This window comes from Oncorhynchus clarkii, unplaced genomic scaffold (assembly GCF_045791955.1).
Source record: "Oncorhynchus clarkii lewisi isolate Uvic-CL-2024 unplaced genomic scaffold, UVic_Ocla_1.0 unplaced_contig_6747_pilon_pilon, whole genome shotgun sequence".
NCBI classification, from domain to species: domain Eukaryota; kingdom Metazoa; phylum Chordata; class Actinopteri; order Salmoniformes; family Salmonidae; genus Oncorhynchus; species Oncorhynchus clarkii.
This window is the reverse complement of record NW_027257996.1, coordinates 41764-113852: the sequence shown is the minus strand read 5'-3', so window position 1 is coordinate 113852 and position 72089 is coordinate 41764. Positions and strand designations below refer to the sequence as shown.

At 42.6% G+C, this 72089-nt stretch overlaps 2 protein-coding genes across 2 annotated transcripts; both read right to left on the bottom strand.

The window, feature by feature from the left end:
* Window positions 1-22926: 22926 nt before the first annotated feature.
* On the bottom strand, window positions 22927-35907 carry LOC139394441 (protein MAL2-like). The gene is made up of 4 exons (XM_071142508.1): window positions 35135-35907; window positions 31303-31473; window positions 27214-27402; window positions 22927-23586 (listed from the first exon to the last, which is right to left on the bottom strand). The coding sequence occupies exons 1-4, from the start codon at window positions 35249-35251 to the stop codon at window positions 23515-23517; spliced, it is 549 nt and encodes a 182-aa protein (XP_070998609.1). The 5' UTR covers window positions 35252-35907; the 3' UTR covers window positions 22927-23514.
* Window positions 35908-36269: 362 nt separating this feature from the next.
* Window positions 36270-53252, bottom strand: LOC139394440 (collectin-10-like). The gene is made up of 7 exons (XM_071142507.1): window positions 53098-53252; window positions 50674-50745; window positions 45121-45192; window positions 39456-39509; window positions 38068-38163; window positions 37530-37850; window positions 36270-37059 (listed from the first exon to the last, which is right to left on the bottom strand). The coding sequence occupies exons 1-7, from the start codon at window positions 53210-53212 to the stop codon at window positions 36971-36973; spliced, it is 819 nt and encodes a 272-aa protein (XP_070998608.1). The 5' UTR covers window positions 53213-53252; the 3' UTR covers window positions 36270-36970.
* Window positions 53253-72089: the final 18837 nt, after the last annotated feature.

The window sequence follows — 72089 nt, the reverse complement described above, 5'->3', positions numbered from 1 at the left end:
TAACATAAAGCCTGTCTAACAGTGGTCTAGTCTTAACACAGAGCCTGTCTAACAGTGGTCTAGTCTTAACATAAAGCCTGTCTAACAGTGGTCTAGTCTTAACATAAAGCCTGTCTAACAGTGGTCTAGTCTTAACACAGAGCCTGTCTAACAGTGGTCTAGTCTTAACATAAAGCCTGTCTAACAGTGGTCTAGTCTTAACACAGAGCCTGTCTAACAGTGGTCTAGTCTTAACAGAGCAGAGCCTGTCTAACAGTGGTCTAGTCTTAACATAAAGCCTGTCTAACAGTGGTCTAGTCTTAACATAAAGCCTGTCTAACAGTGGTCTAGTCTTAACATAAAGCCTGTCTAACAGTGGTCTAGTCTTAACATAAAGTCTCTAACAGTGGTCTAGTCTTAACACAGAGCCTGTCTAACAGTGGTCTAGTCTTAACATAAAGCCTGTCTAACAGTGGTCTAGTCTTAACATAAAGCCTGTCTAACAGTGGTCTAGTCTTAACATAAAGCCTGTCTAACAGTGGTCTAGTCTTAACATAAAGCCTGTCTAACAGTGGTCTAGTCTTAACATAAAGCCTGTCTAACAGTGGTCTAGTCTTAACACAGAGCCTGTCTAACAGTGGTCTAGTCTTAACATAAAGCCTGTCTAACAGTGGTCTAGTCTTAACACAGAGCCTGTCTAACAGTGGTCTAGTCTTAACATAAAGCCTGTCTAACAGTGGTCTAGTCTTAACATAAAGTCTGTCTAACAGTGGTCTAGTCTTAACACAGAGTCTGTCTAACAGTGGTCTAGTCTTAACATAAAGCCTGTCTAACAGTGGTCTAGTCTTAACACAGAGCCTGTCTAACAGTGGTCTAGTCTTAACACAGAGCCTGTCTAACAGTGGTCTAGTCTTAACATAAAGCCTGTCTAACAGTGGTCTAGTCTTAACACAGAGCCTGTCTAACAGTGGTCTAGTCTTAACATAAAGCCTGTCTAACAGTGGTCTAGTCTTAACACAGAGCCTGTCTAACAGTGGTCTAGTCTTAACACAGAGCCTGTCTAACAGTGGTCTAGTCTTAACACAGAGCCTGTCTAACAGTGGTCTAGTCTTAACACAGAGTCTGTCTAACAGTGGTCTAGTCTTAACATAAAGCCTGTCTAACAGTGGTCTAGTCTTAACACAGAGTCTGTCTAACAGTGGTCTAGTCTTAACACAGAGTCTGTCTAACAGTGGTCTAGTCTTAACACAGAGCCTGTCTAACAGTGGTCTAGTCTTAACACAGAGCCTGTCTAACAGTGGACTAGTCTTAACACAGAGTCTGTCTAACAGTGGACTAGTCTTAACACAGAGTCTGTCTAACAGTGGACTAGTCTTAACACAGAGTCTGTCTAACAGTGGACTAGTCTTAACACAGAGTCTGTCTAACAGTGGACTAGTCTTAACACAGAGTCTGTCTAACAGTGGACTAGTCTTAACACAGAGTCTGTCTAACAGTGGACTAGTCTTAACACAGAGCCTGTCTAACAGTGGTCTAGTCTTAACACAGAGCCTGTCTAACAGTGGACTAGTCTTAACACAGAGTCTGTCTAACAGTGGACTAGTCTTAACACAGAGTCTGTCTAACAGTGGACTAGTCTTAACACAGAGTCTGTCTAACAGTGGTCTAGTCTTAACACAGAGTCTGTCTAACAGTGGACTAGTCTTAACACAGAGTCTGTCTAACAGTGGTCTAGTCTTAACATAAAGCCTGTTTAACAGTGGTCTAGTCTTAACATAAAGCCTGTCTAACAGTGGTCTAGTCTTAACACAGAGTCTGTCTAACAGTGGTCTAGTCTTAACACAGAGCCTGTCTAACAGTGGTCTAGTCTTAACACAGAGCCTGTCTAACAGTGGTCTAGTCTTAACACAGAGCCTGTCTAACAGTGGTCTAGTCTTAACACAGAGTCTGTCTAACAGTGGTCTAGTCTTAACATAAAGCCTGTCTAACAGTGGTCTAGTCTTAACACAGAGTCTGTCTAACAGTGGTCTAGTCTTAACACAGAGTCTGTCTAACAGTGGTCTAGTCTTAACACAGAGCCTGTCTAACAGTGGTCTAGTCTTAACACAGAGTCTGTCTAACAGTGGTCTAGTCTTAACACAGAGCCTGTCTAACAGTGGTCTAGTCTTAACATAAAGCCTGTCTAACAGTGGTCTAGTCTTAACACAGAGCCTGTCTAACAGTGGTCTAGTCTTAACACAGAGCCTGTCTAACAGTGGTCTAGTCTTAACACAGAGCCTGTCTAACAGTGGTCTAGTCTTAACATAAAGCCTGTCTAACAGTGGTCTAGTCTTAACATAAAGCCTGTCTAACAGTGGTCTAGTCTTAACACAGAGCCTGTCTAACAGTGGTCTAGTCTTAACACAGAGCCTGTCTAACAGTGGTCTAGTCTTAACACAGAGCCTGTCTAACAGTGGTCTAGTCTTAACACAGAGCCTGTCTAACAGTGGTCTAGTCTTAACACAGAGTCTGTCTAACAGTGGTCTAGTCTTAACACAGAGCCTGTCTAACAGTGGTCTAGTCTTAACACAGAGCCTGTCTAACAGTGGTCTAGTCTTAACATAAAGCCTGTCTAACGGGGGTCTAGTCTTAACATAAAGCCTGTCTAACAGTGGTCTAGTCTTAACACAGAGCCTGTCTAACAGTGGTCTAGTCTTAACATAGAGCCTGTCTAACAGTGGTCTAGTCTTAACACAGAGCCTGTCTAACAGTGGTCTAGTCTTAACATAAAGCCTGTCTAACGGGGGTCTAGTCTTAACATAGAGCCTGTCTAACAGTGGTCTAGTCTTAACATAGAGCCTGTCTAACAGTGGTCTAGTCTTAACACAGAGCCTGTCTAACAGTGGTCTAGTCTTAACATAGAGCCTGTCTAACAGTGGTCTAGTCTTAACATAAAGCCTGTCTAACAGTGGTCTAGTCTTAACACAGAGCCTGTCTAACAGTGGTCTAGTCTTAACATAAAGTCTGTCTAACAGTGGTCTAGTCTTAACACAGAGCCTGTCTAACGGGGGTCTAGTCTTAACACAGAGCCTGTCTAACAGTGGTCTAGTCTTAACACAGAGCCTGTCTAACAGTGGTCTAGTCTTAACATAAAGCCTGTCTAACAGTGGTCTAGTCTTAACATAAAGCCTGTCTAACAGTGGTCTAGTCTTAACACAGAGCCTGTCTAACAGTGGTCTAGTCTTAACACAGAGCCTGTCTAACAGTGGTCTAGTCTTAACACAGAGCCTGTCTAACAGTGGTCTAGTCTTAACACAGAGCCTGTCTAACAGTGGTCTAGTCTTAACACAGAGTCTGTCTAACAGTGGTCTAGTCTTAACACAGAGCCTGTCTAACAGTGGTCTAGTCTTAACACAGAGCCTGTCTAACAGTGGTCTAGTCTTAACATAAAGCCTGTCTAACGGGGGTCTAGTCTTAACATAAAGCCTGTCTAACAGTGGTCTAGTCTTAACACAGAGCCTGTCTAACAGTGGTCTAGTCTTAACATAGAGCCTGTCTAACAGTGGTCTAGTCTTAACACAGAGCCTGTCTAACAGTGGTCTAGTCTTAACATAAAGCCTGTCTAACGGGGGTCTAGTCTTAACATAAAGCCTGTCTAACAGTGGTCTAGTCTTAACATAGAGCCTGTCTAACAGTGGTCTAGTCTTAACACAGAGCCTGTCTAACAGTGGTCTAGTCTTAACATAGAGCCTGTCTAACAGTGGTCTAGTCTTAACATAAAGCCTGTCTAACAGTGGTCTAGTCTTAACACAGAGCCTGTCTAACAGTGGTCTAGTCTTAACATAGAGCCTGTCTAACAGTGGTCTAGTCTTAACATAAAGCCTGTCTAACAGTGGTCTAGTCTTAACATAGAGCCTGTCTAACAGTGGTCTAGTCTTAACATAAAGCCTGTCTAACAGTGGTCTAGTCTTAACATAAAGCCTGTCTAACAGTGGTCTAGTCTTAACATAAAGCCTGTCTAACAGTGGTCTAGTCTTAACATAAAGCCTGTCTAACAGTGGTCTAGTCTTAACACAGAGTCTGTCTAACAGTGGTCTAGTCTTAACATAAAGCCTGTCTAACAGTGGTCTAGTCTTAACATAAAGCCTGTCTAACAGTGGTCTAGTCTTAACACAGAGCCTGTCTAACAGTGGTCTAGTCTTAACATAAAGTCTGTCTAACAGTGGTCTAGTCTTAACACAGAGTCTGTCTAACAGTGGTCTAGTCTTAACACAGAGCCTGTCTAACAGTGGTCTAGTCTTAACATAAAGCCTGTCTAACAGTGGTCTAGTCTTAACACAGAGCCTGTCGAACAGTGGTCTAGTCTTAACACAGAGCCTGTCTAACAGTGGTCTAGTCTTAACACAGAGCCTGTCTAACAGTGGTCTAGTCTTAACATAAAGCCTGTCTAACAGTGGTCTAGTCTTAACATAAAGCCTGTCTAACAGTGGTCTAGTCTTAACACAGAGCCTGTCTAACAGTGGTCTAGTCTTAACACAGAGCCTGTCTAACAGTGGTCTAGTCTTAACACAGAGCCTGTCTAACAGTGGTCTAGTCTTAACACAGAGCCTGTCTAACAGTGGTCTAGTCTTAACACAGAGTCTGTCTAACAGTGGTCTAGTCTTAACACAGAGCATGTCTAACAGTGGTCTAGTCTTAACACAGAGCCTGTCTAACAGTGGTCTAGTCTTAACATAAAGCCTGTCTAACGGGGGTCTAGTCTTAACATAAAGCCTGTCTAACAGTGGTCTAGTCTTAACACAGAGCCTGTCTAACAGTGGTCTAGTCTTAACATAGAGCCTGTCTAACAGTGGTCTAGTCTTAACACAGAGCCTGTCTAACAGTGGTCTAGTCTTAACATAAAGCCTGTCTAACGGGGGTCTAGTCTTAACATAAAGCCTGTCTAACAGTGGTCTAGTCTTAACATAGAGCCTGTCTAACAGTGGTCTAGTCTTAACACAGAGCCTGTCTAACAGTGGTCTAGTCTTAACATAGAGCCTGTCTAACAGTGGTCTAGTCTTAACATAAAGCCTGTCTAACAGTGGTCTAGTCTTAACACAGAGCCTGTCTAACAGTGGTCTAGTCTTAACATAGAGCCTGTCTAACAGTGGTCTAGTCTTAACATAAAGCCTGTCTAACAGTGGTCTAGTCTTAACATAGAGCCTGTCTAACAGTGGTCTAGTCTTAACATAAAGCCTGTCTAACAGTGGTCTAGTCTTAACATAAAGCCTGTCTAACAGTGGTCTAGTCTTAACATAAAGCCTGTCTAACAGTGGTCTAGTCTTAACATAAAGCCTGTCTAACAGTGGTCTAGTCTTAACACAGAGTCTGTCTAACAGTGGTCTAGTCTTAACATAAAGCCTGTCTAACAGTGGTCTAGTCTTAACATAAAGCCTGTCTAACAGTGGTCTAGTCTTAACACAGAGCCTGTCTAACAGTGGTCTAGTCTTAACATAAAGTCTGTCTAACAGTGGTCTAGTCTTAACACAGAGCCTGTCTAACAGTGGTCTAGTCTTAACATAAAGCCTGTCTAACAGTGGTCTAGTCTTAACACAGAGCCTGTCTAACAGTGGTCTAGTCTTAACATAAAGCCTGTCTAACAGTGGTCTAGTCTTAACACAGAGTCTGTCTAACAGTGGTCTAGTCTTAACATAAAGCCTGTCTAACAGTGGTCTAGTCTTAACACAGAGTCTGTCTAACAGTGGTCTAGTCTTAACATAAAGCCTGTCTAACGGGGGTCTAGTCTTAACATAAAGCCTGTCTAACGGGGGTCTAGTCTTAACACAGAGCCTGTCTAACGGGGGTCTAGTCTTAACACAGAGCCTGTCTAACAGTTGTCTAGTCTTAACATAAAGCCTGTCTAACAGTGGTCTAGTCTTAACACAGAGCCTGTCTAACAGTGGTCTAGTCTTAACATAAAGCCTGTCTAACGGGGGTCTAGTCTTAACATAAAGCCTGTCTAACGGGGGTCTAGTCTTAACATAAAGCCTGTCTAACGGGGGTCTAGTCTTAACACAGAGTCTGTCTAACAGTGGTCTAGTCTTAACACAGAGTCTGTCTAACAGTGGTCTAGTCTTAACACAGAGTCTGTCTAACAGTGGACTAGTCTTAACACAGAGTCTGTCTAACAGTGGACTAGTCTTAACATAGAGCCTGTCTAACAGTGGTCTAGTCTTAATATAAAGCCTGTCTAACAGTGGTCTAGTCTTAACACAGAGTCTGTCTAACAGTGGTCTAGTCTTAACATAAAGCCTGTCTAACAGTGGTCTAGTCTTAATATAAAGCCTGTCTAACAGTGGTCTAGTCTTAACACAGAGTCTGTCTAACAGTGGTCTAGTCTTAACACAGAGTCTGTCTAACAGTGGACTAGTCTTAACACAGAGTCTGTCTAACAGTGGACTAGTCTTAACACACAGTCTGTCTAACAGTGGTCTAGTCTTAACATAAAGCCTGTCTAACAGTGGTCTAGTCTTAACACAGAGTCTGTCTAACAGTGGTCTAGTCTTAACACAGAGTCTGTCTAACAGTGGACTAGTCTTAACACAGAGTCTGTCTAACAGTGGTCTAGTCTTAACACAGAGCCTGTCTAACAGTGGTCTAGTCTTAACACAGAGTCTGTCTAACAGTGGACTAGTCTTAACACAGAGCCTGTCTAACAGTTGTCTAGTCTTAACACAGAGTCTGTCTAACAGTGGACTAGTCTTAACACAGAGTCTGTCTAACAGTGGACTAGTCTTAACACAGAGTCTGTCTAACAGTGGTCTAGTCTTAACATAAAGCCTGTCTAACAGTGGTCTAGTCTTAACACAGAGTCTGTCTAACAGTGGTCTAGTCTTAACATAAAGCCTGTCTAACGGGGGTCTAGTCTTAACACAGAGTCTGTGTAACAGTGGTCTAGTCTTAACACAGAGCCTGTCTAACAGTGGTCTAGTCTTAACACAGAGTCTGTCTAACAGTGGTCTAGTCTTAACACAGAGTCTGTCTAACAGTGGTCTAGTCTTAACACAGAGCCTGTCTAACAGTGGTCTAGTCTTAACACAGAGTCTGTCTAACAGTGGTCTAACAGTGGTCTAGTCTTAACATAAAGCCTGTCTAACAGTTGTCTAGTCTTAACATAAAGCCTGTCTAACAGTGGTCTAGTCTTAACACAGAGCCTGTCTAACAGTGGTCTAGTCTTAACACAGAGCCTGTCTAACAATGGTCTAGTCTTAACATAAAGCCTGTCTAACAGTGATCTAGTCTTAACACAGAGCCTGTCTAACAGTGGTCTAGTCTTAACATAAAGCCTGTCTAACAGTGGTCTAGTCTTAACACAGAGCCTGTCTAACAGTGGTCTAGTCTTAACACAGAGTCTGTCTAACAGTGGTCTAACAGTGGTCTAGTCTTAACATAAAGCCTGTCTAACAGTGGTCTAGTCTTAACATAAAGCCTGTCTAACAGTGGTCTAGTCTTAACACAGAGCCTGTCTAACAGTGGTCTAGTCTTAACACAGAGCCTGTCTAACAGTGGTCTAGTCTTAACACAGAGTCTGTCTAACAGTGGTCTAGTCTTAACACAGAGCCTGTCTAACAGTGGTCTAGTCTTAACATAAAGCCTGTCTAACAGTGGTCTAGTCTTAACACAGAGTCTGTCTAACAGTGGTCTAGTCTTAACACAGAGCCTGTCTAACAGTGGTCTAGTCTTAACACAGAGTCTGTCTAACAGTGGTCTAGTCTTAACACAGAGCCTGTCTAACAGTGGTCTAGTCTTAACACGGAGCCTGTCTAACAGTGGTCTAGTCTTAACATAAAGCCTGTCTAACAGTGGTCTAGTCTTAACCTAAAGCCTGTCTAACAGTGGTCTAGTCTTAACACAGAGCCTGTCTAACAGTGGTCTAGTCTTAACACAGAGCCTGTCTAACAGTGGTCTAGTCTTAACATAAAGCCTGTCTAACAGTGATCTAGTCTTAACACAGAGCCTGTCTAACAGTGGTCTAGTCTTAACATAAAGCCTGTCTAACAGTGGTCTAGTCTTAACACAGAGCCTGTCTAACAGTGGTCTAGTCTTAACACAGAGTCTGTCTAACAGTGGTCTAACAGTGGTCTAGTCTTAACATAAAGCCTGTCTAACAGTGGTCTAGTCTTAACATAAAGCCTGTCTAACAGTGGTCTAGTCTTAACACAGAGCCTGTCTAACAGTGGTCTAGTCTTAACACAGAGCCTGTCTAACAGTGGTCTAGTCTTAACACAGAGTCTGTCTAACAGTGGTCTAGTCTTAACACAGAGCCTGTCTAACAGTGGTCTAGTCTTAACACAGAGCCTGTCTAACAGTGGTCTAGTCTTAACACAGAGCCTGTCTAACAGTGGTCTAGTCTTAACACAGAGTCTGTTTAACAGTGGTCTAGTCTTAACACAGAGCCTGTCTAACAGTGGTCTAGTCTTAACACAGAGCCTGTCTAACAGTGGACTAGTCTTAACACAGAGTCTGTCTAACAGTGGACTAGTCTTAACACAGAGTCTGTCTAACAGTGGTCTAGTCTTAACATAAAGCCTGTCTAACAGTGGTCTAGTCTTAACACAGAGTCTGTCTAACAGTGGTCTAGTCTTAACATAAAGCCTGTCTAACGGGGGTCTAGTCTTAACACAGAGTCTGTGTAACAGTGGTCTAGTCTTAACACAGAGCCTGTCTAACAGTGGTCTAGTCTTAACACAGAGTCTGTCTAACAGTGGTCTAGTCTTAACACAGAGTCTGTCTAACAGTGGTCTAGTCTTAACACAGAGCCTGTCTAACAGTGGTCTAGTCTTAACACAGAGTCTGTCTAACAGTGGTCTAACAGTGGTCTAGTCTTAACATAAAGCCTGTCTAACAGTGGTCTAGTCTTAACATAAAGCCTGTCTAACAGTGGTCTAGTCTTAACACAGAGCCTGTCTAACAGTGGTCTAGTCTTAACACAGAGCCTGTCTAACAGTGGTCTAGTCTTAACATAAAGCCTGTCTAACAGTGATCTAGTCTTAACACAGAGCCTGTCTAACAGTGGTCTAGTCTTAACATAAAGCCTGTCTAACAGTTGTCTAGTCTTAACACAGAGTCTGTCTAACAGTGGACTAGTCTTAACACAGAGTCTGTCTAACAGTGGACTAGTCTTAACACAGAGTCTGTCTAACAGTGGTCTAGTCTTAACATAAAGCCTGTCTAACAGTGGTCTAGTCTTAACACAGAGTCTGTCTAACAGTGGTCTAGTCTTAACATAAAGCCTGTCTAACGGGGGTCTAGTCTTAACACAGAGTCTGTGTAACAGTGGTCTAGTCTTAACACAGAGCCTGTCTAACAGTGGTCTAGTCTTAACACAGAGTCTGTCTAACAGTGGTCTAGTCTTAACACAGATTCTGTCTAACAGTGGTCTAGTCTTAACACAGAGCCTGTCTAACAGTGGTCTAGTCTTAACACAGAGTCTGTCTAACAGTGGTCTAACAGTGGTCTAGTCTTAACATAAAGCCTGTCTAACAGTGGTCTAGTCTTAACATAAAGCCTGTCTAACAGTGGTCTAGTCTTAACACAGAGCCTGTCTAACAGTGGTCTAGTCTTAACACAGAGCCTGTCTAACAATGGTCTAGTCTTAACATAAAGCCTGTCTAACAGTGATCTAGTCTTAACACAGAGCCTGTCTAACAGTGGTCTAGTCTTAACATAAAGCCTGTCTAACAGTGGTCTAGTCTTAACACAGAGCCTGTCTAACAGTGGTCTAGTCTTAACACAGAGTCTGTCTAACAGTGGTCTAACAGTGGTCTAGTCTTAACATAAAGCCTGTCTAACAGTGGTCTAGTCTTAACATAAAGCCTGTCTAACAGTGGTCTAGTCTTAACACAGAGCCTGTCTAACAGTGGTCTAGTCTTAACACAGAGCCTGTCTAACAGTGGTCTAGTCTTAACACAGAGTCTGTCTAACAGTGGTCTAGTCTTAACACAGAGCCTGTCTAACAGTGGTCTAGTCTTAACATAAAGCCTGTCTAACAGTGGTCTAGTCTTAACACAGAGTCTGTCTAACAGTGGTCTAGTCTTAACACAGAGCCTGTCTAACAGTGGTCTAGTCTTAACACAGAGTCTGTCTAACAGTGGTCTAGTCTTAACACAGAGCCTGTCTAACAGTGGTCTAGTCTTAACACGGAGCCTGTCTAACAGTGGTCTAGTCTTAACATAAAGCCTGTCTAACAGTGGTCTAGTCTTAACCTAAAGCCTGTCTAACAGTGGTCTAGTCTTAACACAGAGCCTGTCTAACAGTGGTCTAGTCTTAACACAGAGCCTGTCTAACAGTGGTCTAGTCTTAACATAAAGCCTGTCTAACAGTGATCTAGTCTTAACACAGAGCCTGTCTAACAGTGGTCTAGTCTTAACATAAAGCCTGTCTAACAGTGGTCTAGTCTTAACACAGAGCCTGTCTAACAGTGGTCTAGTCTTAACACAGAGTCTGTCTAACAGTGGTCTAACAGTGGTCTAGTCTTAACATAAAGCCTGTCTAACAGTGGTCTAGTCTTAACATAAAGCCTGTCTAACAGTGGTCTAGTCTTAACACAGAGCCTGTCTAACAGTGGTCTAGTCTTAACACAGAGCCTGTCTAACAGTGGTCTAGTCTTAACACAGAGTCTGTCTAACAGTGGTCTAGTCTTAACACAGAGCCTGTCTAACAGTGGTCTAGTCTTAACACAGAGCCTGTCTAACAGTGGTCTAGTCTTAACACAGAGCCTGTCTAACAGTGGTCTAGTCTTAACACAGAGTCTGTTTAACAGTGGTCTAGTCTTAACACAGAGCCTGTCTAACAGTGGTCTAGTCTTAACACAGAGCCTGTCTAACAGTGGACTAGTCTTAACACAGAGTCTGTCTAACAGTGGACTAGTCTTAACACAGAGTCTGTCTAACAGTGGTCTAGTCTTAACATAAAGCCTGTCTAACAGTGGTCTAGTCTTAACACAGAGTCTGTCTAACAGTGGTCTAGTCTTAACATAAAGCCTGTCTAACGGGGGTCTAGTCTTAACACAGAGTCTGTGTAACAGTGGTCTAGTCTTAACACAGAGCCTGTCTAACAGTGGTCTAGTCTTAACACAGAGTCTGTCTAACAGTGGTCTAGTCTTAACACAGAGTCTGTCTAACAGTGGTCTAGTCTTAACACAGAGCCTGTCTAACAGTGGTCTAGTCTTAACACAGAGTCTGTCTAACAGTGGTCTAGTCTTAACATAAAGCCTGTCTAACAGTGGTCTAGTCTTAACATAAAGCCTGTCTAACAGTGGTCTAGTCTTAACACAGAGCCTGTCTAACAGTGGTCTAGTCTTAACACAGAGCCTGTCTAACAGTGGTCTAGTCTTAACATAAAGCCTGTCTAACAGTGATCTAGTCTTAACACAGAGCCTGTCTAACAGTGGTCTAGTCTTAACATAAAGCCTGTCTAACAGTGGTCTAGTCTTAACACAGAGCCTGTCTAACAGTGGTCTAGTCTTAACACAGAGTCTGTCTAACAGTGGTCTAACAGTGGTCTAGTCTTAACATAAAGCCTGTCTAACAGTGGTCTAGTCTTAACATAAAGCCTGTCTAACAGTGGTCTAGTCTTAACACAGAGCCTGTCTAACAGTGGTCTAGTCTTAACACAGAGCCTGTCTAACAGTGGTCTAGTCTTAACACAGAGTCTGTCTAACAGTGGTCTAGTCTTAACACAGAGCCTGTCTAACAGTGGTCTAGTCTTAACATAAAGCCTGTCTAACAGTGGTCTAGTCTTAACACAGAGTCTGTCTAACAGTGGTCTAGTCTTAACACAGAGCCTGTCTAACAGTGGTCTAGTCTTAACACAGAGTCTGTCTAACAGTGGTCTAGTCTTAACACAGAGCCTGTCTAACAGTGGTCTAGTCTTAACACGGAGCCTGTCTAACAGTGGTCTAGTCTTAACATAAAGCCTGTCTAACAGTGGTCTAGTCTTAACATAAAGCCTGTCTAACAGTGGTCTAGTCTTAACACAGAGCCTGTCTAACAGTGGTCTAGTCTTAACACAGAGTCTGTCTAACAGTGGTCTAACAGTGGTCTAGTCTTAACATAAAGCCTGTCTAACAGTGGTCTAGTCTTAACCTAAAGCCTGTCTAACAGTGGTCTAGTCTTAACACAGAGCCTGTCTAACAGTGGTCTAGTCTTAACACAGAGCCTGTCTAACAGTGGTCTAGTCTTAACATAAAGCCTGTCTAACAGTGATCTAGTCTTAACACAGAGCCTGTCTAACAGTGGTCTAGTCTTAACATAAAGCCTGTCTAACAGTGGTCTAGTCTTAACACAGAGCCTGTCTAACAGTGGTCTAGTCTTAACACAGAGTCTGTCTAACAGTGGTCTAACAGTGGTCTAGTCTTAACATAAAGCCTGTCTAACAGTGGTCTAGTCTTAACATAAAGCCTGTCTAACAGTGGTCTAGTCTTAACACAGAGCCTGTCTAACAGTGGTCTAGTCTTAACACAGAGCCTGTCTAACAGTGGTCTAGTCTTAACACAGAGTCTGTCTAACAGTGGTCTAGTCTTAACACAGAGCCTGTCTAACAGTGGTCTAGTCTTAACACAGAGCCTGTCTAACAGTGGTCTAGTCTTAACACAGAGCCTGTCTAACAGTGGTCTAGTCTTAACACAGAGTCTGTTTAACAGTGGTCTAGTCTTAACACAGAGCCTGTCTAACAGTGGTCTAGTCTTAACACAGAGTCTGTCTAACAGTGGTCTAGTCTTAACACAGAGTCTGTCTAACAGTGGTCTAGTCTTAACACAGAGCCTGTCTAACAGTGGTCTAGTCTTAACACAGAGTCTGTCTAACAGTGGTCTAACAGTGGTCTAGTCTTAACATAAAGCCTGTCTAACAGTGGTCTAGTCTTAACATAAAGCCTGTCTAACAGTGGTCTAGTCTTAACACAGAGCCTGTCTAACAGTGGTCTAGTCTTAACACAGAGCCTGTCTAACAGTGGTCTAGTCTTAACATAAAGCCTGTCTAACAGTGATCTAGTCTTAACACAGAGCCTGTCTAACAGTGGTCTAGTCTTAACATAAAGCCTGTCTAACAGTGGTCTAGTCTTAACACAGAGCCTGTCTAACAGTGGTCTAGTCTTAACACAGAGTCTGTCTAACAGTGGTCTAACAGTGGTCTAGTCTTAACATAAAGCCTGTCTAACAGTGGTCTAGTCTTAACATAAAGCCTGTCTAACAGTGGTCTAGTCTTAACACAGAGCCTGTCTAACAGTGGTCTAGTCTTAACACAGAGCCTGTCTAACAGTGGTCTAGTCTTAACACAGAGTCTGTCTAACAGTGGTCTAGTCTTAACACAGAGCCTGTCTAACAGTGGTCTAGTCTTAACATAAAGCCTGTCTAACAGTGGTCTAGTCTTAACACAGAGTCTGTCTAACAGTGGTCTAGTCTTAACACAGAGCCTGTCTAACAGTGGTCTAGTCTTAACACAGAGTCTGTCTAACAGTGGTCTAGTCTTAACACAGAGCCTGTCTAACAGTGGTCTAGTCTTAACACGGAGCCTGTCTAACAGTGGTCTAGTCTTAACATAAAGCCTGTCTAACAGTGGTCTAGTCTTAACATAAAGCCTGTCTAACAGTGGTCTAGTCTTAACACAGAGCCTGTCTAACAGTGGTCTAGTCTTAACACAGAGTCTGTCTAACAGTGGTCTAACAGTGGTCTAGTCTTAACATAAAGCCTGTCTAACAGTGGTCTAGTCTTAACATAAAGCCTGTCTAACAGTGGTCTAGTCTTAACACAGAGCCTGTCTAACAGTGGTCTACTCTTAACATAAAGCCTGTCTAACAGTGGTCTAGTCTTAACACAGAGCCTGTCTAACAGTGGTCTAGTCTTAACACAGAGTCTGTCTAACAGTGGTCTAACAGTGGTCTAGTCTTAACATAAAGCCTGTCTAACAGTGGTCTAGTCTTAACATAAAGCCTGTCTAACAGTGGTCTAGTCTTAACACAGAGCCTGTCTAACAGTGGTCTAGTCTTAACACAGAGCCTGTCTAACAGTGGTCTAGTCTTAACACAGAGTCTGTCTAACAGTGGTCTAGTCGTAACACAGAGCCTGTCTAACAGTGGTCTAGTCTTAACATAAAGCCTGTCTAACAGTGGTCTAGTCTTAACACAGAGTCTGTCTAACAGTGGTCTAGTCTTAACACAGAGCCTGTCTAACAGTGGTCTAGTCTTAACACAGAGTCTGTCTAACAGTGGTCTAGTCTTAACACAGAGCCTGTCTAACAGTGGTCTAGTCTTAACATAAAGCCTGTCTAACAGTGGTCTAGTCTTAACACAGAGTCTGTCTAACAGTGGTCTAGTCTTAACATAAAGCCTGTCTTACAGTGGTCTAGTCTTAACATAAAGCCTGTCTAACAGTGGTCTAGTCTTAACACAGAGCCTGTCTAACAGTGGTCTAGTCTTAACACAGAGCCTGTCTAACAGTGGTCTAGTCTTAACATAAAGCCTGTCTAACAGTGGTCTAGTCTTAACATAAAGTCTGTCTAACGGGGGTCTAGTCTTAACATAAAGCCTGTCTAACAGTGGTCTAGTCTTAACATAAAGCCTGTCTAACAGTGGTCTAGTCTTAACATAAAGCCTGTCTAACAGTGGTCTAGTCTTAACACAGAGCCTGTCTAACAGTGGTCTAGTCTTAACATAAAGCCTGTCTAACAGTGGTCTAGTCTTAACATAAAGCCTGTCTAACAGTGGTCTAGTCTTAACATAAAGCCTGTCTAACAGTGGTCTAGTCTTAACATAAAGCCTGTCTAACAGTGGTCTAGTCTTAACACAGAGCCTGTCTAACAGTGGTCTAGTCTTAACACAGAGCCTGTCTAACAGTGGTCTAGTCTTAACATAAAGCCTGTCTAACAGTGGTCTAGTCTTAACATAAAGCCTGTCTAACAGTGGTCTAGTCTTAACATAAAGCCTGTCTAACAGTGGTCTAGTCTTAACACAGAGCCTGTCTAACAGTGGTCTAGTCTTAACATAAAGCCTGTCTAACAGTGGTCTAGTCTTAACATAAAGCCTGTCTAACAGTGGTCTAGTCTTAACACAGAGCCTGTCTAACAGTGGTCTAGTCTTAACATAAAGCCTGTCTAACAGTGGTCTAGTCTTAACCTAAAGCCTGTCTAACAGTGGTCTAGTCTTAACACAGAGCCTGTCTAACAGTGGTCTAGTCTTAACATAAAGCCTGTCTAACAGTGGTCTAGTCTTAACATAAAGCCTGTCTAACGGGGGTCTAGTCTTAACATAAAGCCTGTCTAACGGGGGTCTAGTCTTAACATAAAGCCTGTCTAACAGTGGTCTAGTCTTAACATAAAGCCTGTCTAACGGGGGTCTAGTCTTAACATAAAGCCTGTCTAACAGTGGTCTAGTCTTAACATAAAGCCTGTCTAACAGTGGTCTAGTCTTAACATAAAGCCTGTCTAACAGTGGTCTAGTCTTAACATAAAGCCTGTCTAACAGTGGTCTAGTCTTAACACAGAGCCTGTCTAACAGTGGTCTAGTCTTAACACAGAGCCTGTCTAACAGTGGTCTAGTCTTAACATAAAGCCTGTCTAACGGGGGTCTAGTCTTAACACAGAGTCTGTCTAACAGTGGTCTAGTCTTAACACAGAGTCTGTCTAACAGTGGTCTAGTCTTAACACAGAGTCTGTCTAACAGTGGTCTAGTCTTAACACAGAGTCTGTCTAACAGTGGTCTAGTCTTAACACAAAGCCTGTTTAACAGTGGTCTAGTCTTAACACAAAGCCTGTTTAACAGTGGTCTAGTCTTAACACAAAGCCTGTTTAACAGGGGTCTAGTCTTAACATAAAGGCTGTCTAACGGGGGTCTAGTCTTAACACAGAGCCTGTCTAACAGTGGTCTAGTCTTAACATAGAGCCTGTCTAACAGTGGTCTAGTCTTAACATAAAGCCTGTCTAACGGGGGTCTAGTCTTAACATAAAGCCTGTCTAACAGTGGTCTAGTCTTAACATAAAGCCTGTCTAACAGTGGTCTATTCTTAACACAGAGTCTGTCTAACAGTGGTCTAGTCTTAACACAGAGTCTGTCTAACAGTGGTCTAGTCTTAACACAGAGTCTGTCTAACAGTGGTCTAGTCTTAACATAAAGTCTGTCTAACAGTGGTCTAGTCTTAACACAGAGCCTGTCTAACAGTGGTCTAGTCTTAACATAAAGCCTGTCTAACAGTGGTCTAGTCTTAACACAGAGCCTGTCTAACAGTGGTCTAGTCTTAACACAAAGCCTGTTTAACAGTGGTCTAGTCTTAACACAAAGCCTGTTTAACAGTGGTCTAGTCTTAACACAAAGCCTGTTTAACAGGGGTCTAGTCTTAACATAAAGCCTGTCTAACGGGGGTCTAGTCTTAACACAGAGCCTGTCTAACAGTGGTCTAGTCTTAACACAGAGCCTGTCTAACAGTGGTCTAGTCTTAACACAGAGCCTGTCTAACAGTGGTCTAGTCTTAACACAGAGCCTGTCTAACAGTGGTCTAGTCTTAACACAGAGCCTGTCTAACAGTGGTCTAGTCTTAACACAGAGGCTGTCTAACAGTGGTCTAGTCTTAACATAAAGCCTGTCTAACAGTGGTCTAGTCTTAACACAGAGCCTGTCTAACAGTGGTCTAGTCTTAACATAAAGCCTGTCTAACAGTGGTCTAGTCTTAACATAGAGCCTGTCTAACAGTGGTCTAGTCTTAACATAAAGCCTGTCTAACAGTGGTCTAGTCTTAACATAGAGCCTGTCTAACAGTGGTCTAGTCTTAACATAAAGCCTGTCTAACAGTGGTCTAGTCTTAACACAGAGCCTGTCTAACAGTGGTCTAGTCTTAACATAAAGCCTGTCTAACAGTGGTCTAGTCTTAACATAAAGTCTGTCTAACAGTGGTCTAGTCTTAACATAGAGCCTGTCTAACAGTGGTCTAGTCTTAACATAGAGCCTGTCTAACAGTGGTCTAGTCTTAACATAAAGCCTGTCTAACAGTGGTCTAGTCTTAACACAGAGCCTGTCTAACAGTGGTCTAGTCTTAACATAAAGCCTGTCTAACAGTGGTCTAGTCTTAACATAAAGCCTGTCTAACAGTGGTCTAGTCTTAACATAGAGTCTGTCTAACAGTGGTCTAGTCTTAACATAGAGCCTGTCTAACAGTGGTCTAGTCTTAACATAAAGCCTGTCTAACAGTGGTCTAGTCTTAACATAAAGCCTGTCTAACAGTGGTCTAGTCTTAACATAAAGCCTGTCTAACAGTGGTCTAGTCTTAACATAAAGCCTGTCTAACAGTGGTCTAGTCTTAACATAGAGCCTGTCTAACAGTGGTCTAGTCTTAACATAAAGCCTGTCTAACAGTGGTCTAGTCTTAACATAGAGCCTGTCTAACAGTGGTCTAGTCTTAACATAAAGCCTGTCTAACAGTGGTCTAGTCTTAACATAAAGCCTGTCTAACAGTGGTCTAGTCTTAACATAGAGCCTGTCTAACAGTGGTCTAGTCTTAACATAAAGCCTGTCTAACAGTGGTCTAGTCTTAACACAGAGCCTGTCTAACAGTGGTCTAGTCTTAACATAAAGCCTGTCTAACGGGGGTCTAGTCTTAACATAAAGCCTGTCTAACAGTGGTCTAGTCTTAACACAGAGCCTGTCTAACAGTGGTCTAGTCTTAACATAAAGCCTGTCTAACAGTGGTCTAGTCTTAACACAGAGCCTGTCTAACAGTGGTCTAGTCTTAACATAAAGCCTGTCTAACAGTGGTCTAGTCTTAACACAGAGCCTGTCTAACAGTGGTCTAGTCTTAACATAGAGCCTGTCTAACAGTGGTCTAGTCTTAACACAGAGCCTGTCTAACAGTGGTCTAGTCTTAACATAAAGCCTGTCTAACGGGGGTCTAGTCTTAACATAAAGCCTGTCTAACAGTGGTCTAGTCTTAACACAAAGCCTGTCTAACAGTGGTCTAGTCTTAACACAGAGCCTGTCTAACAGTGGACTAGTCTTTGCTGTGGTGTCGTGTGCTGGAATGGGGAGGCTACCCTCGCCAAAACCAATGTTCAGGATCATTCTGGAGTACAAGTGATCATGTCAAGTCAAGGCTGACTGACTGAGGGGAAGACAGAGGCTGCGTCCCAAACAACATTCTATTCAGGGCGCCCTTTAATGCACTAGATGGGGACTAGGTTGCCATTTGAGACGTAAACAGAGTGAATGGACAACGTAAGACTTGAAGGAACGAGTGATGTGATGGGTCAGTGGCCAGCTATGTGTCCCCTTCCTGCTGTCCATGAGGCGGCAGGGTTTTTAAGGCACGACACAGACAGACAGTTGAGTGTGTCTACAGTAACACACCGGACGTGTCCTAAGTGGCACACTATTCCTTATGTAGTGCACTACTTTTGACCAGGGCCCATATATGACGCCCTAGTCAATAGTAGTGCACTAGATAGGGACGAGGGTGCCATTTGGGATTCATGTAGTTTTCTGTTCCTATCAGCAGGCCCCGCTCGGCTCAACCTGGATACATATAGATCACTTCATTCATTGCCTCCCTCCTCCAATGGAATGGCAGGAACTATAACCATTTTTTTATTAAAACAAACAAGTTCTATCGATGTTTCTCTTGAAATTTAAGCTCACGTTTTACATTTCAAATCCTTCAGTCCTTCACTCAAGATGTCCTCTTCACAAATGTATTGCAGATACTTCAATATTCAATGTGTACACTATATATTCCAAAGTATATGGATTCGGCTATTTCAGCCAAACCCGTTGCTGACAGGTGTATAAAATCGAGCACACAGCCATGCAATCTCCATGGACAAACATTGACAGTAGAATGGCCTTACTGAAGAGCTCAGTGACTTTCAACGTGGCACCGTCATAGGATGCCACCTTTCCAACAAGTAGGCCACACAAGCTCACAGAACGGGACCACCGAGACACCGAGAAATCGTCTGTCCAAGGTTGCAAAACTCACCACCGAGTTCTAAACGGCCTCTGGAAGCAACGTCAGCACAATCATTGTTTGTCGGGAGCTTCATGAAATGGGTTTCCATGGCCGAGCAGCAACACACAAGCCTAAGATCACCATGCGCAATGCCAGTGAAGTGAAATATTAACACTACAGCATACAATGACATTCTAGACGATTCTGTGCTTCCAACTTTGTGGCAACAGTTTGGGGAAGGGCCTTTCCTGTTTCAGCATGACAATCCCCCCGTGCATAAAGCGAGGTCCATACAGAAATGGTTTGTTGAGATCGGTGTGGAAGAACTTGACTGGCCTGCACAGAGCCTTGACCTTAACCCTATCAAACACCTTTGGGATGAATTGGACGCAGACTGCGAGCCAGGCTTAATCACCCAAAATCAGTGCCCGACCTCACTATTACTCTTGTGGCTGAATGGAAGCCCCGCAGCAATGTTCCAACATCTAGTGGAAAGCCTTCCCAGATGAGTGGAGGCTGTTATAGCAGTAAAGGGGGAACCAACTCCATATTAATGCCCATGATTTTGGAATGATATTATTGTACAGCTACGGAGTAAGTCGTGTGATTTTGACAATAGACAAATCAGAACCACTACTTCCACTTCAGGCCTAAACTGCCAGAACACACTTCAGAAGACAGACTATAGGGTTTTGCTTGCATCTAATGTGGGTCAGCGAAGCCACAGAGGTCAAAAAGGTGGAGGTGTGTTAAAATTGACAACACACTGTCAAAGCTATAGGTTGCACATATCTGAGAGGTTCCTAAGTTTCCCCCCAAAGTATGGTGCTGTGTCCCAAATGCTATCCTATTACTCCCTGTATTACTCCCTACAGATGGTCCGTATTACTCCCTACAGATGGTACCGTATTACTCCCTACAGATGGTACTGTATTACTCCCTACAGATGGTCCGTATTACTCCCTACAGATGGTACCGTATTACTCCCTACAGATGGTCCGTATTACTCCCTACAGATGGTCCGTATTACTCCCTACAGATGGTACCGTATTACTCCCTACAGATGGTACTGTATTACTCCCTACAGATGGTACCGTATTACTCCCTACAGATGGTACAGTATTACTCCCTACAGATGGTACCGTATTACTCCCTACAGATGGTACTGTATTACTCTCTACAGATGGACGCTCATATCCGGAGCGATTTACAGTGCATACATTTTCGTACTAGCCCCCCTTGGGAATCCAACCCACAACCCTAGCGTTGCAAGTGCCATGCTCTACCAACCAGGGCTCAGGTCAAAAGTAGTGCACTGTATAGGGAATAGGGTGTAATTTGGGACGAACACTGAGATATTTCCCCCACGTGTAGACACATACATCTTCTTCCTCCTTACGGGTTCAAGATTATGCGCTAATTCGTCTGATATGGAGCCCAGGAATTTCACTGTAGGCAGCTGAAATAGGGCATTTAATGTGTTCACCGTCCTCTAGGCTCACCACATAACCACTGATTGATAGTATTTCCCTCTGTGGTAGGAATAACTGACTGGACTGCTGACTGCACTGTAATTAATGTAGTTAATATTGTATTTAATATCTCTCGCTCCCGAGTGGCGCAGCGGTCTAAGGCATTGCATCTCAGCGTAAGAGGCGTCACTAATGTCCCTGGTTCCAATCCAGGCTGTATCACGTCCGGGCCATGATTGGGAGTCCCAAAGGGCTATGCACAATTGGCCCAGCGAGTTTGGCCGGGGTAGGCCATCAAGAACAATTTGTTCTTCACTGACTTGCCTAGTTAAATAAAGGTTCAATAAAAAATAAAACATATACATTATAATTGAATCATGTACAGTGTACACTACCGGTCATAAGTTAGGGAACACCTACTCCTTCAAGGGTTTTTATTTATTTGTACTATTTTCTACATTGTAGAATAATAGTGAAGACATCAACACTATGAAATAACACATATGGAATCATGTAGTAACCAGAAAAGTGTTAAAAAATCTAAATAAATGTTGTATTTGAGATTCTTCAAAGTAGCCACCCTTTGCCTTGATGACAGCTTTGCACCCTCTTGGCATTCTCTCAACCAGCTTCATGAGGTAGTCACCTGGAATGCATTTCAATTAACAGGTATGTCTTGTTTAAAGTTCATTTGTGGAATTTCTTTCCTTCTTAATGCGTTTGAGCCAATCAGTTGTGTTGTGACAAGGTAGAGGTGGTATACAGAAGATAGCCATATTTGGTAAAAGACCAAGTCCATATTATGGCAAGAACAGCTCAAATAAGCAACGAGAAACAACAGTCCATCATTACTTTAAGACATGAAGGTCAGTCAATACGGAAAATGTCAAGAACTTTTAATGTTTCTTCAAATGCAGTCGCAAAAACCACCAAGCGCTATGATGAAACTGTCTCTCATGAGGACCACCACAGGAATGGAAGACCCAGAGTTACCTCTGCTGCTGAGGATTAAGTTCATTAGAGTTACCAGCCTTAGACATTGCAGCCCAAATAAATGCTTCACAGAGTTCAAGTAACAGACACATCTCAACATCAACTGTTCAGAGGAGACTGTGTGAATCAGGCCTTCATGGTCAAATTGCTACAAAGAAACCACTACTAAAGGACACCAATAATAAGAAGAGACTTGCTTGGGCCAAGAAACATGAGAAATTGACATTAGAAATGTGTCCAAATTGGAGATTTTTGGTTCCAACCACTGTGTCTTTGTGAGACTCAGCGTGGGTGAACGGATGTTCTCCACATGTGTATTTCCCACAGTAAAGCATAGAGGGGGAGGTGTTATGGCGTGGGGGTGCTTTGCTGGTGACACTGTCTGTGATTTATTTAGAATTCAAGGTACACTTAACCAGCATGGCTACCACAGCATTCTGCAGCGATATGCCATCCCATCTAGTTTGGGCTTAGTGGGACTATCATTTGTTTTTCAACAGGACAATGACCCAACACAACTCCAGGCTGTGTAAGGTCTATTTTCTCAAGAAGGAGAGTGATGGAGTGCTGCATCAGATGACCTGGCCTCCACAATCCCCCTACCCCAACCAAATTGAGATGGTTTGGGATGAGTCGGACCACACAGCGAAGGAAAAGCAGTCAACAAGTGCTCAGCATATGTGGGAACTCCTTCAAGATTGTTGGAAAAGCATTCCAGGTGAAGCTGGTTGAGAGAATGCCAAGAGTGTGCAAAGCTTGTCATCAAGGCAAAGGGTGGCTATTTGAAGAATCTCAAATATAAAACACATTTTGATTTGCTTAACACATGATTCCATGTGTATTATTTCATAGTGTTGATGGCGTCACTATTATTCTACAATGTAGAAAATAGTAAAAACAAAATAAAAACCTTTGAATGAGTAGGTGTTCTAAAACGTTTGACCGGTCGTGCATGAAGATATTCATCAACTGACACCAAAAACCCTGATGAAGTCTAAAGGCCCGAAGCACTTTCATCAACCGACACTGTCCTCCAAGAGGAGTCTCCTCTTCCCTTCAACTGACACTGTCCTCCAAGATGAGTCTCCTCTTCCCTTCAACTGACACTGTCCTCCAAGAGGAGTCTCCTCTTCCCTTCAACTGACACTGTCCTCCAAGAGGAGTCTCCTCTTCCCATCAACTGACACTGTCCTCCAAGAGGAGTCTCCTCTTCCCTTCAACTGACACTGTCCTCCAAGAGGAGTCTCCTCTTCCCATCAACCGACACTGTCCTCCAAGAGGAATCTCCTTTTCCCTTCAGACTCCTCCTCAGTTCATTCACCTTGGTTGAAGAGAGAGGTAGCGGCAAAGTTCCTTTCCCTTCAACTGACAACAAAGGCATCTGGTTCAACCACCTCCAGGACACTTGAACTGGCTCCTGAATAACCAGCAGGGCTGATGAGCCAATAACTCTCCCCGCTAAAAACAGTCTTTGTGAGAATAGCTCCCCCTTCTGGTGAAGCCCTGCTAAACTAGCCAAATATAAAAATACAAGTTGTATCGACAAGATAAGAAAAGTTAATTATTTGTAAAAATGCATTTCAGAAATCACAGAATATACTCAATATATTCCAGTAGGTATTCACACAATGTCATTAAGTGATTATTATGTTAATTGTCCTATGTAGTATGTTTAACATAGTTTTCCATGTTGCTCTAAAAAAGTTAGACATTCTACAAGGGGAAAATATAACTGTCACATTATTGTTATTTAATCAGTTATAGGTCTCCTCTGATCCAGAGTTTAATTCATTTTACAGGGAATCAAATACTAATAAATAAAATCTACACTATTGATCACACAACTAAACATGTCGGGCCTCAGAAACCAAGCACTAACATGTGAACTACAACATCTGGTAGCTTAGCCATAACGCCTGGTGTGCTGTTATTACATGACAGATACAACAAAGTGTTCTGTCTTGATCTCATAGCAACAAATATAAACTTGATGCAAATATTACGATACATTCATTCTCTTTAAAAAAATAATGTTGTTATACACATGTAATAAACAGACAACGTGACAATGTCTTGACGGCATGGTAGGAGTTTGAACTGTAAATGGTGCGTTTTCTTTCTTCCGTGTCACATCTGCCACCTCCTGAAGCCCATGAACATGCTGCAGGCGTAGCAGAGTGTCACCACAAAGGCAAATATCTAGAGGAGAACCAGGACAACAACAACAACAAGGTTAGGCTAACTCCCAGAAAGCCTTGAGCAATAACACCTAATGTAATAGCAGCAGCTATATAGTACAGCACCATCACTGAACAAACTACTAGTATAGAGTCGAGAGAACAACGGCCAAACATTAACTCATGGAATGCAAAGGCCTTACAGCTCAATTTACTGAACAACATTGACTTCGATTAGGAGTTTACTACAGAGCTTTTGTGTTTGGTCTCCTTGGTAATGAACCGGTGTGAAAATAGCCGTGTGCAGTACAGGAGCTACCAATACAGAAATGGACACGGCAGTCAGGACGAAGCACAACATCCGTTCACTGGCAACAGTAGAACACCGATATACGACCTCACCAAGGCTCTACAAACATCCCTGTGTTATAGTAGTAACAGACCTCTGGGTTTATAATACCAGAACAATAATAACATGTTATAGTAGAAACAGACCTCTGGGTTTATAATAACATGTTATAGTAGTAACAGACCTCTGGGTTTATAATACCAGAACAATAATAACATCATGTTATAGTAGAAACAGACCTCTGGGTTTATAATACCAGAACAATAATAACATGTTATAGTAGTAACAGACCTCTGGGTTTATAATACCAGAACAATAATAACATCATGTTATAGTAGAAACAGACCTCTGGGTTTATAATACCAGAACAATAATAACATCATGTTATAGTAGAAACAGACCTCTGGGTTTATAATACCAGAACAATAATAACATGTTATAGTAGTAACAGACCTCTGGGTTTATAATACTACAATAACATCATGTTATAGTAGTAACAGACCTCTGGGTTTATAATACCAGAACAATAATAACATGTTATAGTAGTAACAGACCTCTGGGTTTATAATAACATGTTATAGTAGTAACAGACCTCTGGGTTTATAATAACATGTTATAGTAGTAACAGACCTCTGGGTTTATAATACCATGTTATAGTAGTAACAGACCTCTGGGTTTATAATAACATGTTATAGTAGTAACAGACCTCTGGGTTTATAATAACATGTTATAGTAGTAACAGACCTCTGGGTTTATAATAACATGTTATAGTAGTAACAGACCTCTGGGTTTATAATACCAGAACAATAATAACATGTTATAGTAGTAACAGACCTCTGGGTTTATAATAACATGTTATAGTAGTAACAGACCTCTGGGTTTATAATAACATGTTATAGTAGTAACAGACCTCTGGGTTTATAATACCATGTTATAGTAGTAACAGACCTCTGGGTTTATAATAACATGTTATAGTAGTAACAGACCTCTGGGTTTATAATAACATGTTATAGTAGTAACAGACCTCTGGGTTTATAATAACATGTTATAGTAGTAACAGACCTCTGGGTTTATAATAACATGTTATAGTAGTAACAGACCTCTGGGTTTATAACATCATGTTATAGTAGTAACAGACCTCTGGGTTTATAATAACATGTTATAGTAGTAACAGACCTCTGGGTTTATAATAACATGTTATAGTAGTAACAGACCTCTGGGTTTATAATACCAGAACAATAATAACATGTTATAGTAGTAACAGACCTCTGGGTTTATAATACCAGAACAATAATAACATCATGTTATAGTAGTAACAGACCTCTGGGTTTATAATACCAGAACAATAATAACATGTTATAGTAGTAACAGACCTCTGGGTTTATAATACCAGAACAATAATAACATGTTATAGTAGTAACAGACCTCTGGGTTTATAATACTACAATAACATCATGTTATAGTAGTAACAGTCCTCTGGGTTTATAATAACATGTTATAGTAGTAACAGACCTCTGGGTTTATAATAACATGTTATAGTAGTAACAGACCTCTGGGTTTATAATAACATGTTATAGTAGTAACAGACCTCTGGGTTTATAATACCATGTTATAGTAGTAACAGACCTCTGGGTTTATAATAACATGTTATAGTAGTAACAGACCTCTGGGTTTATAATAACATGTTATAGTAGTAACAGACCTCTGGGTTTATAATAACATGTTATAGTAGTAACAGACCTCTGGGTTTATAATACCAGAACAATAATAACATGTTATAGTAGTAACAGACCTCTGGGTTTATAATAACATGTTATAGTAGTAACAGACCTCTGGGTTTATAATAACATGTTATAGTAGTAACAGACCTCTGGGTTTATAATACCATGTTATAGTAGTAACAGACCTCTGGGTTTATAATAACATGTTATAGTAGTAACAGACCTCTGGGTTTATAATACCATGTTATAGTAGTAACAGACCTCTGGGTTTATAATACCATGTTATAGTAGTAACAGACCTCTGGGTTTATAATAACATGTTATAGTAGTAACAGACTTCTGGGTTTATAATAACATGTTATAGTAGTAACAGACCTCTGGGTTTATAATACCATGTTATAGTAGTAACAGACCTCTGGGTTTATAATAACATGTTATAGTAGTAACAGACCTCTGGGTTTATAATAACATGTTATAGTAGTAACAGACTTCTGGGTTTATAATAACATGTTATAGTAGTAACAGACCTCTGGGTTTATAATAACAGAACAATAATAACATGTTATAGTAGTAACAGACCTCTGGGTTTATAATACCATGTTATAGTAGTAACAGACCTCTGGGTTTATAATAACATGTTATAGTAGTAACAGACCTCTGGGTTTATAATAACATGTTATAGTAGTAACAGACCTCTGGGTTTATAATAACATGTTATAGTAGTAACAGACCTCTGGGTTTATAATAACATGTTATAGTAGTAACAGACCTCTGGGTTTATAATAACATGTTATAGTAGTAACAGACCTCTGGGTTTATAATAACATGTTATAGTAGTAACAGACCTCTGGGTTTATAATAACATGTTATAGTAGTAACAGACCTCTGGGTTTATAATACCATGTTATAGTAGTAACAGACCTCTGGGTTTATAATAACATGTTATAGTAGTAACAGACCTCTGGGTTTATAATAACATGTTATAGTAGTAACAGACCTCTGGGTTTATAATACCAGAACAATAATAACATGTTATAGTAGTAACAGACCTCTGGGTTTATAATAACATGTTATAGTAGTAACAGACCTCTGGGTTTATAATAACATGTTATAGTAGTAACAGACCTCTGGGTTTATAATAACATGTTATAGTAGTAACAGGCCTCTGGGTTTATAACACTGGAAGAATCGATTCCAATAACTGATCGTTTGCTTGTCTGCCTGGAGTGCCAGATCCAATAGGTTGTCATTAGTTACCACAAAGTCATAATTATGGATAAACCACACCGATTTCTACAGTTTCTCTTCTTGAAATCTGATTTAAACCTTAAATTAAGATCAAAAAGATACATTTTCTTTTCATGTATTTTTACGATGTAAACAACTTTGACTTTGGTAACTAGTGACAACCAGATGGGCAGGGTTTGCAGTTCTGGGAATGTTCTATTGGTTTATCAACCCAGGCAAACTCAAACAGGCACGTACAGTATGAAGAATTTGAATTAAAAGCCTGGTCTGATCAGTGAACCACCATTTGCATTACAGATAGCCTTGACATTGTGTGTTAGTGTACACTGACCGTAGCTGCCACGTTAATACTATATTGTCTGTTGTCCAGGAAGGTGAGTATATTTCCACTAGGGGCAGTTACACATCCTGGTATGGAGCTGTTGGTACTACTGATGACCCCTCTGGCAGCCGTAACAGCAGCCTCCAGCACCAAGGCACTGAAGTAGAACAGCAGTGCTGTGAAGTGGTACAGCACATCCTGCAATGAAGATGGAAAGACGGGGTTATAATATGGATTGAGAGTAGTCAGGTCTCATTGAATGTATTGAGAAAAATCACGTGTGATAGGAGGTTACAGTCAGAGACCGGCCGTCTCCCAGAGAGATAGGGGGTTACAGTAAGAGACCAGCTGCCTCCCAGAGAGATAGGAGGTTACAGTCAGAGACCGACCGTCTCCCAGAGAGATAGGAGGTTACAGTCAGAGACCGGCCGTCTCCCAGAGAGATAGGAGGTTACAGTCAGAGACCGGCCGTCTCCCAGAGAGATAGGGGGTTACAGTCAGAGACCGGCCGTCTCCCAGAGAGATAGGAGGTTACAGTCAGAGACCGGCCGTCTCCCAGAGAGATAGGAGGTTACAGTCAGAGACCGGCCGTCTCCCAGAGAGATAGGAGGTTACAGTCAGAGACCGGCCGTCTCCCAGAGAGATAGGGGGTTACAGTCAGAGACCGGCCGTCTCCCAGAGAGATAGGGGGTTACAGTCAGAGACCGGCCGTCTCCCAGAGAGATAGGAGGTTACAGTCAGAGACCGGCCGTCTCCCAGAGAGATAGGAGGTTACAGTCAGAGACCGGCCGTCTCCCAGAGAGATAGGAGGTTACAGTCAGAGACCGACCGTCTCCCAGAGAGATAGGAGGTTACAGTCAGAGACCGGCTGTCTCCCAGAGAGATAGGAGGTTACAGTCAGAGACCGGCTGTCTCCCAGAGAGATAGGAGGTTACAGTCAGAGACCGGCCGTCTCCCAGAGAGATAGGGGGTTACAGTCAGAGACCGGCCGTCTCCCAGAGAGATAGGAGGTTACAGTCAGAGACCAGTTGCCTCCCAAATGGCACCCTACTACCTATATAGTGCACTATCTTTGACCTACGTTTGACCTGAGCCTTATGAATAAGGGTGCAATTTCGTAGGTAGCCACAGACTCCCTTCTGTTGACAATGGGGACTCAGGGCCCACAGACTGGCCATTGTCTGGTGTGAGCTCACTATTCTCTCAGTAGCTGTGTCACAAGCTTTGTTTTCTCATTGTCTATGAGATGACAACACACACACACACACACACACACACACATATACACACATATACACACACACGACTACATTTAGGAGAAGAACTGGAGCCTGGTGGGTCTGAGGGCTGTCTGTGGATAGGTCCCAAATGGTACTCTATTCCCTATATAGTGCACTACTACTGTCATTTGGGATGCAACCTATGTCAGTACTGTAGCTAGTAGTGTAGGCAGTACCCTTCAAGTCAACCTCTAGTGCAGTCAGTCATTAGTACTTCATGTTAGTTATTAGTTCATGTGTAAGTGTGGCAAAGTCATTTTGGATAAAAGCGTCTGCTAAATGGCAGAAATACAATTAATATATGAAAGTGTTAATACATGTGGAAAAAGCATTGAGGACACATTAGGCACAGTAGCAGCAGAGCTGGGATCGGGGCCAGTAGCAGCAGAGCTGGGATCAGGGCCAGCAGCAGCAGAGCTGGGATCAGGGCTAGCAGCAGGAGAGCTGGGATCAGGGCTAGCAGCAGGAGAGCTGGGATCAGGGCCAGTAGCAGCAGAGCTGGGATCAGGGCCAGTAGCAGCAGAGCTGGGATGAGGGCCAGTAGCAGCAGAGCTGGGATGAGGGCCAGTAGCAGCAGAGCTGGGATGAGGGCCAGTAGCAGCAGAGCTGGGATCAGGGCCAGTAGCAGCAGAGCTTGGATCAAGGCCAGCAGCAGCAGAGCTGGGATCAAGGCCAGCAGCAGCAGAGCTGGGATCAGGGCCAGTAGCAGCAGAGCTGGGATCAGGGCCAGTAGCAGCAGAGCTGGGATCAGGGCCAGTGTGAGAACTGATTGGCACAACACTGACTGGGTCTGCCCGTCTGCCTGCCTAGGGACCGTTGTTTTTCAACAAATTAAATGACAGACGCTTTTACATTATTTCTCACCCAGCACATGCAGTGTGTTCTTGCCATTATAATGTGCACTAGGCTCTGCCCTGTTACATGGCTTTAAGTTTCTTGACAGACTAGTAGATCAAGCTCTCTGTAATGTTTCAGTGTTTCTGGTCAGTTTTGATACCTGCATGTGTAGAGGCACCCTCATGACTAAAGTTGTGATGAGATCATATTCAGCAGGTGTGGTGCAGTGTTTCACTCGGTGTGTCCTTACACACACACACACACACACACACACACACACACACACACACACCTGTCTGGGAAAGACATCCTCTGTACTGTAATTAGGACTATCAAAGAGCAGGATTGTTCTACATCTGCAGTGACATGATACTGAATGGAACATCCTTTCAGGAGTTTAGGGGAACTGCTATGGAGTCGGCAGCATTTGAATGAGGCTCCTGAAGAACATGTCTCCTGACTATTCTACAGATATTGTGTTTGATTTGCAGGGTGATCTCCAAAGGTCCAGACTGAAGACTACTATTTGTTTATCATTTGAATTGTGTTTAGTGCCGAGGTGGAACTAAACCCTGCACCAACCAGTAACTGGAGTTGGACAGCCCTGAAGTGACAAACCAAACAGACCGGGAAGACTGGAGCTAGACAGCCCTGAAGTGACAAACCAAACAGACCAGGAAGACTGAAGTTGGACAGCCCTGAAGTGACAAACCAAACAGACCAGGAAGACTGGAGTTGGACAGCCCTGAAGTGATAAACCAAACAGACCAGGAAGACTGAAGTTGGACAGCCCTGAAGTGACAAACCAAACAGACCAGGAAGACTGAAGTTGGACAGCCCTGAAGTGACAAACCAAACAGACCAGGAAGACTGGAGTTGGACAGCCCTGAAGTGATAAACCAAACAGACCAGGAAGACTGAAGTTGGACAGCCCTGAAGTGACAAACCAAACAGACCAGGAAGACTGAAGTTGGACAGCCCTGAAGTGACAAACCAAACAGACCAAGAAGACTGGAGTTGGACAGCCCTGAAGTGATAAACCAAACAGACCGGGAAGACTGGAGCTAGACAGCCCTGAAGTGACAAACCAAACAGACCAGGAAGACTGAAGTTGGACAGCCCTGAAGTGACAAACCAAACAGACCAGGAAGACTGGAGTTGGACAGCCCTGAAGTGATAAACCAAACAGACCGGGAAGACTGGAGCTAGACAGCCCTGAAGTGATAAACCAAACAGACCAGGAAGACTGGAGTTGGACAGCCCTGAAGATATAAACCAAACAGACCAGGAAGACTGGAGTTGGACAGCCCTGAAGTGACAAACCAAACAGACCAGGAAGACTGGAGTTGGACAGCCCTGAAGTGACAAACCAAACAGACCAGGAAGACTGAAGTTGGACAGCCCTGAAGTGACAAACCAAACAGACCGGGAAGACTGGAGTTGGACAGCCCTGAAGTGACAAACCAAACAGACCAGGAAGACTGGAGTTGGACAGCCCTGAAGTGACAAACCAAACAGACCAGGAAGACTGGAGTTGGACAGCCCTGAAGTGACAAACCAAACAGACCAGGAAGACTGAAGTTGGACAGCCCTGAAGTGACAAACCAAACAGACCGGGAAGACTGGAGCTAGGACAGCCCTGAAGTGACAAACCAAACAGACCAGGAAGACTGAAGTTGGACAGCCCTGAAGTGACAAACCAAACAGACCAGGAAGACTGGAGTTGGACAGCCCTGAAGTGACAAACCAAACAGACCAGGAAGACTGGAGTTGGACAGCCCTGAAGTGACAAACCAAACAGACCAGGAAGACTCTACCTCTGATGAAGATGTCATGTGACGTCAGTATACCTGTGTATATCTGCCGGTAAGAAGACCTGTCCCTCTGCTGGTTCTTCAGTGCTCCCAACCTGTTTACCAAGAATGACTTGTTTTTCGTGACCTGTTCCTTGGGTAAAAAGCCTCGTCACTATCGGACTCACCATCAGGTTCCAGTCGGTGTTGATCCTGTCAGCCAATCCCAGGAGGAAGAGGAGGAGGTACACGCTGGAACAGAAGAACGTGCTGACAGAGACAAACATCACCCAGCCCTGTAGCAGGGGCACGGGCACGTTGGAGGAGGCCACCAGGATCCATACTAGCCCTCCAAATATCTGGAAGAACAGAATAGAGAAGATTTGTTAGACAAGTCATCATACGTCAAGACTGATTTGATATTTGTGACATAATAAATGCTTTAGGAATATCGAGACTGTTCGGCCAGACTGTGAGATCTGATCATGACAGGAATGCCCGTTTATTTAAAATGCATCCTAGGCCTGACAACAGGGAACGATTTCCATTTGTGAAAAGGAGCAGGCTGTTAGTGAACTGAACACAGATTATTTATAGGCCTAAAAGGAGCAGGCTGTTAGTGAACTGAACACAGATGATTTATAGGCCTAAAAGGAGCAGGCTGTTAGTGAACTGAACACAGATTATTTATAGGCCTAAAAGGAGCAGGATGTTATTGAACTGAATACAGATTATTTATAGGCCTAAAAGGAGCAGGCTGTTTTTAAACTGAACACAGATTATTTATAGGCCTAAAAGGAGCAGGCTGTTAGTGAATTTAACACAGATTATTTATAGGCCTAAAAGGAGCAGGCTGTAATTGAACTGAATACAGATTATTTCTAGGCCTAAAAGGAGCAGGCTGTAATTGAACTGAACACAGATTATGTATAGGCCTAAAAGGAGCAGGCTGTTAGTGAACTGAACACAGATTATTTATAGGCCTAAAAGGAGCAGGCTGTAATTAGACTGAATACAGATTATTTATAGGCCTAAAAGGAGCAGGCTGTTATTAGACTGAATACAGATTATTTATAGGCCTAAAAGGAGCAGGATGTTATTAGACTGAATACAGATTATTTATAGGCCTAAAAGGAGCAGGCTGTAATTAGACTGAATACAGATTATTTATAGGCCTAAAAGGAGCAGGCTGTAATTAGACTGAATACAGATTATTTATAGGCCTAAAAGGAGCAGGCTGTAATTAGACTGAATACAGATTATTTATAGGCCTAAAAGGAGCAGGATGTTATTAGACTGAATACAGATTATTTATAGGCCTAAAAGGAGCAGGATGTTATTAGACTGAATACAGATTATTTATAGGCCTAAAAGGAGCAGGCTGTTAGTGAACTGAATACAGATTATTTATAGGCCTAAAAGGAGCAGGATGTTATTAGACTGAATACAGATTATTTATAGGCCTAAAAGGAGCAGGATGTTATTAGACTGAATACAGATTATTTATAGGCCTAAAAGGAGCAGGCTGTAATTAGACTGAATACAGATTATTTATAGGCCTAAAAGGAGCAGGCTGTAATTAGACTGAATACAGATTATTTATAGGCCTAAAAGGAGCAGGCTGTTATTAGACTGAATACAGATTATTTATAGGCCTAAAAGGAGCAGGCTGTTATTAGACTGAACACAGATTATTTATAGGCCTAAAAGGAGCAGGCTGTTATTAGACTGAATACAGATTATTTATAGGCCTAAAAGGAGCAGGATGTTATTAGACTGAACACAGATTATTTATAGGCCTAAAAGGAGCAGGATGTTATTAGACTGAACACAGATTATTTATAGGCCTAAAAGGAGCAGGCTGTTATTAGACTGAATACAGATTATTTATAGGCCTAAAAGGAGCAGGATGTTATTAGACTGAATACAGATTATTTATAGGCCTAAAAGGAGCAGGATGTTATTAGACTGAACACAGATTATTTTTAGGCCTAAAAGGAGCAGGATGTTATTAGACTGAACACAGATTATTTATAGGCCTAAAAGGAGCAGGATGTTATTAGACTGAACACAGATTATTTATAGGCCTAAAAGGAGCAGGCTGTTATTAGACTGAATACAGATTATTTATAGGCCTAAAAGGAGCAGGATGTTATTAGACTGAATACAGATTATTTCTAGGCCTAAAAGGAGCAGGATGTTATTAGACTGAACACAGATTATTTATAGGCCTAAAAGGAGCAGGATGTTATTAGACTGAACACAGATTATTTATAGGCCTAAAAGGAGCAGGCTGTTATTAGACTGAATACAGATTATTTATAGGCCTAAAAGGAGCAGGATGTTATTAGACTGAATACAGATTATTTCTAGGCCTAAAAGGAGCAGGATGTTATTAGACTGAATACAGATTATTTATAGGCCTAAAAGGAGCAGGATGTTATTAGACTGAACACAGATTATTTATAGGCCTAAAAGGAGCAGGCTGTTATTAGACTGAATACAGATTATTTATAGGCCTAAAAGGAGCAGGATGTTATTAGACTGAATACAGATTATTTATAGGCCTAAAAGGAGCAGGCTGTTATTAGACTGAATACAGATTATTTATAGGCCTAAAAGGAGCAGGCTGTAATTAGACTGAATACAGATTATTTATCGTCCTAAAAGGAGCAGGCTGTTATTAGACTGAATACAGATTATTTATAGGCCTAAAAGGAGCAGGCTGTAATTAGACTGAATACAGATTATTTATCGTCCTAAAAGGAGCAGGCTGTTATTAGACTGAATACAGATTATTTATAGGCCTAAAAGGAGCAGGATGTTATTAGACTGAATACAGATTATTTATAGGCCTAAAAGGAGCAGGATGTTATTAGACTGAACACAGATTATTTATAGGCCTAAAAGGAGCAGGATGTTATTAGACTGAACACAGATTATTTATAGGCCTAAAAGGAGCAGGCTGTTATTAGACTGAATACAGATTATTTATAGGCCTAAAAGGAGCAGGCTGTTATTAGACTGAATACAGATTATTTATAGGCCTAAAAGGAGCAGGATGTTATTAGACTGAATACAGATTATTTATAGGCCTAAAAGGAGCAGGATGTTATTAGACTGAATACAGATTATTTATCGTCCTAAAAGGAGCAGGATGTTATTAGACTGAATACAGATTATTTATCGTCCTAAAAGGAGCAGGATGTTATTAGACTGAACACAGATTATTTATAGGCCTAAAAGGAGCAGGATGTTATTAGACTGAATACAGATTATTTATAGGCCTAAAAGGAGCAGGATGTTATTAGACTACTACACAGTATGTTCTGCTCCTATCACTACTACACAGTATGTTCTGCTCCTATCACTACTACACAGTATGTTCTGCTTCTATCACTACTACACAGTATGTTCTGCTCCTATCACTACTACACAGTATGTTCTGCTCCTATCACTACTACACAGTAAGTTCTGCTCCTATCACTACTACACAGTATGTTCTGCTTCTATCACTACTACACAGTATGTTCTGCTTCTATCACTACTACACAGTATGTTCTGCTCCTATCACTACTACACAGTATGTTCTGCTCCTATCACTACTACACAGTATGTTCTGCTTCTATCACTACTACACAGTATGTTCTGCTCCTATCACTACTACACAGTTGTTCTGCTTCGATCACTAATAAACTATCAGATTGTACAATAGGGAGTCGCCCATATGCCGTTAGTAAAACACAGCCGAAGTACAGTGATGACTGAACTCCCATTACTATGCTGCTACCTGCCCCTCTGATAGTGTTATACATAACTAACTACCTCTGCGATGAAAAAACTAATCCTAAAACTCAAATGAACAAAATGAATTAAGCAGAATTAATAGAGACTATCGATTAGACTGCAGTTTCCCCAATTAGGCCTACTTCAAGCAAGGGTGTAACCAGAATCTATCTGACCACCGGTGATGTATTTGCTCACAAAACTCGTAGTCAGAAATAGAGATGCGACACTCACAATTTCCAAGCAGATCAGAGCACCGGAGTACGTCCTCAATATTTGTAGTCCCAATGGCAAAGATATCGTCGGCGCTGGGAATGCTGTCACCGCAGGATTCGTCGCTGGCTCCGACATCCTTCCCGTCTTGTATCTCGACAAAGGACACCAACTCAGGCAAATTCTTCTGCAGTCATGTGTCCCTAACTGGTCTAACAGGTGCACGGCTCCTCCTTTCACTTTATCCACCTCTACTCGCCCGCAGAGTGGAGGCAGTCGCAGTTACCGCAATACCTCACCCCGATCTCTCTGTCGCGACTCGCTAAAGATGAATCTGCTACGAATTGAACGTGCCTGAGAAAATGAGAGATAGGCTCTACTATAGAATCCCTTTCGAGAACAAAATACGATACAAACAGGCAGACTGGATGCAGTGATGCCGATTAACTTCCACAGATGTTGATAGGCCACTCTAAAGTCAATATTAGTCTACCTGCAAGGGGAGAAAATGCCAAGGTGAGAGGAGTCTGAGAAACGGAAAGCAGAGCTGTGATTTATCTGCAAGCTGAAACAGCTTCACGGTTTAGGTAAATAATTGCACAACTTAAGTTGTTTACTCAATAACCATGACCCACAGAGAAACGTCACCAAATAGCACCTCACGCCCTACATAGTGCACTACGTTTAAAGGTGGCATTTGGGGCGTGGCCATAGCCTACACCTGCAAGCCTCTGAATTTAATAGAGCAAGAGTCCTGTCTGTCACTTATCTATATTGTCAGAGAGAGTGAGAACGGTATTATGAGAGAGTGATTGTTATTTTATACAGGGGCAGTAACAGGCTAGAAAAGCCCCACCAGGTTAAAGTTTACCTGGAATATGTGGATAAACTCAGCTCCTGTTGACATAACCCCAAGCTGCACATGCTGTTAACAACGTTAGACAGAGTCGGTCCAATTAAAGACTGATCTATTTTCACTGGCTGTACTGTATTCCTAAAGTTACCGGTGCAGTGAATGTTTAGCTTTTTGGTTCCTCTCCAGGTTTCTTCCTTTCTTCTTGGGAGTTTTTCCTTGCCGCTGTGCCACTGCTCACTAGAAACATAACCTTACCTGTTCTGATCTGATCTGAATAAATGGACAATCAAAATGAGGTGGTTGATTTGTATTGTGTTTTATTACAGAAAGGGGAAGGTTTTATATGCTATCCCCCAAAAAACTAAAGGCTTAAGTGTCAAAAGGGATACCAACTTTTAAAAAAACAACAACAAAAAACATTTTCTCCCCAATTTTAATCTTGTCTCATCACTGCAACTCCCCAACGGGCTCGGGAGGCGAAGGTGGAGTCATGTGTCCTCTGAAACATGACCCGCCAAACCACGCTTCTTCTTAACACCCGCCCTCTTAACCTGGAAGTCAGCCGCACCAATGTGTCGCAGGAAACACCGTTCAACTGACAACCCGAGGTCAGTCTATAGGTGGAGCGCTAGAGCGCGATGAGCCAAGTATAGCCCCGTGGCCAAACCCTCCCCTAACCCGGACGACACTGGGCCAATTGTGCACCGCCCTATGGGACTCCCGGTCACGGCCGGTTGTGATACCGCCCGGGATCAAACCCGGGTCTGTAGTGACACCTCTAGCCCTGCGATGCAGTGCCTTAGACCGCTGTGCCACTCGGGAGGCCCCCATGGATACCAACTTTTATCTCTCATTAAAATCAATAGGCTAGGTTATATCAATGACCTGTGTCTAGTTACTGTAAGGCTACATGTCTAACTATAGGTTAAAGTACTACTGGTTTCTGTCTTAGCATAAAGGTCTAATGTCCACGTCAACAACCTTCCACCGACTTGATGACATCACAGCACGGCGGCGAGACCTCTCCTGCTCTTCTCGAACTCGCACACGTAGTACATGGTGATGTCACACTCCACCTGGTTCCAGGTGCCTGTGGGTGATTACAATCAGGAGGACTAGTCCAAATGGAAGTGTTGATGGCGGCGCCCCCCCCCCCCCCCTTGCTCAGACGTTGCCGACGCATTCCAGGTCTCACAACACCTGGATAGGTATTTTTTTTAAGTATCGGGCTGACTACATTCATTATGTCATAGCAATCTGGTACCAAGACGGCACGGTCGATGACGTGGCGCGCAACCATTGGCTGATACGTGCAACGTCTGAGCAAGGGGAACACAGCCGATATCTTGACACTGAAATGGTACTAAGTCCAAATGTATTTATTGGCTGTGTCTAAAGTGGCACCCTATTCCCTAGTTTTATGCACTACGTTTGACCAGAGTAGTGCACTCTATAGGGCAGAGAATAGACTGCCATTTCAGTGTTGCTCATTGATATCTAGAATTAGATTGTAGGACTAGTCAATCGTAGTGAGTACATGTTAAAATGTCCTCGCCATACCTGTGGTGACCATCTTCACACAGCTGGTGTTGGAAGGGGCCCCTGATGGCTCCTCTAGGCCCCAGGCTGTATAGTTCCTCACTGGGGTCAGGTCTGCGTAAACAGGCCCTCCCCCCTTCTGCCCAGCCTGCAGCCCGATGAAGACCTGGGTAAGGCCGGCCTGGGCGACGTAGTCTGCTATCAGGGTGTTGGTGTCTGTTGTTTTGGGCATGGCGAGCATACCCCCCCTCAGCTTACAGTTTATCAGAGCCTCTCGGTACTTTCTGGCCTCTTTCACAATCAGGTAAAATTTCTCCTCCGTTTCCTTAATGCCTAGAATGACTGAATATGACATATGAGATGTAATAAGTTGGAGTCTAAACTCCTTCTTCATTCAATTCAATATAAGTAAAAACTCCTTATTCAATCCAAGTCAAAAAAATATTTTTTTTGTGTTGTAGAATGCCAGTTTGATTTACGTTGTGCTACACATTGGCTGAGAATTGTTTTCTAATGATCTGACCTGAAATGATGATTTAAGCAGAATACAATGACTTACCATTTTTCACAAACTTGACTGCATTCTTCAGCTTTCTGATATTGATGTCCATCTGTCCAACGACCTTCCTGTACCTCCCACAGTCACATGTTGCCCCTGTCAGACATGCTTGTAGTCAGGTGTCTTACAATAAACATCATTCTATTTCAGGAAATCTCTTTTTGCAACTAGGCCAGTCCAGAATGTGAAGACACAACATTCTCTTTCAGGAAATCTCTTTTTGTAACTAGGCCAGTCCAGAATGTAAAGACACACCATTCTCTTTCAGGAAATCTCTTTTTGTAACTAGGCCAGTCCAGAATGTGAAGACACAACATTGTATGATAGTGACTTGGAGGTACTATCTCCAGTGACTTGGAGGTACTGTCTCCAGTGGTTTGGAGGTACTATCTCCAGTGGTTTGGAGGTACTGTCTCCAGTGGTTTGGAGGTACTGTCTCCAGTGGTTTGGAGGTACTGTCTCCAGTGGTTTGGAGGTACTATCTCCAGTGACTTGGAGGTACTGTCTCCAGTGGTTTGGAGGTACTATCTCCAGTGACTTGGATGTACTATCTCCAGTGGTTTGGAGGTACTATCTCCAGTGACTTGGAGGTACTGTCTCCAGTGGTTTGGAGGTACTATCTCCAGTGACTTGGAGGTACTATCTCCAGTGGTTTGGATGTACTATCTCCAGTGGTTTGGAGGTACTATCTCCAGTGACTTGGAGGTACTGTCTCCAGTGGTTTGGAGGTACTATCTCCAGTGACTTGGAGGTACTATCCCCATTGGTTTGGAGGTACTATCTCCAGTGACTTGGAGGTACTATCTCCATTGGTTTGGAGGTACTATCCCCATTGGTTTGGAGGTACTATCCCCATTGGTTTGGAGGTACTATCCCCATTGGTTTGGAGGTACTATCTCCAGTGACTTGGAGGTACTATCTCCATTGGTTTGGAGGTACTATCCCCATTGGTTTGGAGGTACTATCCCCATTGGTTTGGAGGTACTGTCTCCAGTGGTTTGGATGTACTATCTCCAGTGACTTGGAGGTACTATCTCCAGTGACTTGGAAACATACAGTACCAGTCAAAAGTCTGGACAAACCTGCTCATTCAAGGGCTTTTCTTTGTTTGTACTATTTTCTACATTGTAGAATAAGACATTAAAACTGTGAAATAACACATATGGAATCATGTAGTAACCCCAAAAAGTGTTTAACAAATCAAAATAGATTTTAGATTCTTCAAGGTAGAAACCCTTTGCCCGATGACAGCTTTGCACACTCTTGGCATTCTCTCAACCAGCTTCACCTGGAATGCTTTTCCAACAGTCATGAAGGAATTCCCACATATCCAGTGGTTTGGAAACATACATGAACAAAGAACGAGGCTAAATAATGAACTAGCTCACCTGCTTTCCCTTTCATTCCAGAGGGTCCATCAACTCCTGCATCTCCTGCGTCTCCTGGAAACAACATGTACAGTTACACTACACATATGGGACAGCAGCATAGTCCAGGGAGGATAGAGACCAGACATATACATTTTGTTGAGTAGATGTCTGCTTCAGCATGAAAACTATTTGCACTGGTAAGATATCACCACTAGACGGCAGCACTCCACAATGCTTCACTTCATAGAGCAGAGATGTGGCAGGAGAGGGAATCAACCTCTCTCTACAGTAGGTGTTTTACCTCCTAACTGACAGGAAGGAGAATCAACCTCTCCCTACACTAGGTGTTTTACCTCCTAACTGACAGGAAGGAGAATCAACCTCTCTCTACAGTAGGTGTTTTACCTCCTAACTGACAGGAAGGAGAATCAACCTCTCTCTACACTAGGTGTTTTACCTCCTAACTGACAGGAAGGTGAATCAACCTCTCTCTACAGTAGGTGTTTTACCTCCTAACTGACAGGAAGGAGCATCAACCTCTCTCTACACTAGGTGTTTTACCTCCTAACTGACAGGAAGGAGAATCAACCTCTCTCTACAGTAGGTGTTTCATCTCCTAACTGACAGGAAGGTGAATCAACCTCTCTCTACACTAGGTGTTTTACCTCCTAACTGACAGGAAGGAGAATCAACCTCTCTCTACACTAGGTGTTTTATCTCCTAACTGACAGGAAGGTGAATCAACCTCTCTCTACACTAGGTGTTTTACCTCCTAACTGACAGGAAGGAGCATCAACCTCTCTCTACACTAGGTGTTTTACCTCCTAACTGACAGGAAGGAGAATCAACCTCTCTCTACACTAGGTGTTTTACCTCCTAACTGACAGGAAGGAGAATCAACCTCTCTCTACACTAGGTGTTTTACCTCCTAACTGACAGGAAGGAGAATCAACCTCTCTCTACACTAGGTGTTTTATCTCCTAACTGACAGGAAGGTGAATCAACCTCTCTCTACACTAGGTGTTTTACCTCCTAACTGACAGGACGGTGAATCAACCTCTCTCTACAGTAGGTGTTTTACCTCCTAACTGACAGGAAGGTGAATCAACCTCTCTCTACACTAGGTGTTTTACCTCCTAACTGACAGGAAGGTGAATCAACCTCTCTCTACAGTAGGTGTTTTACCTCCTAACTGACAGGAAGGAGAATCAACCTCTCTCTACACTAGGTGTTTTACCTCCTAACTGACAGGAAGGTGAATCAACCTCTCTCTACAGTAGGTGTTTTACCTCCTAACTGACAGGAAGGTGAATCAACCTCTCTCTACAGTAGGTGTTTTACCTCCTAACTGACAGGAAGGAGAATCAACCTCTCTCTACACTAGGTGTTTTACCTCCTAACTGACAGGAAGGTGAATCAACCTCTCTCTACAGTAGGTGTTTTACCTCCTAACTGACAGGAAGGAGAATCAACCTCTCTCTACACTAGGTGTTTTACCTCCTAACTGACAGGAAGGAGAATCAACCTCTCTCTACACTAGGTGTTTTATCTCCTAACTGACAGGAAGGAGAATCAACCTCTCTCTACACTAGGTGTTTTATCTCCTAACTGACAGGAAGGAGAATCAACCTCTCTCTACACTAGGTGTTTTATCTCCTAACTGACAGGAAGGAGAATCAACCTCTCTCTACAGTAGGTGTTTTACCTCCTAACTGACAGGAAGGAGAATCAACCTCTCTCTACACTAGGTGTTTTACCTCCTAACTGACAGGAAGGTGAATCAACCTCTCTCTACACTAGGTGTTTTACCTCCTAACTGACAGGAAGGTGAATCAACCTCTCTCTACACTAGGTGTTTTACCTCCTAACTGACAGGAAGGTGAATCAACCTCTCTCTACAGTAGGTGTTTTACCTCCTAACTGACAGGAAGGTGAATCAACCTCTCTCTACACTAGGTGTTTTACCGCCTAACTGACAGGAAGGTGAATCAACCTCTCTCTACACTAGGTGTTTTATCTCCTAACTGACAGTTTATAAATTAGGGGAAGTAAGTAGATTACCAACACAACACAGGTTGTTTTTATGACAGTTGGAACCGGAGGGCAATAATGTGTAGGTGTCACATTATCGTGTCACAAAATAGCTCAAGGATCTGAGATTTTCACTGAGATTGATTTGAAGGCTTTTCTCTTGACTTGATACAGCTTCATGAAATACCCTTTATTTTGCCACAGTTAGTACCAGCATAGTGTTTTTATATAACCCAAATATGGAAATGTTTTGATTATTGTTAAGACTTAACCTACTAAATTGATAGTGTCATTATGTGCCTGCTAAGTGAGGTCTGGATTTCTGTACGTCTGTCAGAGCATTTCAGACACGATTGACCAGACTCTTTCTGTAGGTCTGTCAAAGCATTTCAGACAGGATTGAACATACTCTTTCTGTAGGTCTGTCAAAGCATTACAGACAGGATTGACCAGACTCTTTCTGTAGGTCTGTCAAAGCATTACAGACAGGATTGACCAGACTCTTTCTGTAGCTCTGTCAAAGCATTTCAGAAAGGATTGACCAGACTCTTTCTGTAGCTCTGTCGAAGCATTACAGACAGGATTGACCAGACTCTTTCTGTAACTCTGTCAAAGCATTTCAGACAGGATTGACCAGACTCTTTCTGTAGGTACGTCAAAGCATTACAGACAGGATTGTCCAGACTCTTTCTGTAGCTCTGTCGAAGCATTACAGACAGGATTGACCAGACTCTTTCTGTAGCTCTGTCAAAGCATTACAGACAGGATTGGCCAGACTCTTTCTGTAGCTCTGTCAAAGCATTTCAGACAGGATTGACCAGACTCTTTCTGTAGGTCTGTCAAAGCATTACAGACAGGATTGGCCAGACTCTTTCTGTAGGTCTGTCAAAGCATTACAGACAGGATTGACCAGACTCTTTCTGTAGGTCTGTCAAAGTATTTCAGACAGGATTGACCAGACTCTTTCTGTAGCTCTGTCAAAGCATTTCAGACAGGATTGACCAGACTCTTTCTGTAGGTCTGTCAAAGTATTTCAGACAGGATTGACCAGACTCTTTCTGTAGGTCTGTCAGAGCATTTCAGACAGGATTGACCAGACTCTTTCTGTAGGTCTGTCAGAGCATTACAGACAGGATTGACCAGACTCTTTCTGTAGGTCTGTCAGAGCATTACAGACAGGATTGACCAGACTCTTTCTGAAGTGCTGTCAAAACATTTCAGACAGGATTGACCAGACTCTTGTTAACCAGGCTCTGATAGAAAGTAGTGCACTACTGTTGACCAGGCTCTGATAGAAAGTAGTGCACTACTGTTGACCAGGCTCTGATAGAAAGTAGTGCACTACTGTTAACCAGGCTCTGGTAGAAAGTAGTGCACTACTGTTAACCAGGCTCTGATAGAAAGTAGTGCACTACTGTTGACCAGGCTCTGATAGAAAGTAGTGCACTAGTGTTAACCAGGCTCTGGTAGAAAGTAGTGCACTATATAGGGAATAGATTGCATTTGGGATGTACACAGGGTTTCACACAGGACATAATGGTTGAGCTCTCAGTAAACATGTTCCTGACACCTAAATATGAGCCCTTCCAAGCTGATCACATTGACGACCGTGGAAAATAACTCTCTACTAGCAGACCTGAGTTCAAATACTGTTTGATACTAATACTGTCACGCCCTGACCTTAGACATCCTGTTTATGTCTCTATTTTGGCTTGGTCAGGGTGTGATTTGGGGTGGGTATTCTATGTTCTATTATTTTTATCTCTATGTTTTGGCCGGGTAGGGTTCTCTATCAGGGACAGCTGTCTATCGTTGTCTCTGATTGAGAACCATACTTAGGTAGCCCTTTTTCCCACCTGTGTTTGTGGGAAGTTGACTTTGTTTATGGCACAGAGCCTTTAGCTTCACGGTTTGTTTGGTAGTGTTTGGTAGTGTTTGGTAGTGTTTGGTAGTGTTTGGTAGTGTTTATTGTTTTGTTCAGCGTGTTTTCTAATAAAGATAATATGTACGCTCACCACGCTGCACCTTGGTCCTCTTCATTCAACGGCCGTGACAAATACTATGAACAGTAACATCACTTTATTGGTCAATTGCACACGAGGTCCAACCGAACTCTGAATTCTGATTTAACCCCTCAGAAAGACACACACACACACATACCGTTTTTATAGGAGGGGTGGGGGGTGCCACACTGGGCACCTGGGGAGCTGTTGTGGGGGGTTAGGTGCCTTGCTCAAGGGCACAAAGGCAGGTAGGCGAATCCTTTATCTGTGCTTGATTGAGCTTGCCTGGCTAAATAGACCGATAGAATAGTCCCAACACTGTAACCCTGTCTGTCTGATACTACAGGCAGGCTAGAGCACTGTAACCCCTGTCTGTCTGATACTACAGGCAGGCCAGGCTAGAGCACTGTAACCCCTGTCTGTCTGATACTACAGGCAGGCTAGAGCACTGTAACCCCTGTCTGTCTGATACTACAGGCAGGCCAGGCTAGAGCACTGTAACCCTGTCTGTCTGATACTACAGGCAGGCCAGAGCACTGTAACCCCTGTCTGTCTGATACTACAGGCAGGCTAGAGCACTGTAACCCCTGTCTGTCTGATACTACAGGCAGGCCAGGCTAGAGCAAATGATCAAAGAATGGAAAGATTTCAAATAGTATTTGAACCCAGGTCTGTCTAACAGATGCATCAACGACCCGAGTTGAAGGGTTCAATGGGAAGAGAGGCTGAATACATTGGATAAAAACTAAACAAGTACCTGTTTATGTAAAACAAACTTGATGAAGGTCTCTCCCAGGTAGTTTGGGTCTGGCAGTGTGTCTCTGTGGCTAAGCCCTAAAGGGCACCCTATTCCCTGTATAGTGCACTACTTTTAACCAGCCCTATGGGTAGTAGTGCACTACTTTCAACCAGTCCTATGGGTAGTAGTGCACTACTTTCCACCAGCCCTATGGGTAGTAGTGCACTACTTTCGACCAGCCCTATGGGTAGTAGTGCACTACTTTCGACCAGCCCTATGGGTAGTAGTGCATTACTTTCGACCAGCCCTATGGGTAGTAGTGCACTACTTTCGACCAGCCCTATGGGTAGTAGTGCACTACTTTTGACCAGCCCTATGGGTAGTAGTGCACTACTTTTAACCAGTCCTATGGCTGAATGGGGTGTCAGTAGAGACACGGCCTCTGTATCACTACTTTCGACCAGCCCTATGGGTAGTAGTGCACTACTTTCGACCAGCCCTATGGGTAGTAGTGCATTACTTTCGACCAGCCCTATGGGTAGTAGTGCACTACTTTCGACCAGCCCTATGGGTAGTAGTGCACTACTTTTGACCAGCCCTATGGGTAGTAGTGCACTACTTTTAACCAGTCCTATGGCTGAATGGGGTGTCAGTAGAGACACGGCCTCTGTATCACTACTTTCGACCAGCCCTATGGGTAGTAGAGCACTAATTTCGACCAGCCCTATGGGTAGTAGTGCACTACTTTCGACCAGCCCTATGGGTAGTAGTGCACTACTTTTAACCAGTCCTATGGCTGAACAGGGTGTCAGTAGAGACACGGCCTCTGTATCATTGGCCTGAGATGCAGCCAGAACAGCTTTCTTCTCCGTCAGCAGAATATTTCCCAGTCTGATTACTAAATGATTACCTTTGTCTCCAGCAGGACCCATCTTCCCCGTCCGGCCCTGCTCTCCTTTATCTCCGAGCTCCCCTGTCAGACCTGAGACAGAGGGTAGGAGAAGACTGGTGAACTGTCAGACCTGAGACAGAGGGTAGGAGAAGACTGGTGAACTGCCAGACCTGAGACAGAGGGTAGGAAAAGACTGGTGAACTGTCAGACCTGAGACAGAGGGTAGGAGAAGACTGGTGAACTGCCAGACCTGAGACAGAGGGTAGGAGAAGACTGGTGAACTGCCAGACCTGAGACAGAGGGTAGGAGAAGACTGGTGAACTGTCAGACCTGAGACAGAGGGTAGGAGGAGACTGGTGTACTGCCAGACCTGAGACAGAGGGTTGGAGAAGACTGGTGAACTGCCAGACCTGAGACAGAGGGTAGGAGAAGACTGGTGAACTGCCAGACCTGAGACAGAGGGTAGGAGAAGACTGGTGAACTGTCAGACCTGAGACAGAGGGTAGGAGAAGACTGGTGAACTGCCAGACCTGAGACAGAGGGTAGGAGAAGACTGGTGAACTGTCAGACCTGAGACAGAGGGTAGGAGAAGACTGGTGAACTGTCAGACCTGAGACAGAGGGTAGGAGAAGACTGGTGAACTGCCAGACCTGAGACAGAGGGTAGGAGAAGACTGGTGAACTGTCAGACCTGAGACAGAGGGTAGGAGAAGACTGGTGAACTGTCAGACCTGAGACAGAGGGTAGGAGAAGACTGGTGAACTGCCAGACCTGAGACAGAGGGTAGGAGAAGACTGGTGAACTGTCAGACCTGAGACAGAGGGTAGGAGAAGACTGGTGAACTGTCAGACCTGAGACAGAGGGTAGGAGAAGACTGGTGAACTGCCAGACCTGAGACAGAGGGTAGGAGAAGACTGGTGAACTGTCAGACCTGAGACAGAGGGTAGGAGAAGACTGGTGAACTGCCAGACCTGAAACAGAGGGTAGGAGAAGACTGGTGAACTGTCAGACCTGAGACAGAGGGTAGGAGAAGACTGGTGAACTGCCAGACCAAAAAGAAATTGTAAATAGGTAGAGAGAGTTTATTTTTTTAGGTCTGTTTCTTTATTGCTGTTTTCTTATGGTTTTGTATGGCAGTTAGGCTACTGATGGAATTTAAAGAGAGAAACTAAAGGCCAGAGAGAGAGAGGAGGGAGAGGGGGAGAGAGAAATGGGGAGAGAGAAGGAGGGGGAGAGTGAGAGGGGGGAGAGGGAGGGGGAGGGAGAGAGGGGGGAGAAAAATGGGAGGAGAGAGAAGGTAGAGAGAGAGAGAGAGAGAGAGAGAGAGAGAGAGAAAGGGGAGAGAGGGGGAGAGAAAGGGGGAGTGAGGGGGAGAGTGAGAGGGGGAGAGGGTGGAGAAAGAGAAATAGGGGGAGAGGGAGAGAAAGGGGGAGTGAGGGGGAGAGTGAGAGGGGGAGAGGGTGGAGAAAGAGAAATAGGGGGAGAGGAAGAGGGGGGAGAGAGAGAGAGAGCTAGGGGGAGAGAGAGACCCAACCAAATTAGACCCAACCAAATCGTGAGAAAACAAAAAGATAATTACTTGACACATGGAAATAAACAGTGCAAACTAGAATGCTATTTGGCCCTAAACAGAGAGTTCACAGCGGCAGAATACTTGACCACCGTGACTGACCCAACTTTAAGGAAAGCTTTGACTATGTACAGACTCAGTGAGCATAGCCTTGCTATTGAAACAGGCCGCCGTAGACAGACCTGGCTCTCAAGAGAAGACAGGCTATGTGCTCACTGCCCACAAAATGAGGTGGAAACTGAGCTGCACTTCCTAACCTCCTGCCAAATGTATAACCATTTAAGAGACACATAGTTCCCTCAGATTACACAGATCCACAAAGAATTTGAAAAACAAACCCAATTTTGATAAACTCCCATATCTACTGGGTGAAATACCACAGTTTGCCATCACAGCAGCAAGATGTGTGACCTGTTGCCACAAGAAAAGGGCAACCAGTGAAGAACAAACACCATTGTAAATACAACCCATATTTATGTTTATTTATTTTCCCTTTTGTACTTTAACTATTTGCACATCATTACAACACTGTATATAGACATAATGTGACGTTTGAAATGTCTTTATTCTTTTAGAACTTTTGTGAGTGTAATGTTTAATGTTAATTTTTATTGTTTATTTCACTTTTGTTTATTATCTACTTCACTTGCTTTGGCAATGTAATGTAAACATATTTGTCCCGTGCCAATAAAGCCCTTAAATTGAATTGAGAGAGACGGATTGGGACATCTGCTTTTTATGCCAGAGCCGCTCTGCCAGGATCAAAATGAGTATCAAAATGAGTACTCACCTGCAAATGGATAGTAGTTGAAATAATAACTGATGCAGGACCCCCTTCCCAAAAGCCTGTACCACACATGAACCGTCTAGCACCAGTCAATATTGTTTTTCACAATGTATTTCAGCCATGCTCATTTGGATTGAATTGTAATTATTTTGTATCTTCACAGATTGTATAAAGCGTTGGTTTTTTCTCCAGGTTGTGAGATCGTATGGTGTTTTTCCAAATTAGACCTACTTTGGGGTTTTTACAACCTAGCATATGTACAGCTCAAGTATTTTAGTCATCATCATGTTTTAGCATAATTTCAGCTGACTGAATTTTTTAAATGGAAAAATCCTAACACACGGAAACATTTCTCAACATGGAACATCATCATTATGGTGTCTGCTTTCATTTCTAGCAGGTGGGACATTTCAAATGATAGGCTGAACGTGAAGAGATTGTTTGATTTAGTCAGGAACGGTCATTATAAACTGGTTGTTTGGATCCTGGATGCTGATTGGACGAGCCGTCTTGTATTGGCGGTGACAGACACACCTATGCCTGATAACGCTTCCCTCTGAGAAGTATCCCTGTGCCTCCATAAGACTATGATGATCGTGTTGCTGGCCGAATCATTTCTTGTATTTATCCCAACTCGCACCTGATTTGCCCTTGCTTCCAGCCTAGCATTTAGTTTGGTAGAGCGGGGGATAATATAAGCCTCGCTGTCTGCCTGTCAGACCTCGGGAAACAGTGTTCAACTTTTGAATTTAGATCTCTGTAGTACCATACGGTGAACGGTGCACAGACAACTTTTTCTGAGACAGTCGAAATCACACATCAACGTCAGTATCATGGACATAGCCAAGTAAATGCCAATAGAAAAAAAAGAAGCTCAAACAAACGGAAATGCAGTTTGTGTACTGTTATTCAAGGTTCAATGTTTTGACGTGACTGAGTTAGCTGAAGTTGGTTAGCTATCTAGAGCAAGTGACGAGAACGGATGACCAGTCCTGTTGCATAGCAACTATGCAAAAATCATTTACAACTGGGTCAGGTCTGTAGCAACATGACCAAAATAACTAACACCTAATAACTAACACCCAGATTAATCTGGTGGAATCATTCAATTGTATGTAATGATTTATCCAAATAACGTTTTTTAATGAAAATATGTAACCATTGTTATTTTAAATATGTTGGTAAGAATTAGGCACACAAGGCAGTGGCACACAAGGCAGTGGCTTATCGCATCGAGCCTGCTGTGACTGTAGTCGTGATATAGCACTGCCTCTTGCACCTCACCTCAGATACAGGTCTGATTATTGATTAATTATCCACTACCGATACAGGTCTGATTATTGATTAATTATCCACTACCGATACAGGTCTGATTATTGATTAATTATCCACTACCTATACAGGTCTGATTATTGATTAATTATCCACTACCGATACAGGTCTGATTATTGACATTTTCTCACTGATATTGCCTAAGTTTAACCGGCAGTCAGAAGTTCAAGATGTCATTCTCTCATTTCACTTCCCCCTTTTCAAAGGCCAACCGTTGTAACTTGTCTAATGACTCTCCTTCTCCCAGGTGCTGAAGGCACCAGCAACTGATGCTCAGGAAAGGTTCTGAGAAAACTTTAGTTTAATGACACCCTATTCCCAAATACCTACACAGTGCACTGCTTTTGACCAGAGCCGTATGGGTCCTCGTCAAAAGTACTGTATTATTTAAGGAAAATATGGCACCATTTGTGATGCGTTTTAGTTTAGTGATCCTTTCATGCAATGTAAAATTAAAGGCAATCACAAATTTGGCTTCAGTCAGTCTTAGCTTAATCAACGACAGTAGTATGTGCAGTGGATACTTTAAACTCACATTGATGGTTAGTAACCCTCTTTAAGCCCCATTTACATTTTAAAGTTACTCTAACATCTCTTAGTAAATGACCTGCAAAGGAAACTTTGATCAAGTTGAGTATTTACTGTAATGTCATGTAATGGATTTATAAAGCATTACGTTATGGTGAACATACATCAAATCCAACCTAACAACAAACCTATATAGGAAACCAACATTGTTAGTTTTGTTATCCACTGTGGGGTGAAGTTGAAAAAACAAGTCAACAAGTTTGCTTTCTTTGTTCTTTCTTTTTTGGGGGGGAAATGACTCCCAACGGTCCTGGCTGGCATTTGTCTCTGTCTGTTGGTCCGATGATAGAGGTGTGTGTTTGTGAAAGAGGCCAGCCAGAAGTTCATTTAGTGCCTGACCCTGCCTCCTTGTCTCCTACGTCCACCTCCCACAGAACATATATGGTGCTCCCGCCGACCGCTGGCCGCCATACTGCAGCAGCAATTAACACGTCTGCTCTGATGTGACTTCCTTCAAGGAAAAGCAGAAAGTCAGGCTCACGGAGGCTGGCTGGTCTGGCCCAGGCTACTCCATTGTAACTCAGCTCACTGCCGGTGCCAATCAGACCTCACTCACGTCAGAGTCAGACACCGTGCTGCTTCTGAATCTAGAAAGACTGGGGGGATAGCTAGTCTGTTCTGCTTTTGAGTCTAGATTATTGAGTGCTTATATAGGCATTTACCTTGAACTGAGGAGGTTTACATACCTTGAACTCTGGGGACTTACTCTGCGGTGGGCAGTGGTGGAAAATGTGTCATACTTGAGTAAAAGTAAAGATACCTTAATATAAAAACAAAGCATTTGTCTTTAGTGAGTCTGCCAGATCAGAGGAAGTGGGAATGACTATGGATATTTTTTTGATAAGTGTGTGAATTGGACCATTTTCCTGTCCTGCTAAGCATAAAAAATGTAACGAGTACTTTTGGGTGTCAGGGAAAATGCATGGAGTTAAATTTTCTTCAGGAAGTGAGTGAAATAAAAGTTAAAGTTTGTCAAAATTATAAATAGTAAAGTACAGATACCCCCAAAACGACATAAGTAGTACTTTAAAGTATTTTTACTTCAGTACTTTAAACCACTACGCGTGGGAGTATACAAAACACCTCAGCTCACTTAGACACTTAACAAACTCTGTTTAGATACTCTGTTTAAAACCGTCAAGACAACAATTTAAAAAACGATTTAAAAAAGGATCAGTAAGAACATGCCGGAAAGTTGAATCAACTCTCTGGCTTTTATACCACTTCCTTTTAATTCCTCAATGATTCATGTATTTGAATATTAAACCAATTAAAAGATATATAAAAGGAGGAACCTAGTAGTCCTGGTGGGCCGGTCTTTCCCAGCCGTCCCTGGTCTCCCTCGCCTCCCCCTTCACCCAGGTCTCCTGTTAGGAGAGGAAGAAACGTTAAGAGGAGATTCAGCAACTCTTGGGAGGCCAACGGAAGTACATTTAAAAAAGCTTCTTTATTGTTGCACGTAAAACCAATGTATTTGGCTTTTGGCCGAAAAAAAAAAAACGTTGATGCTTTTATACATTTCAAAATGGCCTCCTATGAACTCAGGGACCAATCACAATGAGGGGAAGAAAAAGCATAGAACCCATTTTATGACAATGCAATAAATATGTCAAGCAAACTACAGAGAGAAGAGACCCGGCAATAGAGACAGAGGTTTGTTCAGTGGACTGAAAATGCTCCCATTTGACCTGAGGAAACCTGACTCAGTAGGGCCTTGGCTTTTCTGTGCCTGGTTTACAGGTTCACTGACTTCAAGACAAACCATAGCCCTTCTTTCTCAGTCCATATAGACACTGCTGTTTGGGATGGGTCTTATCTAAATAAACTCCTCTATTGTGAAGCAGCTGTTTCAATACAGACAGTCAGCCAGACAGTCATAGTGGCCACTTCTCTGGCGCTAGCAATAGCACGCAAAACAAAATGAAACATTTCCTTGTGTATAAATTACTCATGACACACAGTATATACTCCTCCTAAAATCCCCAAATAAGTATTACCTCTATTGTCTAAAGGTGTTAGTTATAGTCCAACCTACACAGCCAACACCGTGTTAATACTGCACAACACTACAACAGTAGCAGCCTCTCATACCAACCATGTCTTAAGGCTGTTGCCCCAATAAAGGAGATGGAAGTGACGGTACTATTTCAACACATGGTTATTGTTTAATACCAGCAGGGTCTCTGTAGGAAACAAGCTACTGTTGTAGTAAAATAAAATAAAAACACATTGTTTACTTGTAACATCATGGTTTCTGTAGGAAACAAGCTACTGTTGTAGTGAAACAACAAAACAGCAACCAAGGCATGCTATCTCCATTAACCAGGCTGTATCACAACAGGCCGTGACTGGGAGTCTCATAGGGCGGCGTACAATTGGCCCAGCGTCGTCCGGGTTTGGCCGTTGTAGGCCGTCATTGTAAATAAGAATGTGTTCTTAACTGACTTGCCTAGTTAAATAAAGGTAAAATAAAAGATTTTAAAATAAAAATTAACCACCTGGTTTAACATGGTGCAGACAGATCATGCTATCTCCATTATAAATGCCTGGTTTAACACGGTGCAGACAGATCATGCTATCTCCATTATAACCGCCTGGTTTAACACGGTGCAGACAGATCATGCTATCTCCATTATAACCGCCTGGTTTAACACGGTGCAGACAGATCATGCTATCTCCATTATAACCGCCTGGTTTAACACGTTGCAGACAGATCATGCTATCTCCATTATAACCGCCTGGTTTAACACGGTGCAGACAGATCATGCTATCTCCATTATAACCGCCTGGTTTAACACGGTGCAGACAGATCATGCTATCTCCATTATAACCGCCTGGTTTAACACGGTACAGACAGATCATGCTATCTCCATTATAACCACCTGGTTTAACACGGTGCAGACAGATCATGCTATCTCCATTATAACCGTCTGGTTTAACACGGTGCAGACAGATCATGCTATCTCCATTATAACCGCCTGGTTTAACACGGTGCAGACAGATCATGCTATCTCCATTATAACCGCCTGGTTTAACACGTTGCAGACAGATAATGCTATCTCCATTATAACCGCCTGGTTTAACACGTTGCAGACAGATCATGCTATCTCCATTATAACCGCCTGGTTTAACACGGTGCAGACAGATCATGCTATCTCCATTATAACCGCCTGGTTTAACACGGTGCAGACAGATCATGCTATCTCCATTATAACCGCCTGGTTTAACACGGTGCAGACAGATCATGCTATCTCCATTATAACCGCCTGGTTTAACACGGTGCAGACAGATCATGCTATCTCCATTATAATCGCCTGGTTTAACACGTTGCAGACAGATCATGCTATCTCCATTATAACCGCCTGGTTTAACACGTTGCAGACAGATCATGCTATCTCCATTATAACCACCTGGTTTAACACGGTGCAGACAGATCATGCTATCTCCATTATAACCGCCTGGTTTAACACGGTGCAGACAGGCTTTAGATCATCATTTGTTTGCTTTACATTTAAAAGGATTTGAATTTGCATAACATATCTATTAAACGGCAAAATGGCAACATCTGCGATGAGGTTTACAAAAATGTTTTACTTTCCGAGCCCTGACAATTCCCAAGCTCTTACATAACATCAGACAGATTGCTGTACTGTGGAGACACACCAGATAGTTCTAAAATCCTTTAGAGAGCCTGCAGATGGAAGGTTGAAAAACATCACCTTTAGATCCTGGCAGAATAGTGTTGGAACAGACTTCGACCGCATTAAGAGAATCAAAGATAGTTGAAAGGACAGAGAGCACCAGTAGCCTCCTGCTGAAGTCCTGATGTTTCATGTCCTTTAGTATGAGGATTCAATACAGCACAAGGACCATACAGCATGTTTTAGACGCAGAGCTGGGTTCTATCTTTGTTTACCAAACGTTATCACTTCTCTGTCATGCTGTCAGACAACATTATCCAGGCTAGGTAATTAGTCAGGGTAGGTTAGGGGACACATGTTTACTCACTCTTGTATCTGGAATTTGAGTGAACAAATTAGTGACCATCTTTGTAATGTTGTATTTGCCCCAGGATTATGTTATATCAATGTATTATTGCTACTGTTATATATTATATATTACTACTGTTATAATATTACTACTGTTGTATAATATATATTACTACTGTTCTATTATTACTACTGTTATATATTATATATTACTACTGTTATATTATTACTACTGTTATATAATATATATTACTACTGTTATATAATATATATTACTACTGTTCTATTATTACTACTGTTATATATTATATATTACTACTGTTCTATTATTACTACTGTTATATATTATATATTACTACTGTTCTATTATTACTACTGTTATATCTTATATATTACTACTGTTATATATATATATTACTACTGTTATATTATTACTACTGTTATATATTATATATTACTACTGTTATATAATATATATTACTACTGTTATATTATTACTACTGTTATATTATTACTACTGTTATATATTATATATTACTACTGTTATATTATTACTACTGTTATAGTATTACGACTGTTATATATTATATATTACTACTGTTCTATTATTACTACTGTTATATATTATATATTACTACTGTTCTATTATTACTACTGTTATATATTATATATTACTACTGTTATAGTATTACTACTGTTATATATTATATATTACTACTGTTCTATTATTACTACTGTTATATATTATATATTACTACTGTTATATATTATATATTACTACTGTTATATTATTACTACTGTTATATAATATATATTACTACTGTTCTATTATTACTACTGTTATATCTTATATATTACTACTGTTATATAATATATATTACTACTGTTATATTATTACTACTGTTATATATTATATATTACTACTGTTATATTATTACTACTGTTATATATTATATATTACTACTGTTCTATTATTACTACTGTTATATATTATATGTTACTACTGTTATAGTATTACTACTGTTATATATTATATATTACTACTGTTATATAATATATATTACTACTGTTATATTATTACTACTGTTATATTATTACTACTGGTATATATTATATATTACTACTGTTATATTATTACTACTGTTATATATTATATATTACTACTGTTATATAATATATATTACTACTGTTATATTATTACTACTGTTATATATTATATATTACTACTGTTATATATTATATATTACTACTGTTCTATTATTACTACTGTTATATATTATATATTACTACTGTTCTATTATTACTACTGTTATATATTATATATTACTACTGTTATAGTATTACTACTGTTATATATTATATATTACTACTGTTCTATTATTACTACTGTTATATATTATATATTACTACTGTTATATATTATATATTACTACTGTTATATTATATATTACTACTGTTATATAATATATATTACTACTGTTCTATTATTACTACTGTTATATATTATATATTACTACTGTTATATATAATATATTACTACTGTTATATATTACTACTGTTATATAATATATATTACTACTGTTCTATTATTACTACTGTTATATATTATATATTACTACTGTTATATATAATATATTACTACTGTTATATATTACTACTGTTATATAATATATATTACTACTGTTCTATTATTACTACTGTTATATATTATATGTTACTACTGTTATATAATATATATTACTACTGTTCTATTATTACTACTGTTATATCTTATATATTACTACTGTTATATATATATATTACTACTGTTATATTATTACTACTGTTATATATTATATATTACTACTGTTATATATTATATATTACTACTGTTATATATTATATATTACTACTGTTATATTATTACTACTGTTATATATTATATATTACTACTGTTATATAATATATATTACTACTGTTAAATTATTACTACTGTTATATATTATATTTTACTACTGTTATATAATATATATTACTACTGTTATATTATTACTACTGTTATATATTATATATTACTACTGTTATATTATTACTACTGTTATATATTATATATTACTACTGTTATATTATTACTACTGTTATATATTATATATTACTACTGTTATATTATTACTACTGTTATATAATATATTACTACTGTTATAGTATTATATATTACTACTGTTATATTATATATTACTACTGTTATAGTATTATATATTACTACTGTTATAGTATTATATATTACTACTGTTATAGTATTATATATTACTACTGTTATATATTATATATTACTACTGTTCTATTATTACTACTGTTATATCTTATATATTACTACTGTTATATATTATATATTACTACTGTTATATTATTACTACTGTTATTGCTTGTGTTTTAGTTTATGTAGTGTCCATTAGGAGTGTCTCTGACAGTATGTAGTCTATGGAGTGTCTCTGACAGTATGTAGTCTATGTAGTGTCCATGAGGAGTGTCTCTGACAGTATGTAGTTTATCTAGTGTCCATTAGGAGTGTCTCTGACAGTATGTAGTCTATGTAGTGTCCATTAGGAGTGTCTCTGACAGTATGTAGTTTATCTAGTGTCCATTAGGAATGTCTCTGACAGTATGTAGTTTATGTAGTGTCTCTGACAGTATGTAGTCTATGTAGTGTTCATTAGGAGTGTCTCTGACAGTATGTAGTTTATGTAGTGTCTCTGACAGTATGTAGTTTATCTAGTGTCCATTAGGAGTGTCTCTGACAGTATGTAGTTTATGTAGTGTCCATTAGGAGTGTCTCTGACAGTATGTAGTCTATGTAGTGTTCATTAGGAGTGTCTCTGACAGTATGTAGTTTATGTAGTGTCTCTGACAGTATGTAGTCTATGTAGTGTCCATTAGGAGTGTCTCTGACAGTATGTAGTTTATGTAGTGTCCATTAGGAGTGTCTCTGACAGTATGTAGTTTATGTAGTGTCCATTAGGAGTGTCTCTGACAGTATGTAGTTTATGTAGTGTCCATTAGGAGTGTCTCTGACAGTATGTAGTTTATGTAGTGTCCATTAGGAGTGTCTCTGACAGTATGTAGTTTATGTAATGTCCATTAGGAGTGTCTCTGACAGTATGTAGTCTATGTAGTGTTCATTAGGAGTGTCTCTCAAAGTATGTAGTTTATGTAGTGTCCATTAGGAGTGACTCTGACAGTATGAGGTTGTGTGTCCTGGTATTGGGGCAGTAGGAGCATCTTAAGTGGAATGAGAGAGTTGTTACTGAACTGACAAAATTATGCTCCATAATACATCTGGTCTACATACCAGTTAAATCTACGGGTCATCAACTGTTCTGCCTGCGGCTATGGAACCCAGACCTGTTCACCGGACGTGCTACCTGTCCCAGACCTTCTGTTTTCAACTCTCTAGAGAAAGCAGGAGCAGTAGAGATACTTGATGATCGGCTATGAAAAGCCAACTGACATTTACTCCTGAGGTGCTGACTTGCTGCACTCTCGACAACTACTGTGATTATTATTATTTGACCATGCTGGTCATTTATGAACATTTGAACATCTTGGCCATGTTCTGTTATAATCTCCACCCGGCACAGCCAGAAGAGGACTGGCCACCCCACATAGCCTGGTTCCTCTCTAGGTTTCTTCCTAGGTTTTGGCTTTTCTAGGGAGTTTTTCCTAGCCACCGTGCTTCTACACCTGCATTGCTTGCTGTTTGGGGTTTTAGGCTGGGTTTCTGTACAGCACTTTGAGATATCAGCTGATGTAAGAAGGGCTATATAAATACATTTGATTTGATTTGATTTGATCATTAGGTCTTGGCCTGCAGATGGAAATGTTACAACGTTCTAGTCAGTATAGTATCAACACTGCTTGAATCAGAGGGTGTGACATTCTTATCAATACTTCTCTTCTCTTCTCTTCTCTTCCCCTCCCCTCCCCTCCCCTCCCCTCCCCTCCCCTCCCCTCCCCTCCCCTCCCCTCTCCTCCCCTCCCCTCTCCTCTCCTCTCCTCTCCTCTCCTCTCCTCTCCTCTCCTCTCCTCTCCTCTCCTCTCCTCTCCTCTCCACCCTGTTGACCACAGAGTCAGACACGGCAGTTGGAGTGGGAGGAGGAGTGGTGTGTCTGTGTGTTCCAGCCTGGTTCCAGCAGCTCATCCCTGCAGGCGTGTCCGGCGAGAAGGTTGCGTCCCAGATGGCCCCCTATTCCATTTATAGTGCACTGCTTTTGACCAGTCCACATAGGGAATAGGGTGCTCCCTCCCTCTCAATGATCAACCACAAACCCCTGTTTCCCCTCGAGACATTCTCTCATAATTGCGCCCACCTCATTTGACACCATGTGATGAAAAATGCATAGATTACAGTGGGGTTTGGAGGAATGGAATTCCCTCTGAGAGGAAAAGCTGTCTGCACTGAACCACATGTCTTGGCTAGAGCCGTTTCCTCGTAAATTTGTGTTTCCTCCAGTACTTTTAGCTCTTCATCAATATGAAACCAGTTGTGGAGTTGCCCCTCCTAATCTTTAAAGAGGAGGAGAGAGGCCAGGGGCCTCTAATCTTTAAAGGGAAGGAGAGAGGCCAGGGGCCTCTAATCTTTAAAGGAGAGGAGAGATGCCAGGGGTATCTAATCTTTAAAGGGGAGGAGAGAGGCCAGGGGCATCTAATCTTTAAAGGGGAGGAGAGAGGCCAGGGGCATCTAATCTTTAAAGGGGAAGAGAGAGAGCAGGGGCCTCTAATCTTTAAAGGAGAGGAGAGATGCCAGGGGTATCTAATCTTTAAAGGGGAGGAGAGAGGCCAGGGGCATCTAATCTTTAAAGGGGAGGAGAGAGGCCAGGGGCCTCTAATCTTTAAAGGGGAGGAGAGAGGGCAGGGGCATCTAATTTTTAACGGGGCGGAGGGAGGGAGCATCTTTTCTTTCCATGGGCCTCAAAATCCTTAAAGGGTAAGGGCGAGGGAGCCTCTTTTCTTTCCAGGGGCCTTTCATCTTTAAAGGGGAGGAGAGAAGCCAGGGACATCTAATCTTTAAAGGGGAAGAGGGAGGGAGCATATTTTCTTTCCAAGAGCCTCTAATCTGTAGAAAGACATAATGTAGAGAGACACTGTTGGAACTAGGAACACAAGCATTTTGCAATAACATCTGCTAAATATTTCTATGTGATCAGTACAATTTGATTTGATTTGATGAAACCCTAATCAGGGTGTGACACTCTTGTTCTCTCTTCCGTACACTTTTCTTTCTCTCTCTCTCTCCGTCTCACCCTCTCTCCCTCCTTCACTCTCTCCCTTCCTCTATCCCTTCCTCTCTCCTCTCTCTCTCTTCCTCTCTCTATTGGCATGGGAAACATATGTTTACATTGCCAAAGCAAATCCTTCTCTCCCTCTCTTGCTCTCTCTCCCTCCCTCTCTCCCTCTCTCCCTCTCTTGATCTCTGCTCTCTCTCAATTAAATTAAATTCAAAGGCCCTTTATTGGCATACTGTATATGGATTCTTTCTCTGTCTCGCTCTCTTAAAAGATTTCCTCTCCGGGGTCTGAGAAAGTGCCTCTTCCCTCCTCTTCACCCATCATCCATCCTGCTACATCAGCATAAATAGTACTGACAGGCATATTACTATAAGGGCTCATTGTTGACATGTGGGTCAATGGAGCCCCTTTATTTAGTGTGATTCACACTTCTGGACCAACGAGGTTTATGTTGTTGGTGAGCAATGCTGTACCACAGATTATTCACAGGAACAATGACCGGCCGACTGCTTTGCAAGGTTGGTTTTCATAATGACTGTTTTGGGAAATCCATGCAACTGATCTCTCAGCTATTGGAGAGCTGAGAGGCCTGCAGCATGACGATGACCACATTCACATTGTTACTGGGTCGTCTGGTTTTAGGATTTCACTTTCAGAGAAATGTCTCTCTGTCAAGAAGAGTTTGGATATTAGAGAAACATGTAATATTGTGGTCAGACTTCTTGTTAGTGTGTGTGTGTGTGTGTGTGTGGAATATAGCATCTCAATGCCGTCATATTCCAAATTATTACATGGGATTCATTTAACCTTTATTTAATCTAGGCAAGTCAGTTCAGAACAAATTCTTATTTACAAATGACGGCCTACCCCGGCCAAACCCTATCCAGGACGACACTGGGCCAATTGTGCGCTGCCCTATAGGACCCCCAAATACGTCCGGTTGTGATACAGCCTGGAATCGAACCAGGGTGTCTGTAACGACGCCTCTAGCACTGAGATGCAGTGCCTTAGACCGCTGCGCCACTCGGCAGTTCCAAATTCATTCCGTGAGTCCTGTAAACAAATGTTACCCTCTTTGTTTTTTATTCCGGTGAGCTAAATGTCAATATCATAAAAGAGTAACCAGCTATTCAAATGAGAAGAGATAACATGTCTTTGTGGCTGTGTTGTCAATGGGTGGTGGTTACATGGTCCTACTCTACTATGTCCATTAACCATGTATCATAAAGCTTTTCATGAGCATGACATAATAGATCCCAGCCAGTCATAACAGCTGGTGTCAAGTTCAGAACAGTTTAGCTACTTGGACACCATTATGACACGCTGTACCATGTGACGTGTACTGTTGGAGCTACGATGACTTGACTGCTTTTCCAGCAGGGCTTGTTTTGGGCCGTTGAACGTGCCACTGTGTTTTAACCACCAATGATGTGGATCAAGAGGGATTCTGTGTGTTGTCTTTGCCCTGATTGTTAAACCAGCATTCTAGCTATCCTCAGTTTTATATATTTGATATAGCCTCAGTTGTGTCAGTCAGTTTGGAGCAAACGGCACTCCATTTTACCTATATAGAGGCACTACTTTTGAACAGAGCCCTGTGGGTCCTGGTCAACTTTACTTTATAGGGACTAGGGTGCCATTTGGGATGCAGCCTTGCTGTGTGTCTAAATATAGGACTTCCTGTCACAATTTGGTTATAATCTGATCCATCACCTCTCTGGACGTTGGTGTTGATGACGTCACTGCTGAAACACGACTGTCTTTTTCCAGTCTCCACCAGAAACTCATATTCTGGGGAACAGTTTATACTAACTGTGATGTGTGGGGTATGTTGAGGTAAGTCTACCTCAGGTCTAGTCAACTGTGATGTGTGGCTACATCAGGTCTAGTCAGCTCGGGGATTTGAACTTGCAACCTTTGCGGTTATTAGTCCAACGCTCTAACCACTAGGCTATGCTGTCAGGGGAGACAAGAAGGGCCTTTTTGAGGGACGTTTGGTTATGTATCAAAATATTTCCTTGTATCAGCACAGGACAGGATGCTGTGATGATTTCCAATTGGCCTTACACAAAGATCAACATGACAAGTCATTCAGCTGTTTACACGTTGGTCCTTCAGGGCATCTCAATGGAAGGTCACTGGAGGCAAACAAAACTGTCCAATGTAGATTTTGATCAAATGACACCATATGAAAATCTGGAGTAAAGAAGCAACATCACAGTTGACTAGACCTGAGGTAGACTTACAGGAAACAACATACCCCACACATCAGAGTTGACTAGACCTGAGGTAGACTTACCTCAACATACCCCACACATCACAGTAGACTAGACCTGAGGTAGACTTACAGGAAACAACATACCCCACACATCAGAGTTGACTAGACCTGAGGTAGACTTACCTCAACATACCCCACACATCACAGTAGACTAGACCTGAGGTAGACTTACAGGAAACAACATACCCCACACATCAGAGTTGACTAGACCTGAGGTAGACTTACCTCAACATACCCCACACATCACAGTAGACTAGACCTGAGATAGACTTACAGGAAGCAACATATAGCAACACATCACAGTAGACTAGACCTGAGGTAGACTTACCTCAACATACCCCACACATCACAGTTGACTAGACCTGAGGTAGACTTACAGGAAACAACATACCCCACACATCAGAGTTGACTAGACCTGAGGTAGACTTACAGGAAACAACATACCCCACACATCAGAGTTGACTAGACCTGAGGTAGACCTACCTCAACATACCCCACACATCACAGTTGACTAGACCTGAGGTAGACCTACCTCAACATACCCCACACATCAGAGTTGACTAGACCTGAGGTAGACCTACCTCAACATACCCCACACATCACAGTTGACTAGACCTGAGGTAGACTTACCTCAACATACCCCACACATCAGAGTTGACTAGACCTGAGGTAGACTTACCTCAACATACCCCACACATCACAGTTGACTAGACCTGAGGTAGACTTACCTCAACATACCCCACACATCACAGTAGACTAGACCTGAAGGTAAAAATCTGTTGTTCTGCCCCTGAACAAGGCAGTTAACCCACTGTTCCTAGACCAGTTAACCCACTGTTCCTAGACCAGTTAACCCACTGTTCCTAGACCAGTTAACCCACTGTTCCTAGACCAGTTAACCCACTGTTCCTAGACCAGTTAACCCACTGTTCCTAGACCAGTTAACCCACTGTTCCTTTGCCGTCATTGAAAATAAGAATTTGTTCTTAACTGACTTCCCTAGTTAAATAAGTTAATTCCTATGTGTTCATTAACCAATTCAATTAAAACACTGTCCGTTTATAAGAATTTGTAAGGTTCTTATTTACATAAAATAGACAGAGACCAGTCATCAACATTAACCAATAGAGTTTATTCTCGAGAGCTCTGATCATAATGCCATGTACATTGGTTTATATACCTCACATTTCGTCGTAAATGTCCCTCCTCCTCAGATACAATGGCAACATAGTTCACAAGTCTTCTCACCTTGTCTGCCACCTGTTAAACAATCTACTACAAGCCCCAGGTCTCTCCCCTCCCTGGGTAGGGACAGAATGTTCTGTAAGGAACACAGTATTCCAGCCGGTCTGACGATAGCTCCATTCGTTTCTAACAAGGAACAGAAAGTCCTTGTTCTAATTCTTGACTAAAACTAAACACATTATTTAGTGTTATGATTCTAATAAGATTCATACAATCATACAGTGACTGGGTAGTATTCTGTTTAGTTATAGTTCTAAGTTAAATTTATACATAATTTAGTCATTATTCATATAAATCCCATAACAATAAATAAAACATTTAACTCCTGAAATGGACCTCATTTTGGTTTCACCTTAATATTCTATGCAGCTCATTGATTTCAGGCGTAGTTAGACAGTTGATCTGACTAGGGAAAGCTCAGAGCTGTGCGTTTCGCACGTTATGGCCTTCGGATGAGCCGAGGAAGAAGATGGCAGGAGGCATCAGTACACCATGGAAACTCAGACAGTCTGTCTGTCTCTCCCAGGCCTCCCTGGACCATCTTCACAGCAGGACCTGGCAGTACTGAGCTCAGACTGAGACTCACTCAACCGTCTGACGAGATCTTTGACAACAGCAACACTAAAAAGGCTTTGACTGAGACATGCACAAGCCTTTCACTCAGAAGCTGTGCAGTCGTTTTGCTTGGTAGCTGAGGTGCGATGAAGTGTTCGTTTTAATGTTTAGTCCTGTGTTAGGAGGACTGGGGTTAGGGTTTGACAAAGCAGCACGCAATTGTTTCACTGAGAGGCTGTCCTTATACAATGGTATGCCAGCACTTACTACAATCACTATGCAAAGACTTGGTTATTAATTGTTTCTGTTGTTGCCAAAAATCCTAAATTAAGCAATGCAATAAAAACAGTTAAAAGGGATTTCACTTGACACAGAATGATTTTGTTTGGAAATGTGGTAATATTTCCAATGGCCTCTGACACAGACACTATCTGATGACGCGCCAGTGTTAAACTCCCAAGCTTTCAGGCTAGTCCACCGTTAAGTCTCTTCCTCACTGTCGATGAAACGTGGGATTAAACACAACTACTTCAGAAGCAACAGCCAAGCAATATGACTCAGGAGGGTGTTTAAAAGCACAGATCTCTTCAGACGGCATGGTGAAGACTGAAGAGGAGGCCTGGTCTTACCTCGGTTTATCAGGACTCCACCTAATAGTCTCGGTTACGAAAACCAAAGGTGTTTTTGTCTGACAAAGCTTTTACGTTCCTTCCAGTCAGAGCATTTAGTTTTAGTGCAGTTATACGGCCCCATGGTTTAGCAGTGTACGTACGTGTGGTCCAAGGGAATTGACAAAGAACAGAACATTTAGTTTTAGTGCAGTTATACGGCCCCATGGTTTAGCAGTGTACGTACGTGTGGTCCAAGGGAATTGACAAAGAACAGAACATTTAGTTTTAGTGCAGTTATACGGCCCCATGGTTTAGCAGTGTACGTAAGTGTGGTCCAAGGGAATTGACAAAGAACAGAGCATTTAGTTTTAGTGCAGTTATACGGCCCCATGGTTTAGCAGTGTACGTACGTGTGGTCCAAGGGAATTGACAAAGAACAGAGCATTTAGTTTTAGTGCAGTTATACGGCCCCATGGTTTAGCAGTGTACGTACGTGTGGTCCAAGGGAATTGACAAAGAACAGAACATTTGCAACAAACAAAAAAAGTATAATGTTTTTGATTGGCCTCCCGAGTGGAACAGCGGTCTAAGGCACTGCATCGCGGTGTTGCGGCGTCACTACAGCCTGGGGTTCCGATCATGGCCCACAACCGGCCGTGACCGGGAGTCCCATAGAGCGGTCCACAACCGGCCGTGACCGGGAGTCCCATAGAGCGGCCCACAACCGGCTGTGACCGGGAGTCCCATAGAGCGGCCCACAACCGGCCGTGACCGGGAGTCCCATAGAGCAGCCCACAACCCGGCCGTGACCGGGAGTCCCATAGAGCGGCCCATTGGCCCAGTGTCGTCTGGGTTAGGGGAGGGTTTGGCCCAGTGTCGTCCGGGTTATGGGAGGGTTTGGCCCAGTGTCGTCCGGGTTATGGGAGGGTTTGGCCCAGTGTCGTCTGGGTTATGGGAGGGTTTGGCCCAGTGTCGTCCGGGTTATGGGAGGGTTTGGCCCAGTGTCGTCCGGGTTATGGGAGGGTTTGGCCCAGTGTCGTCCGGGTTAGGGGAGGGTTTGGCCCAGTGTCGTCCGGGTTAGGGGAGGGTTTGGCCCAGTGACGTCCGGGTTAGGGGAGGGTTTGGCCCAGTGTCGTCCGGGTTAGGGGAGGGTTTGGCCCAGTGTCGTCCGGGTTATGGGAGGGTTTGGCCCAGTGTTGTCTGGGTTAGGGGAGGGTTTGGCCGGGGGGCTTTACTTGGCTCATTGCGCTCTAGCGCCTCCTACAGGCTGACTTCGGTCGTCAGTTGAACAGCTGGCTTCTGGGTTAAGCGGGCGTGTCATTGGAGGACGCATGACTCGACCTTTGCCTCTCCCGAGCCCGTTGGGGAGTTGCTGTGATGAGACAAGATTGTAATCATGAAATTGGGGAGAAAAATAAATAAATACAAATATACAATTGTTTTCGCTTTTTCATTATGGGGTATCGTGTGTAGATTGATGAGGGGGGAACAAAACGATTTAATCAATTTTAGAACAAGGCTGTAATGTAACAAAATGTGGAAAAACTTCCCGAAGGCCCTGTATCTGCTCCGTACAGTTTATTCTCTATTCCAGTCAAGCCATTTAGAGTGCAGTCATGTCCGCCTTGTTCAGTAGGACATACAGTCTGTGTGGTCCAAAGGCATTTACTGAGAATAAAAGCCAGGGAGGGGGAACCTGTAATGGTCTTTTTTATGAAGATCCGTCATCGTGACCAACCGAATTAAGCTAAAACAAAAAGAAAAATCCCAGACCTACCCTGGAACACATTGTGAAACACCAGTTCTTCCCCATATAGTTCCCGCTTCCCTCTGTTTCTGTCTGGCAGTTAAGGGCTGTTTGTAGCAAGCTGTGCCCATGGAGAGTGACTGCTACATTCCACCACACACAGCCCATCAACTTATTGAGTGGTAGGACTCCTGAAGCCGACTGTGACCCAAATGGCACCCTAGTCCCCATTTAGTGCACTACATTTGACCAAGGCCCACATGGCTCTGGTCAAAAGTAGTAAACTAGGGTTTCGGGAATAGGGTGCCATTTGGGACACAAACCTAAGACTGAGGGCCTTTGACAACAGGGGGTTAGATTTAGCACGAACGCAACATTAACGAATGAGTAGACGTCATTCATCCGGTTTTATTTTTATGGCCCGGACTCACCTTTGTGTAAACTCACTTGTGTCCTAAATTGTAGGCCGTTTGAGTATGCGGGGAGAATTTTTTTTTAATAGTATGCAACATTTTCAAGAAATCTAGGATACTTTAAATGCCCGGATGTAATACTCATTTCACCTTTGACAACAGCTGATCAATTGGGATGAGCTACCGAAAACAACTGTCACGATCGTCGTATGAAGGGGACCAAAGCGCAGTATGGTTAGAATACAGTCTTCTTTATTTCAGGAAGAACACGAAGAGTCCAGGACAGACGGGAGACTCTAGCATCTCAGGGCAGATGGGAGACTCTAGCAGCTCAGGACAGACGGGAGACTCTAGCAGCTCAGGACAGACTCTAGCAGCTCAGGGCAGACGGGAGACTCTAGCAGCTCAGGACAGACGGGAGACTCTAGCAGCTCAGGACAGACGGGAGACTCTAGCAGCTCAGGACAGACGGGAGACTCTAGCAGCTCAGGACAGACGGGAGACTCTAGCAGCTCAGGACAGACGGGAGACTCTAGCAGCTCAGGACAGACGGGAGACTCTAGCAGCTCAGGACAGACGGGAGACTCTAGCAGCTCAGGACAGACGGGAGACTCTAGCAGCTCAGGACAGACGGGAGACTCTAGCAGCTCAGGACAGACGGGAGACTCTAGCAGCTCAGGACAGACGGGAGACTCTAGCAGCTCAGGACAGACGGGAGACTCTAGCAGCTCAGGACAGACGGGAGACTCTAGCAGCTCAGGACAGACGGGAGACTCTAGCAGCTCAGGACAGACGGGAGACTCTAGCAGCTCAGGACAGACGGGAGACTCTGGCAGCGCTGGGCAGGAGGAAGGCTCTGGCAGCGCTGGACAGGCCGGAGACCCTGTAGGCAGAAGACGGAGAGACAGCCTGGTGCTGGGGTCTGCCACGTGGAGGTGGCACCTGACAGACCGGACCGTGCAGGCACACTGGAGCTCTTGAGCACCGAGTTTGCCCAACCTTACCTGGTTGAATGCTCCCGGTCGCCCTGCCAGTGCGGCGAGGTGGAATAGCCCGCACTGGGCTGTGCTGGCGAACCGGGGACACCATGCGTAAGGCTGATGCCATGTATGCCGGCCCGAGGAGACGCACTGGAGACCATATGCGTAGAGCCGGCTTCATGGCACTTGGCTCGATGCCCACTCTATCCCGGCCGATACGAGGAGCTAGAATGTACCGAACCGGGCTATGCACACGCATAACACGGTGCCTGCCCGGTTCCTCTCTCTCTCCGGTTAGCACAGGAAGTTGGCGCAGGTCTCTTACCTGGCTTCGCCACACTCCCTGTGTGCCCCCCCACAATACATTTTTGGGGCTGCCTCTCGGGCTTCCAGCCTCTCTGCCTTTGCTGCCTCCAGCTCTGCCTTTGGACGGCGATATTCACCCGGCTGTTCCCATGGTCCCTTGCCGTCTAATATCTCCTCCCAAGTCCAGGAGTCTTGTGTTCGCTGCTGCTGCTGCCCGTTACCACACCGCTTGGTCCTTGGTTGGTGGGTTATTCTGTCACGATCGTCGTATGGAGGGGACCAAAGTGCAGCGTGGTTAGAATACAGTCTTCTTTATTTCAGGAAGAACACGAAGAGTCCAGGACAGACGGAAGACTCTAGCAGCTCAGGGCAGATGGGAGACTTAAACACTTAAACAAAACGAACGTGACTGCTAATGAACACTGTGCTAACGTGCAACATAACATAGACAATAACCCACGAAATACCCAAAGAAGATGTCTGCCTAAATATGGTTCCTAATCAGAGACAACGATAAACACCTGCCTCTAATTGAGAACCAATCTAGGCAACCATAGACCTACATAAACACCTAGAAGGAAACAACATCACCATAAATCTACAAAACCCCTAGACAGTACAAAAACCCTAGATGAGACAAAACACACATATCACCCATGTCACACCATGACCTAACCAAAATAATAAAGAAAACAAAGAATACACAGGTCAGGGCGTGACAACAACGAATAGCGGGAAACAACGCAACACGCATGGTTTAAATGCCAGGATGTTCCACTCGTCTCAGCTCTTCATCTAGTAGAATTAGATGCACAGTCTTCAATGCACTGGAAGAGGAGATTGGTGGCACCTTCATTGGGGACAACAGGCTCGTGGTACTGCCTGGAGCGGAGTTGGTGGAACGGTATCAAACCCATCATACACATGGTTTTTAGGTGTTTGCTGTCATTCCGTTGGCTCCGTTCCGGGTGTTATTATGAGCCGTTCTCCTCTCAGCAGCCTCATGTGATGTCATTCCGGTGGCTCCGTTCCGGGTGTTATTATGAGCCGATCTCCTCTCAGCAGCCTCATGTGGCTGCAGAGTGAATAAGCCCTGGTTCTCAAACAAGCAACAAAACTAGGTTACTTAATTGGGAAGATGCCAAATAACAAAGCTTCTGCAGTGGTGTTCAAATGTAGGCTAAGTCGGGGGGGGGGGGTTCTCCTTAAAATGAGTTTTGCATCTTAGAAAACAGTTGTCATTTAAAGAATATTTTGACCCAAAAGTGTATTTCTGTTTTCTCATTGAAAAGTGTTTCTTGTTCTCGTTGGCCTTCGTCACAGCTTTTAAACAAAATACTAAACCATTTTTTTTTATTTCTGAATGTGGGGACTCAGGATGTGGCTTTGTTAATGATGTCATGTTAATCAGGCCTTTTGATTGGAACATATGCATTGTTTTAGTTCTATAGGCGTGGCTACCTATTTCATTATTTAATTTATGCATCCAGCCTTCGCATTCATTCTGAAAAGTAAGATAAGTATTTTGAGAGTGTTGAGAAGTTGTAATAAGACATTAACTGATGTTATCGCAGGGTTCACTAAAAATAGTTTTGGAAGAAAAAGGGTCAGAAGAAAAGTGCTTCTGAAAGTACTCTCGTCTGGTTGAAAAACTGTTGAAGAACGTTGCTTTAAGGCAAAGATTCAAGACAGAGATTTATACTTTCATGCTTTTTGCCTAGAGGCATAAATCACACACAATATTTAATTTGTGGTTTTTGATTTATTAAATGACTACAGACTCTTGGAGCTGCCTTGATGGATTCAGACAGAAGTTGGAGATGCTAGTGTTGCTTTAGGCAAACTGGTCCAGAGTTAGGAAGAGCCTGACTTTATGAAACCAATTATATCTTGACTTGTGGTTTCATGACCTTTTATTAAACCATGCCCTGATGTGTTGTTTCAGGGCCTTGATTAAACCCTACCTTGATGAGTGGTTTCAGGGCCTTGATTAAACCCTACCTTGATGTGTGGTTTCAGGACCTTGATTAAACCATACCTTGATGAGTGGTTTCAGGGCCTTGATTAAACCCTACCTTGATGAGTGGTTTCAGGGCCTTGATTAAACCCTGAAATATAGACCCAGGCTGTGATAGTGAGTGAAACGCAACAGTTGTCCTACTGCGTTCTCACATATACTCTCTCATACAGTTCTCCTTCAGTATGTTAGATAGGTGGGAAAATGTTCCCCAACCCGTAGTAGAATAAATTAATCTCCTATACAGTTCTCCTTCAGTATGTTAGTTAGCTAGGAGGTCAAACTTTCTCCAAATTCTAAATGAAATAAATCAGTGTTAAACTGTGCCATATGGCTCTGACTGTAACCTGATGCCTGAAAGAGCTGGCTATCATGCAGGGAGATTAGAGATGATCAGCCTATATGGATTGATTGCAGGGCGGAGAGCAGTAACAGCATGCTGCTAACAGATTCCTACTAGGGGAAAACACAGCAACACATGATCTGGTTTACATCCCAAATGGAACCCTTTATAGTACACTACTTTTGACCAGGACACATATATAGGGAATAGCGTGCATAGGGAATAGGGTGCCATTTGGGACAAACCCCTTGGTGAACCGAACGCAACACCACAGCAGGCGATCGATAGGGATTTTTACAGCAATCGTAGAGGAGCGGTTGACTTCATTGGTTGTGTCAAAACTACGGTTGGTTTCAGATTCCGTCAGATTCCGGATGTTCTTCTCATGATTATATAAGTGCCGTAACATCATTGCCCTTTAGGGATCTTTGCGTTTGCACACTTCAGGGAAAAGGAAAACACTGGTTACATCCCATTTAAAAGAATATTATAAAAAATATGTTTGTAATGATGTAGTTATTATAGGTGTAATGAGGTAGTTACAGGTGTAATGAGGTAGTTACAGGTGTAATGATGTAGTTACAGGTGTAATGAGGTAGTTACAGGTGTAATGAGGTAGTTACAGGTGTAATGATGTAGTTACAGGTGTAATGAGGTAGTTACAGGTGTAATAATGTAGTTATAGGTGTAATGATGTAGTTACAGGTGTAATGATGTAGTTACAGGTGTAATGATGTAGTTATAGGTGTAATGATGTAGTTATAGGTGTAATGATGTAGTTATAGGTGTAATGATATAGTTACAGGTGTAATGATGTAGTTACAGGTGTAATGATGTAGTTACAGGTGTAATGATGTAGTTACAGGTATAATGATGTAGTTACAGGTGTAATGATGTAGTTACAGGTGTAATGATGTAGTTATAGGTGTAATGATGTAGTTACAGGTGTAATGATGTAGTTAAAGTTGTAATTATAGGTGTAATGATGTAGTTACAGGTGTAATTATAGGTGTAATGATGTAGTTATAGGTGTAATGATGTAGTTACAGGTGTAATGATGTAGTTACAGGTGTAATGATGTAGTTACAGGTGGAATGATGTAGTTATAGGTGTAATATAACCATGGTAACCAGGCTTGGTTACAGTTCCTTCAGAACATATCCAGTCGTCTTGACGAATTCCAAATGTGCTGTGTTACAGCCTGAATACATTCTCTCCCAATCTACACACACACACTACAACCATAATGTCGAAGTGAAAACATGTTTTGAGAAATGTTTGCAAATTTATTGAAAATGAAGTATAGAAATATCTCATTTACAGAAGTAGTCACACCCCTGAGTCAATACTTTATAGAAACACCTTCGGCGGTGTGCAACGGGTGTCGTCGTCGGCTGAGGAATCATCGGACCAAAGCGCAGCGTGGTAAGTGTTCACGCCTTTTATTTAAACTGAACACTAATAACAAAAATAACAAAGCGAAATGAACGAAACCGAAACAGTCCTGTAAGGTGCAGAAAACTCTAAACAGAAAACAACTACCCACAGAGCATAGGTGGGGAAAACTCTAAATAGAAAACAACTACCCACAGAGCATAGGTGGGGAAAACTCTAAACAGAAAACAACTACCCACAGAGCATAGGTGGGGAAAACTCTAAATAGAAAACAACTACCCACAGAGCATAGGTGGGGAAAACTCTAAACAGAAAACAACTACCCACAGAGCATAGGTGGGGAAAAGCTACCTGAGTATGGTTCCCAATCAGAGACAACGATAGTCAGCTGTCCCTGATTGAGAACCATACCCGGCCAAAACAAGGAAATACAAAACATAGAAAAAGGAACATAGAATGCCCACCCAAATCACACCCTGACAAAACCAAAATAGAGAGATAGACAGCTCTAAGGTCAGGGCGTGACACGGAGATTACAGCTTTGACTCGTCTTGGGTATGTCTGTATCAGCTTTGACTCGTCTTGGGTATGTCTATCAGCTTTGAGGACTTTCTTTCTAAAGATTGTCTTTGTATTTTCTCTTTTTTTTTTACCCCATTTTTTTCTCCCAATTTTTATTAAAATCTTGTCTTCTCGCTACAACTCCCCAACGGGCTCGTGAGAGATGAAGGTCGAGTCAGGCGTCCTCCAAAACATGACCCGCCAAACCGCGCTCCTTAACACCCTCCCACTTAACCCTGAAGCCAGCTGCACCAATGTGTCGGAGGAAACACTGTTCAACTGGCGACCGAAGTCAGCCTGCAGGCGCCCGGCCCGCCACAAGGAGTCGCTAGAGCGAAATGAGCCAAGTAAACCCCGCCCCCTCCCCCCCCCCCCCCCCCCGGCCAAACCCTCCCCTAACCCAGACAACGCTGGGCCAATTGTGCGCCACCCTATGGGACTCCCGGTCACGGCCAGTTGTGGGCCACTCAAAGACTTTTACATTCTTGTTCTGAAGATTCCAGCATTGCTTTGGTTGTATGTTTGGGGTCATTGTCCTGTTGGAAGGTAAATCCCCCCCCCCCCCCCCCCCCCCCCAGTCTAAGGTCGTTTGCACTCTGAAGCAGGTTTTCATCGAGGATTTGCCTGTATTTGGCTCCATTCATCGTTCCCTCTATCCTTACCAGTCTCCCAGTCCTGCCGCTGAAAAGCATCCCATAGCATGATGCTGCCACTACCATGCTTCACGGCAGGGATGGTGTTAGACGGGTGATGAGCTTGCCTGGTTTTCTCCAGACATAGCGCTTTGATTTCAGGCCAAAGAGTTACATTTTTGTTAAAATATATATGAACTTTAAATTTTCAGACCACAGAATCTTTTGCCTTATGCTCTCAGAGTATTTCACTTGCCTTTTTGTAAACTCCAGGCGTGCTGTCATGTGCTTTTTTTCCTCAGGAGTGGCTTCCGTCTGGCCACTCTCCCATAAAGCCTAGATTGGTGAAATGCTGTCAAGACTGTTGTTATTCTG

Bases quoted from the DNA above. Each gene is read 5' to 3' on its own strand.
- LOC139394441 (XM_071142508.1), bottom strand. From the start codon at position 35,251: ATGTCGGAGCCAGCGACGAATCCTGCGGTGACAGCATTCCCAGCGCCG. The intron at 31,474-35,134 runs GTGAGTGTCGCA...CTGTTCTTCCAG, and splicing joins CTCTGATCTGCTTGGAAATT to ATATTTGGAGGGCTAGTATG. The intron at 23,587-27,213 runs GTCAGTGTACAC...GTTCTCCTCTAG, and splicing joins GTATTAACGTGGCAGCTACG to ATATTTGCCTTTGTGGTGAC.
- LOC139394440 (XM_071142507.1), bottom strand. From the start codon at position 53,212: ATGAAACATCAGGACTTCAGCAGGAGGCTACTGGTGCTCTCTGTCCTT. The intron at 45,193-50,673 runs GTTCCTCCTTTT...CCTCTGTCTCAG, and splicing joins CGGCCCACCAGGACTACTAG to GTCTGACAGGGGAGCTCGGA. The intron at 37,851-38,067 runs GTAAGTCATTGT...TGTCATATTCAG, and splicing joins AGTCAAGTTTGTGAAAAATG to TCATTCTAGGCATTAAGGAA.